This window comes from Tenrec ecaudatus, chromosome 12 (assembly GCF_050624435.1).
Source record: "Tenrec ecaudatus isolate mTenEca1 chromosome 12, mTenEca1.hap1, whole genome shotgun sequence".
NCBI classification, from domain to species: domain Eukaryota; kingdom Metazoa; phylum Chordata; class Mammalia; order Afrosoricida; family Tenrecidae; genus Tenrec; species Tenrec ecaudatus.
In genome coordinates, this window is record NC_134541.1 from 56,600,796 (window position 1) to 56,672,884 (window position 72,089).

The following is a 72,089-nucleotide window of genomic DNA, read 5'->3' on the forward strand; positions in this document are numbered from 1 at the left end:
TCCTCCTCTATCTCACAAAATACATACAATGATGCCGACTGCAGGAGGAAAGCTGAATCAGTGAGCATGGAAGCATCTCAGCGCTGGCAGGGGTCTCCACAGGGCTGTTCCAGCACCCAGGGCTGTATTGGGGTAGGTCCATGCTGCTTCTCCTTGGGCATGTCTTGCAGAAATTGAGCCTTGCCAGCTGAAGCAGGGAACTGGCTAAGGTAGTTACACCCTGGTCCGACCATCAGAAAGTAAGAGACCCAAGAACTAGAAAGGCGAGGTTCACCAAACCATTTATCTCTCCAGCTTTCAATTAACCCCACAAGTGTTTATGGGGCAGGTTGGCACAATAAACTTTAGCTATATCAATGCACCCCTTGCCAACTTGGCACCTGTACATAATTCGTTAGCCTCATGATTGCAATTCAGTAACATGTACACCTAAATCCTATAATCCTGTTAATATGTTCCCTCACCAATGAAAGTTTGTAAGCCAACCACTTCATGCCTTTATCCCCCCAATTTTAGGTATCCAATTTGTATACTGCCCACTTACATCAACCCAGTGCTCTGAGGAGACAATCATTTTCTGATATGAAGAATCTTCGTCCTAGAGAAGGGGGGAAGGGAGACCCCGGATAGGGCAAGATATGACAAAATAACGAGGTATAAATTACCAAGGGCATATGAGGGAGGGGGGAAAGGGGAGGGAGGGGGGGGGAAAGAGGACCTGATGCAAGGGGCTTAAGTGGAGAGCAAATGCCTTGAGAATGATTGGGGCAGGGAATGTATGGATGTGCTTTATACAATTGATGTATGTATATGTATGGATTGTGGTAAGAGTTGTTTGAGTCCCTAATAAAATGTAAAAGAAGAAAAGAGAAAAAAATGATTAGGGCAAAGACTGTACAGATGTGCTTTATACAATTGATGTATGTATATGTATGAACTGTGAAAAGAATTGTATCAGCCCCAATAAATTGTTAAAAAAAAAAAAAAGAATCTTCGTCCCAGTTGGAACCTTGTGAAATCTGCATCCACAAGCAAATTCAAATCTGGCCATCCATAAAGTCAGCAACAATGTGTGCACCAGTTCACAGGCTCCTAAATCTCCATCTGGTCAGGTTCTGGTCAACTCAATGTGGACTGCCTCAATCAGCCTTCACAGGGTGCCCATTGGTTGTCTTGCCTTTAGACCATGGGCTCTCACTTATACTCAACAAGCCTAGCCCCCTTGTGCTAGGTCATCAACTTTAGACCAATCAACCCGCTCTCATCTTCTCTTTTCCCTGTAAACCAAGTCCACAGACGTCAGTGGCCAAACTCAACACATCTCTTTATTGCTGCATTTCTCCCACTTCCACTCAACTAGTAGATCCAGGTGGTCACCTAGTAAGCATTTCAGCCTGCTCTCAGGTTCCCTTTAACATTCAGTCCTAGAGGGGAGTTTTCTTCATTCATTGTTCCAGATTTTTTCCAGCTTCTGACATAGCCCATTAGTTTCTGAGTACTCCAAAGCACTGGGTGGGGATTACCTTTTCAAAAGACCAGACTAACATGCTGCTTCTCCTTGGGGATGTCTTGCAGGAAGTCAGCCTTGCCAGCTGAAGCAGGGAACTGGCTAAAGCAGCAGCACCCTGGTCTGACCTTCAGAAAGTAAGAGACCCGAGAACTCGAAAAGGCGAGGCTCACCGAACCATTTATCTCTCTGCCCTTCAATTAACCCCACAAGTGTTTATTGGCCAGGTTGGTACAATAAACTTTAACTATATCAAAATCTGATGGTGCCCAACTATCAATAGACATAGTGTCTGGGGTCTTTAAGGCTTGAAGGTAAACAAGTGGCCATCTAGCTCAGACGCAACAAAGCCCACTTGGAAGAAGCACATCAGTCTGTGCGATTACAGGTGTTGAAGGGATCAGGTATCAGGCATCAAAGAACAAATAAATCATATCATTGTGAATGAGGGGGAGTGCAGAGTGGAGACCCAAAGCCCCATCTGTAGGCAATTGGACATCCCCTTTTGGAAGGGTCATGGGGAGAAGACGAGTCAGTCAGTGTGCAGTATAGCAATGATGAAACATACAACTTTCCTCTAGTTCTTAATTCCTTCCCCCTCCCACTATCATGATCCCAATTCTACCTTACAAATCTGGCTAGAACAGATGATGTACACTGGTACAGATAGGAACTGGAAACACAGGGAATCCAGGAAAGATGACCCCTTCAGGACCAGTGGTGAGAGTGGTGATACCGGGAGGGTAGAGGGAAGGTGGGGTGGAAAGGGGGAACAGATTACAAGGATCTACATATAACCTCCTCCCTGGGGGATTGACAACAGAAAAGTGGGTGAATGGAGACATCGGGCAGTGTAAGATATGACAAAATAATAATTTATAAATTATCAAGGGTTCATGAGGGAGGGGGGAGCAGGGAGGGAGGGGAGTAATGAGGAGCTGATGCCAGGGCTTAAGTGGAGAGCAAATGTTTTGAGAATGATGATAGCAACAAATGTACAAATGATCCTTACACAATTAATGTATGTATGGATTTTGATGAGTTGTATGAGACCCTAATAAAATGATTTTTAAAAAGAGACAAACCAAAAACAAACAAAAAACAGGAAAGCTGCTGAGGAATTATTTTCTATCACAAGGTACCTGCTCACTATTTGAGGGCAACAAGACTGTATTACAAGAATTTCATTGGGAAACCCTAACTCATTTATGCAATGCTTCTGATCTTGTCCCTTTTGACTTCTTATTGCTCTAAAAACTCAAAGAACATTTAAAAGGGGGAAAGATTGAATCTCAGGAGAATATCAGAAGTACTGTGGTGGAAGGGTTAGAGAGATGGAAACACTAACTGCAGAAATGTTTATGCCTAAATAAAGGCTATGTCAAGAAACAATAGCTTCCCATTTTGATATTTTTCCCAACTCAAGTTTCTATGATTTTGTAGCAATACTTTTTGACTTAACTCTTGTATGTGCTATATACTGCACCCACACAACAGCTGCATTTTCGACATGAGATATAAAGGTAGTTCACAAAAAGTGCCGAATTCCTGATGCCAACCTTGTGTACTGAAGGACATGGAAGGCAGGAGAGAGGAGGCTGTCCCTCGGGAGGGATGAGCTTAGAGATCTCAGCAGGTTTCTCCAATCAGATGATCCCATCTTATTTGGGTCCCAGGGTCCCAGCTGCCCTTCCAGCTCACTGTCAGCATGTCTCTGTCCTGGGTTCTTCCTCTAGGGACACAGCCAGATGCTTCAGAGGATAGCGCTCTTGGTTTTATTACTCGCTCTGGACATGTCAGGAGAGAAGGACATTCTGCTTGGTAGAGTAGAGAGACAGGGAAAAAAGAGGAAGGCCCTTGAGGTAGTTAGTTTATTGTGCCTACCTGGCTGACAAACACATGTGAGGTTAATTGAAGAGTGGAGGAATAAGTGGCTCAGCGAGCCTCGCCTTTTGAGTTCTTGGGTCTTAGCCAATTCTTTGCTTTAGCTGGCAAGGCTGACTTCCTGCAAGACACCTCCAAGGAGAAGCCGCATGGATCTACCCTGATGCAGCCCTGGGTGCTGGAGTACCTGTGTGGAGACCCCTGCATGTGTGTTAGATAAGGTTCTCTAGAGAAACAAAACCAGAATGCTAATAATTATATATATACATATATATACACAGATAGATAGATGTATAGCATAAGAAATAAACAGTTAAATTAAAAAGCAGTTTAAATGGCTGAGTGCAACTCACTCCCATGAGACAGGTGTGAGACACTGGCAGTCTTTAGGGCTGCCAGTAGTCCTCTGTAGAGCACTTCAGGCTATCCAGGTACAGCAAGGCAGGTCACCAACAGCCAGATGACAGGGTCCGATAGTCCCCAGCTCAAGAGATGTAAATTCCAATGGTGTGGGGAAGCAGATCTGAAGGAACCTCAAATTACAGCAACACAGTCCACGAGTTAGGTGTCCCACAGGTAGTGTAGCTTACAAATGGAGGCAAAGAACAAGCAAGGCAGTCGCACACTGGTCCAATGATCAAAGAGCAAGAGACAAGGCAAGGATCGCGGAGCCATTTATCTCTCCAACCTTCAATTATTCTCACATGTGTTTATCGGCCAGGTTGAGACAACATCCTGACTACCTCAGCCGCCGAGGAAGAGTGACGGATGGATGCAGTGGCTGTAACACTGGGCTCCCACATAGGAACAATTGTGAGGATGACACAGGACAGGACAGTGCTTCCCTCTGTTGTACACGGGAACACTGTGAGCCACAACAACAAGGTAAATAGCATCAGCATAAGGCACCGTGCTCTAAGATCAGACTCACTCCCGCCCCCCGCCCCGCGACCTGGGTGCCCAGGGGTTACTCCTCGTGTGTCTGCTGTCAGCCTGCAGGAGAGTGGAAGCTTGGCAGGCCGTTTCCTCTTGGCGTCCTCCCCCTTCCTCCAGTTGGGATCTTCAGAGCCGCTGGGGACGGGTGGCACATCCGTGTGTGGGATCATTGAAACACTTCTACTGGAGTGTTTTAGGGCTTTAGGGCTTGCTTGGCACTAACACACAGCCTGTAAGGGGCCCGATGTAGGCGCCTCACAGATGTTCCAGTCTACATGCCAAAAGGAACTCCCTCAAGGCACGTAGCCCTGGGAAAGCACACTGATTTGCTAGTGGGACATAGGGAGCTGTGCGAAGGTGCTTCCGAGCACTTTGAAATATAACAGGTTTCTTCATGTTTTATTTTCCATGACACCCAACCCAAATCAAACCCTCTGCTGTTAAGGGAGTCCAGCTCCTAAGGATGCTACAGGACGGAGCAGAACTGTACGGTAGGATTTCGAAGGCTGTGCATTTCAATGGGAACACCCCACCACAACTTTCTCCCTGGGAGTAGCTGACTGATTTGAAGCGCCAGCTTTTGGTTCGTAGCCGAAGCTTTCAGTACTACACTACCACCTCTTCTTTTAATGATAACACTCACTGACTCACGGTGAGGGGAAGGGGCGCCTTCTAGCTGCACCTACTTTCAAGGTCCAAGCTGATGGGTTGCCTAGTGGCTGATGTTCAGGTAAAATTTCATGATTAAAGTTCTGTATAAATGTTTCCTTCTTGGAATTGTCCCAGGATCATGCGATGACACAAGATTTGGGGAACTTGGATTGTGGGGCAAGGGAAGGAGAATAGAAATCCCAGTCTAGGGTAGACTAAATGCAAGATTTAAACCCTTCCCTCTGGGAGACAGCAGACGGTGTAAGATATGAAAATAATAATTTATTATCAAGGGTTCACGAGCGTGGGAGGGAGGAAAAACCGAGGAGCTGATACCGAGGGCTCAAGTAGAAAGAAAATGTTTTTGAAATGATGATGGCAACACATGTACAAATGTGCTTGATAATATTGATGTATGGATTGTTATAAGAGCTATTAGAGCCCCCAATATAATGATTTATTTTAAAAAAAAACCCAAACTTTCCCTCTGAGCAAAAGAAAAACGAACAGAGGTGTGATTCTGTCCATAGATGGCCACACCTTCCTGGTATCCGGGAGTAGGATACGGCCATGGAAATGGCAGAGATGGTCCCCTTTTCCCTCATCACTCTCTCTCTTTCTCTGCTCTGCTCAGTACTCCTAGGATCCCACTGTTTCTGACTTTCTGTCTCCTTCTGCCTTTACTGCCTGGGCCTGGTGAGGTATCTGGGGCCAGACCCCTGACTACCTCTCAAACATGGGTGAAATTACCTTTCCTTTGAGCATTTTCCCTCCGTTGATCTTATCTTCTTTGGACCGAGTTACTGCCCAGTGTCTCTTCCATAGCAGAAATAACTTTTCTGTCCAGTCATACATGTGATAGATAATATCCAAGAAGACCTTAGTGATTCTTCTCTCCTGATGATCTCCCTTCCCTTGAGAATGATGTGCTGAAGTCTTTTCCTATTATTGCTGCATTGTCTATTTTGCTCTTCAACACTGTAATTTTTTTTGGTTTTAAACGTTTTATTAGGGGCTCATACAACTCTTATCACAGTCCATACATATACATCAATTGTATAAAGCACATCTGTACATTCTTTGCCCTAATCATTTTCTTTTTTTTTCTCTTCTTTTTTTACATTTTATTAGGGACTCATACAACTCTTATCACAATCCATACATACATCAGTTGAGCAAAGCACCCTTATACATTCGTTGCACTCGTCATTCTCAAAATTCGCCTTCCACTTGGGTTCCTGGAATCAGCTCGGTTTCCTCTTTCCCCTTCCCCCTCCCTCCCTGCTCCCCCTTCCCCCTGTTAATCAAGCTTTTATTTAGAGGTTCTGAAAAGATAGCATAACAGCATGTGAAAAAATGACCTGGTTTATGACAGACAGGGACTGGTTTTGCCATTATGATAGTGTACCTGCTCATGAAGCCATCTCAGTGTGCCCTTTTTTCTGGCCCAAAATACAGCATGCCTCTCTTGCCCCATGCACCTTACTCACTTGACCTCACTCCGTAAGATATATTTTTTTGAGAATGTAGTGGAACATGAAAGGACAGCAATTTGAAAACATAGAAGAGGTGAAGAAAAAAGAAAACCAAGGGAGGTGATGTCAGCCATCAAAACACAGGAGTTTGAAAAATGTTCCCAAGAATGGAATTGAAGATGTGACAACTGTATTGGAGAGTCGTTTGAAAGTAATAAGGTTGTTTTGTTAAAAACAAACAAACAAACATAGCTTGAAAAAAATCTGGTTTCCTTTTGGTACCCCATTATATTATAAAGTAAACATCCTTCACTCTAGCAAGCAAAAAAAGAAAAAAGATAATTCCATTTACCAAGTGCCTACTATGTTTAGTAATTTGTAGGTTGTAGTATGAAAAACTGTGGTACAAATGCCAGTGGACCAACTGATGTAATGAAATCAATTTATTTTAAGATCTGTGTCAAGTACGAAGGTATATTGTTGCATTGGTAGGTGCTTTGAGCCAGTGTGAAATCATGGTGACCCTGTGCACACTGAACAAAACACTGTCCTGGCCTGTGCCATCTCACAGTTATTCCCGTTTGAGTCCATCGCTGCAGCCATGGTACCAACCCACTTTGTCCAGGGTCTTCTTCTCTTTCACTGCCTTTGTACTTGACCAACGATGATGTGCTTTTCCAGGGACTGGTCTCTCCTGATAATATATCCAAAGTCTTGCCATCCTTGACTCTAAGGAGCATTCTGACTGTATTTGTTCTTTTGGCAGTCCATGGTATTCCAATATTCTTTGTCAGCACAATTCAAAAGCATCAATTCTTCGATCTTCTTTATTCAATGTTGAACTTTCACTTGCATATGAGGTGATTGAAAATACCATGGATTTAGTGAGGCACACCTTAGTCCTGAGAGTCACAGCCTTGCTCTTCAACACTTTAAAGTACTCTTGTGCAGCACATTTACCAAACGCAGTGCATCATTTGGTATCCTGACTGCTGCTTTCATGAACACTGATTGTGGATCCAAGCAATGAAATTTTTGAAAACTTCAATCTTTTTTCTGTCTATCACTATGCTACCTATTGATTCAGTTGTGAGGATCTTGGCTTTCTTTATATTGAGTTGTAATTCATACTGAAGGCTGCAATCTTTGATCTCATCAATGAGTGCTTCAAGTCCCTCTCACTTTCAGCAAACAAGAGTGTGTCATCTGTATATTGAAAGTTGTTGATAAAATTTCCTCCAATGTTGACGCTGAATTCTTCTTCATATAACCCAGCTTTTCTGATTATTTTCTCACCATACAGATTTTGTAAGCATCGTGATGAATACAACGCTGACACACACTATTCTTGATGTTAAACAATGTTGTACTCCCTTGTTCTGTTTGCATAGAGCTGCGTCTTGTTCCATGCATAGACTCTGCATGAGCAAAGTAGAGTGTTCTGGAATTCCCATTATTCCCAAAGCTAACCACAATTTATTATGGTACCGAAGGAAGAAGTTCAAGCTACACTGAAAACACCAGCCAAAAACAGGGCTCCAGAAATTGATGGAACATCAATTGAAATGTTTCAACCAGCTGATAAAGCACTGGAAACTTCACCACGTCATTACTTATCTATTCCAAGAACTTTGGAAGACAGCTACCGGGCCAGATCCATATTTGAAAGAGATCCATATTTTCACCCATTGCAGAAATTGGTGACCCAACACAATGTGGAGCTTATAGAACAACATTACTGATATCATTTGCAAGTCAAATTTTACTCAAGGTCAGTGGCAGCAGTTCACTGACAGGGAGCTGCCAGAAATTCAGGTCAGATTCAGAAGAGAACATGGAACAAGGGATATCATTGCAAATATCAGATGGATCTCACCTGAAAGTAGAGGATACCAGAAATATGTTTTGTTATGTTTTATTGGCTTTACAAAGACTTTTGACTCAACAAAATAAAATGTAGACTATTGTCTTTGTGAACTATGCTATACCAGTTGACCTAGATGTCCCCGAGGTTATGGTCCTGAGCTCTCAAGACCAGTTGTGGCTAAGAAGTTTTCCTGACTGTTGCCCCACCCCCTGTGTGGCAGTTACATAATTTCATGTCAACTTGAAGATGTAATAAAAGTGCAGGCGTGGAGTCTAGCCTGTAAATCAGTCACAAGCTGATGGTGACTCCTTGTGGGCATGGCCTTTTCATAAGGAAGGTCCTGGGATCCTCCCTTCTCTCTCTCTGCCTTCTCCTTCCTGCTGGCTGACCCTGGTGATTGCTGTCAGAGGGATCGCCATTGGATCCACAGGGTGTCACACCCAGTGGCCTGTGATCTTCCTGCATTCCGTATCATTGCATGTGGCTGCTTGAGTCTGAAGAGGGACTCATGGACCAGTATTGGACTTACGGACTTGAGTTGGCCTGGGCTGGGATTTTCCTCGCTATACAATTAGTTCCTGATGTAAATCTCTTTCTTATACATATATGAGTGTCAATGGATTTTTTTCTCTAGTTAACCAACCCATCCTAATGTACCATGTATGTGCTATTCAATCCATGGATATTCTTGTATTTGTAACACATAAATATTTAGCAGAAATCTTCACTGCCAAACCTTTATGTGCACATGCTTATACTTCCATATGCCATAGAACTCCTATTCAGTTTACCCATCTACTTATGGAGCCACTCTTAAATTATTTTTAGCTATTACTATTATTGCAGGATGTATATTTGATTGTATTTACCAGTGTTGTTTTTTCTTTTGTTTATTTATCAGCGTCTTCCTTTGCCTTTGTCATGTTATGCTGACTCTCTCCATTTTTTTGCGTTGGCTTTTCCTTCACTAAAGTTAACCCAAACGTACCATCTAGTTAGTGATCCCCCCTCCCCCCTCTCATGCTCTTCCTTAGTAACCATTAAATAACGTTCCTTTGTTCGTGAAAACCTTTTCTTGGCAGTTTCCAATAGCAGTCACATGCAGCGTTCATTGTTTTGTGATTGACTTGTTTCTCTCAGCATCATGTCCTTCAGGCTTATCCTTGTTGTGAGAAGGGATGTAGCAAATGTCTCCTAATCATGCCTATTACCAAGTGGAACTCTCTTTCTTTCTTTTTCTATACGATTGTGCTTTGGGTGAAGGTTTACATAGCCAATGATACTTTCATTCAATAAGTCATTTTGTTTCATGACCCTGAGTTCTGACCCCAGAATGTAACAGGATTCGATCTACTCTGTTCTCAGTTTCCATTTGTCCTTCTTTCCTTGCTCTTCCTGCTTTCTGAACTTTAGCTCTGGGCAAATGCTGCTCCTTTGACCTCATGTGGTTGAGTTCTAAGGAGTGTATTGCTCACCTTGTAGTGATGTGATGTGATGATGGGTTATGGTGATGTGACCTTGATGTGATTGTTCACCTTTTGGCCTGTCTGTTTTTCTGTTGAAAGTTGAGCCATGGGGGTGACTTGAGTCCCAGGCTTGAAAGGTAACTGAGTCATAGTCTATGTGGGCTCCACGGGTATTTATAGAATAGTAAGCCTGTTCTTTATCATGATTTTGAGTTTCAGATCCAGAACCTTATAGCGCGATCCTCTCAGAGTGGCCAGCAGTAGTAGCCAGACACTGTTGAGTTGTTCTATTCTCTGGGCTAAGGAGACTGGGTTTGGGTGGTAAATAAGTTCTTTGGTCTAATTGTTTCTGGGTATCTTTCATTTTCTTCACTCTTTTGGGGGGAGAGACCAATACTTGCCCCTTAGATGATTATGCCCAGGCTTTGAAGACCCCATTGGTGTTACTGAAGTAGAATATAGAACAGTGTCTTTGTAGGTTTTGTTTTGCCAATTGTTTGTAGATTATGCTCCTGAGCCACCGAGGCCCAAGAGCTCATTCTCTTAAGGTGTTTGGTTATAGCTAAGACGTTTTCATAACTTTATCTCCTTTATGTTCTAGATTCATGGTCTATTTGCCACCCCACAAGTATATAACACATATATAGATATCCTCAGTGAAACTTAGACATCTTTGTCAAAATCGTTCCCACATCTGTGTCTTGTTGTCTATCCACTTGTGAATTATTGCTGTTGCTGTTACTTCAGGATTGTGAATTTAATATTATTCACCTCTCTTGTCTTTGATACTTCTGCTCCTATGCCTCCATCACTTTGTGCTGTATCGCCACGCCCCTGCATTGCCGCTCACTTCACCCAAGGTAGTGATTCACTCTACTCAGTAAGCTACCTTCCCTTCCCATCTCACAACCTCACCAACATGTGTTGTTTTCTTTGTTTGTCTTTGTTGTTGTTTCTCAGTGTCTTTATTTCCAGGTTGCAATGATAGCTCAGCTTAGTTTTGATTTACCCTGGGGTGGTGCTGGGGGCTGGTATTGGACGCTAACCGATAGGTCTTCGGTTCAAACTGAGCAGTCACGCTGAGGACAAAGATGAAGCTGTTTGCTCCTGTAACGATTTATAGTCTCAGGAACACTACATAAAGTCATTATGAGTTGGAATTAACTCAGTGGCAGTATTTTTGTTTCATTTTGTTTTTTTCCCCCCAAATCATTTTATTAGGAGCTAATCCTGGCAGTGGGTTTTTAATGGGACAATGGGTACTGATTGCTAGCACTTGTTCATGTATTTGTTGGCTACTTGAACGTCTTTTTGTTATAGAAGCGTTAAAGTTTTCTATAAATTTTAGAGGTTCATCTTCTGTCAGATATATTGCTGCCAATTTAATTTTGTTAGTCTGTGGACTTTTTAATTCTTTTAGAGAAGCCTTTTGATGTATGTGAGCGTTTAAATTTTAGGAGACCCCAGTTGTAAAGCTTATCTTCTGCCATTTGTGCATTTAAAGAATATTCGATAGACTACTTACGACATTAATCAGCGCCCCTAAGTTTACCACTGTTTTTCTTTCGGGATGCTTATAGTTTTAGGTTTCACATTCAGTGTTCAGAGTTCGTGTTTGTATTGGGTGTGAGGTATATATCCTATTTCATTTTCCTGCAGATAGAGAATTAGTTTAGCCAGCACCATTTATTAAAGAAGTTATTTCTTCCCTGTTTAATGGACTCTCACCCTTTGTTGAAAATCAACTGGACATTGGTTTCCTTCTGTGTTCTCAGTTATGTTACATTGGTCCATATGTCTGTCGTTGTGCCACTGCCAGGCTGTTTGGACTCCCCTGGCTGTGCAGGAGACGCTGCGATCTGGAAGCATGAGGTTTCCCACTTAGGGAATCTCATTTTTAAAACAATTTTAAGTCTTACAGTGTGGAGGCTCCCACTGCACTCCGCCCTATATCTTTCTGTGGGTTCAGGTTTGAGGCCGGGTCAAGGACAAGGTGCATCTAGGTTTTAATGAGGGTTGTGTCATTGTTTTGGTGCTGAACACTGCTGACCTGGCTGGTGACTTGAGCCATAATGGGAGACCGTGGGGCTGGGGGAGGGCGGGAAAGGGGCCAAGTAATGGGAAATTCTGCACTATTTCTGCTAATAGCACCCGCTTAATTTTAATCTGGACGGGGAAACCCTGTTTGCTTACATCTCTAGAATGTTTTGTTTCAAATGTGACTTTCCAACTCCTTTTCTCTTTTTTCTTTCCTTGTGCCATAAAATATTTGCATATTTGAATGTCAAATTCCCTAAGTGCTGGAAGAAACAGGCTCTGGTAGGTTCTAGAGTTATTTTCTCTAACAGCATCTGTCTTGTTTCAACAGCCTCCAGAGCTGAGAAGTGACCCTGGAGCAGCCTGGCAGGAAGAAAGAATACAGTTCCAAGGAGCTTCCATATATGACAGAGCCCAACAAGGCAGGTGAAGGGGCGGCACCATGAGGGTGGGAGGCGGTGCCTGCAGTCCGACCCTGCTTCGTCCCACATAGTTCTCTCCTTGGATTCCCACCCCCAGAAAGGCAGCTTACCAGAGGAAACAAATACCGAATGACGACTACAGAATATATCTTTAGAACTTGCTAGACTAATTACCAAGGCTCCAAAATCACTTTAAAAGCAACACATTTTATTTTTCAATATACATTCCGGTTGCCAAATTTTTAAATAGAATTTTAATCAGAAGCCACCTCAAACTGGATAATTGATGGCGGTAGAATGGGTTTTGGAGGGAATGGGCTCATTAGGACAGCACATTTCTAGGATTTTCCTGACTTTTTTGCATATGAATTTTCTTACGAAATCTTCTCAGAGCTTTGATGATAAAAGCTGCAGTTATGTGGCTTATGTGTCTGATCCTCACACCACCCCTGAGTGGTAAGTATTGTTATAACTGCATTTTATAGACCAGTAAGCTGAGGGTCAGCAAAGACAATTTTCCCAAGGATCCATAGCTGAAAGAAATGGAATGTGGGAATGGATGGTGATTTTCCTGCCCAAGTGTGTGTTCAGTATCACCCTGCTGTGCTACCTGCAGAGGCGCAGGCAGTGTTTAAGGTCTTAATCTGCTGGGGTCTTTGATTTATGTGCCCCATCCCCCAGAGTGCTTCCTGAGAATTTCCTGCTAATATTCTATGGCTATTTTTGACCAAAAGAGTAAGATTCCTGCTTAAATATAGAAATGTGATTTCTTGAAACTGTTTCAGCTAGAAATACATTTAACAAGAACAGATTAGGCACCTTCTGTGTCTCAGAGCTGTGGGCATCTCTGGAGTTATAATGGTGAACAGGAAGATCGACACCCTACCATTTATATTGTAGTGCCAGGAAGTACTTTAGAGATCTAGAAGATGGTACATATATATTTAAAATAGTTTGTTATATTTCAAGTGAAAAATATACACAGCAAAACATGCTCCCATTCAACGATTTCTACACATAATGTTCAGTGATGTTGGTCACAACTTTCCGCTGTCACCATCCTCATTGTGTCTGTCCTGGCTGTTTTACTACGATTAGCATAGGCTCATCACCCCCAAACTTCTTACCTGTACTTTAGGTAACTGTTGCCCACTTCACGTCATGTAGGTGATTTTTAAAAAGAGCACAGCACTAAAAGGGTGATGTTCTTTACACTTCAAGCTAATTTGCTGTTTAGTCACAAGGCGACTTCGGGGAATAATTTTGCCTCCAGGGTTAAGGAGTGCCCCTGGAAAATCCAGTCTCCAAAGGTCCAGCAAGTGTCACTTCTTTCAAAACTTGAAACTCTGTTGTACACCTTCCTCCCTACCAGGACACATCTAATGGGTGCTAAATCAGAATGCTCCGTAGTAGCCAGGTACGATCTATACCTGTTTGCCCCTTAACGATGACAGTTTGCATTTGCTCCAATAGTGAAAGATCTCCTCTCGGACTAGTTTGCGGGTTAACGTAGCCAGGTACGATCTGTACCTGTTTGTCCCTTAATGATGACAGTTTGCATTTGCTCCAATAGTGAAAGATCTCCTCTTGGACTAGTTTGCGGGTTAACTTGCGTGTTCTCCCAGCATCTTGCTCCCTGTCCTCAGAACCACCATGCCGGTCAGGATTGTAACAGAAGCAACCAGATTTCCACCCCAGCTTGGTGGCTTTTCCTTGTGAAAGAGACGACAGAGGAGAATATTAAGAGAACCCTTCCCAGAAGAGCCCACAAGTGACTAGGGGAGTCTGACAGGATGGGTTGGTCCACTCTGCTCAAGCACCCCCAGGGACCCATTTCAGCAGAAGGACGAGTACTAGGGGAAATGTGGGGCCTGGGTTTAGCCACAGTTTTCTCCGGGGTCTGGGTCGGGTTCCTAATTTTCAGGAGGAACGCCTTGGACGTCAGGGTGGCAGCAGGCAGCTGGGACTGCAGAGGAGACAGTCACAAGGTATGGGAGCGTGGAAAACGACCTCCACCGACTAGCTTTACTCTTTACCCTTTCAGTGGCCTGAGATCCAGAGCCACCAACAGTGTCTCTAGTCTGTCTGTAGGACCTCAGGGCCTCTGGGAGCACAGAAATTATGAGGTTCCAGGCTCTGGAGCCAGGTCAACATCTTCCTCTTCCTTGAACAAAGCCAATGTCACCTAATGCCCTGTGTCTGAGTTAGGGGTGGCCTCATGGTAAAAAAGACAATGATTCGTGGACATAATGTCTTTCTCCTTTGCTTCAGAGGAATAGAGCCTAATGACTATGTCTTAGCTAGTGCTCCTTAGCTGTAAAGACCCCAGACACAACTCATCAAAGCAGGAGGTAGAACATAAAGTTTTAAAACTATATTGTGACAATTCACCGTATCGATTCATGAAATCATGATCCTAAGTTTTCATACCGAAGAAGTTAATCACATGAAGTAATTTGTATCTCTAAGGAGCACCGGTACCTGTAGCTGCTATTTGTTGTCTTATACACTTTGGGGCTGTTATTGTTAGAAAATAAAACATAAACCTCAAACCAATGCCACTGATTCTACTCATTCCATCCCAACTCCCAGCAACCCTTTGTATTGTTTCTGAGCCTGTCTTTCTCCTGCCGAGTGGCTGCTGAGTTTGAACTGCCCACCTTGGTGTTAGTAGCCCAATGCTTAACTTGGTCCACAGTGGCGCCAAGGCTTCTTATGTAGCATTTGTCAGTTCATCCTCTTACTTATGTTCACCTTTATGGTTTCAACTGCATTAATCAAACGCCATACATCTTACCCATCTTTAATGCTACCTTTCCCATCATCATAAAAAAGACTATTATCTAGAGAAAATGCAGGAGCCCTGTTGGTGTAATGGGTTACAGCTGGGCTGCGGATCACAAAGTCAGTAGTTTGAAACCACTAGCCACACCCCCCTCCTCACCGAAGTAGAAAGATAAGGCTTTCTACTTCTGTAAAGATTTACAGTCTCAGAAATCCACAGGGGCAGTTACAGTCTGTCCTATAGGATATCTATGAGTCAAAATTGACTCAAGAGCAGTGAATTTTTTTTGTTTGTATCAGTTTATGAAAGTGAGTTCATATAATGTTTGTCCTTTTGTGAATACTGTATTTATCTCAGCATAATGCCCTCCAACTTCATCCAAATTGCAAGATGATTTGGAATTCATTTTTGAAACAATTGAGTAGCATCCCATTGTATGTGTGTAGCATACTCTAGTTATTCATGCTTTCATTGGTGGAAAATCAGTTGTTCCCACATTTTTGCTATTGTAAATAGTGCTACAGTGAACATAGATGTGTGTGTGTGTGTGTGTGTGTGTGTGTGTGTGTATCTAGGAGTGGGATTGCTGGCCCATGTTGAGTTTTTGTGTGTGTGCCATTGAGTTAAGTTCAACAGATAACTACCATATATTCAACAGAATGAAACACCGCCTGGTCCTGTGACGTCCTCACAATTGTTTTTATGTTTGAGTCCATTGTTCTAAGCACCGTGCTACTTGCCATTCTTGCTTCCATTCTCTAGTCTACCAAGCATGGAGTTCTTTCCCAATGGCTGGTCTCTCCTAGTAATATCCAAAGTGCCAGAGACAAAGTCTATCCATCCTCATGTCTAATGGTCATTCTGGCTGTACTTCCTTTAAGATAGATTTATTTGTTATATTGACAGTCCATGGTCCTTCCGATATTCTTCACCAATACCATCATTCAAATGCATTGGTTCTTCTGTGGTCTTTCTGATCTATTGTCCGGCTTTCACACGCACAGACACACACACACACACACATTTAATGTGCCACAGTCAATTGTTGAAGACACTATTCTCTCTCCATTTAATGGGCTTAAGTCTTTTTTAAAAATCAATTTTCCACAGATGAATGAATTTATTTCCAGGTTGTCAATTTTATTCCATTGGTCTATGTGTCTATCATTGAACTGGTACCAGCTGTTTTGTTAAATGTAGTTTTATAGTAAGTTTTGAATTCAGGAAGTATTTGTTTGCCTCCAAAATTGTTTTTGTTATTCAAGGGCTGTTTTCTTTTCATAGGATCCATGGCGGTACTGTAGATTAAGCATTGGGCTGCTAACCACAAGGTCAGTGGTTCAAAACCACCAGTCACTTTTCAGGAGATAGTTGAGTCTGCCTCCTTCTGTAAAGATTTATGGTCTTAGAAAACCAAAAGACCCACTTCTGTTCTATCCTTTATAGGATTGATATGAGTAAAATTGACTCAATAGTTATTAGTTTGTTCATTTGTTTTTCCTTTACATGTAAAGTTAATGATGAGTTTTTCCATTTCAGTAAATGGCACTGTTGGAATTTTGATTGGAATTGTGAGAATATTATATTGATCATTATAAATTAAGCCAGGCTTTCTGATCAAGGAGATCATTCATAATTTTTCTCAGAGTTATGCCTAATCAGAAATATATTCAGGATCAAGAGAGACAACTAATTTAAACGGTTTCTTTTTATCCATTCATTCCATCATTCATATGTCTTTTAGTTATTTAATACCTAGTGTGTGCCAGGGATGGTAAGCAATTAAGTATAGTTCCTGCCATCATTATGATAAAGGGTAGGGCTGATCGATACCAACAATAGTTATATACAAATATGGGATAGTGAGTAGAGAGGGCCAGAAGGTCAAAATACCTAATTTAGGTGAGGTGGGAACGAAGAAACTCTCTGAGGAGCATCTAAACTACTATTGTGGAAATGGTACTCTATAATTATGCCATGTGCTGGAAGCATATCTATATAAAATAGTTATCTGACATACCTTAAATATGCCTTTGCCATGCACAGGTGCCTAGAGGTGCATGCAGTTGTGACCAGTCTGCATATGCTCACTAGACTGAGTACCACTGCCAGCCTCACCTGGAGGAAGTACTTTCTCCTCCCCACATCACTACATGGCTGGGGACTCTGCAGAGGTGGTAGAAGGTGCCAGTCAAGGTAAAAAGTGCTGAGGGAAGAGGAAACAGTATTGATGAAGGTACGGAGAAGGTGTAATACTGAAACATGGGAGGAGATTCTGACAGGTTCAAGAAGGTGGGTGTAGGAGGAGGGTCAAGGCCAGATTAGTCAGGGCCGTGGAGGCCACCTCAAGGCATCTAGACCTTAAGTGTAGTGAGAAACACCAAAGGCTTGAGTAAGCTCTGTCTTTCTAAAGTCGCCACAATGCCCCGCATCTCCATCTTTTGCCCTCTGACACTACTCTGAGCTCTAAGCCCCCTGCACTTCTTTAAACCGCTTTCCTCATCTTTAAAACAGGGATTTAACTCAGCTTTAAAAGAGAGGACCCAACATGCAGAAAAATGAAGCAAGACCCTTATCTCACTCCATGCACAAGAATAAACTCAAGGTGGATCACAGACCTTGAAGTTAAACCCCACACTATAAGGGCCATCAATGAGGGAATTGGGACCAACCTGAGAACTTTGGTGCAGGGAATACACAAGCTATCAGAAATAGGGAAGGACACAAACACAGAGGAGGCACAAATTGACAAATGGGATATACCGAAGATAAAACACTTGTGTACATCTAAAGAATTCACCAAGAGAGTAATAAGAGAGCTCACAGACTGGGAAAACATCTTTAGCAATGACACATCAGACAAAGGCCTTATTACTAAAATCTACAATACTCTGCTAGCTTCCAAAAAGAAAAAAACCAATAGCCCACTTGAGAGGTGGGCAAAGGACTTGAACAGAAGTTTCACAGGGGCAGAAATCTGAATGGACAACAAACATATGAGAAAATGTTCCAGATCTTTAGCCATAAGAGAAATGCAAATTAAAACAACAATGATGTACCACCTGACACCCTCAAAGGTAGCCCAATTCAAAAAATCAGAAAGCAACAAGTGTTGGAGGGGCTGTGGGAGACAGGAACTCTCATCCACTGCTGGTGGGACTGTAAGTATGTACAGCCACTATGGAAATCAATCTGGCGATACCTAAAACAGATGGAAATAGAGTTACCATGTGACCCAGCAATCCCCCTACTTGGCATATACCCAGAAGAGGCAAGAAACAAACCAAGACCAGACATCTGTGCTCCAATGTTCATTGTGGCACGGTTCACTATTGCAAGGAGTTGGAAGCAACCCAAATTTCCATCAACTGACGATTGGATTAAAAAACTGTGGTATATACATACAATGGAGTACTACGCATCACTAAAAAGCAGTGATGAACGTATGAGGCACATAGCGGCATGGGAAGAACTGGAGGAAATCATGCTAAGCGAGGTAAGTCAGGCACAAAAGGACAAGTACAACATGAGCCCGCTGAGGGAAGAATTAAAAAAATTTTTAAAAAGCAAAAGTGGCATAGGGGAAAACCCTACTGCACACTGTGTAGTATGGCAGAGACCAGACCAAAACCAGGGATGCACGTGGTAGACAATGGTGGAGGATGGGGGGAAAGGAAAACAAAAGGATGAAAATAAGGAAGAAAAGGGGAGTGGGCCATGGGGCATTAATACACCCAAGGGGAGGGTATTGTTTATATCTCCACAGGGAAAGTGGGACCAGACTTCAACCCAGTGCCGCAAGGTGTGAATGCAATATCCCGGTGTGGAGTAGGGAACCAGTGGAGAGGTCTGGGAGACTGGCCCCAGCACCATAAATTAAGTGGATTCCTGCCGCTCCCCTGAAAAGAATTTGTTCCAAAGGACGACATTGATTCTGCAGCTCCAGGAGAGGAACATATCTGATCAGAGCACATGGGAGCAGATGAAGGGGCAGGAGGAGAGTGTGGAGCACAGCCTGGCCCACCAGGCCGTGAGGATGATGTTCCTGAGTAGAGCAGCCAGTCCACAGAGAGAACAACATGGCTGGCCCCACTATGAGAAATGATGCCACTCAGTGACTAAGGGCGATACAGGGGACAGCACCAGAGACACAGTGTATGAATTGCACCTGACCTGATCCCACCACACCGAGGCAAAGCACTGGGGGAGTGCAGCGGAACAGCAAGGGAATGGAGTGTCAAGGTCCCCAGGGAATGCTGAAAGTGGACTTTGGGTCCAGGGAGTGGTGCCCCAACAGACTGGACTGGAAAGCGCTCCTAAGGGCCAGCAAACGATCCCTGAACTAACTACAAGCTTTCCTTTGGTGAAGTCTTTTGTTTTGTTCTTTGTCAGTGGTTTGTTTTTGTTGTTTTGTTGTCTGGTTGTATACTGTTGCTTTGTTTTCCTCTGTCTTGTTTTCGTGCATGTTAGTGTCTCCACAGGTCTGTCTGAATAGGACAGGCTTGATGAACTATCTAGAGGAAAAACAACGGGACCGACAGTTCTGGGGGGACTTGGGGTGGGGGAAAGGGGGGGGGTGTAAGGAAGTGGTGTTAACAAACACAGGGACAAGGGAACAACATACCCAAAATGGTAGAGAGGGGGTAGTGGCAGGCCTGGTGGGGAATGATCAAGGGTAAGGTTACGTAGAGAAGAGGTATACTCTAGCCCAGGTGGTGACGAAGCATGGTAGTAGGGCAGGAGGAAAGTCAAGGGAGATGGAGGAAAGAGCTAGGAGTCAAAGGGCATTTATGGAGGTCTAGACAAAGACATGTACATGCAAATATATATAGGAGGATGGGGAAATAGATCTATGTGTCTATATTTATAGGTTAAGTATTAAGGTGGTGGAAGGACCTTGGGCCTCTACTCAAACACTCCCTCAATGCATGAATACTTTCTTTTATTAAATTGGAACTCTATGATGCTCACTCTCCCGACACAACTGCTGAAGCCAAAGTGGGTGAACAAGTAAATGTGGTGAAGAAAGCTGATGGTGCCCGGCTATCAAAAGAGATAGTGTCTGGGGTCTTAAAGGCTTGAAGATAAACAAGCGGCCATCTAGCTCAGAAGCAACAAAGTCCACTTGGAAGAACACACCAGCCTGTGTGATCGAGTAGTTCCGAAGGGATCAGTTATCAGGCATCAAAGAACAAAAAATCATATCATTGGGTGCACACCTCCATGATAGGATCGCTGAAGACAAATGGGTGCATAAGCAAATGTGGTGAAAAAAGCTGATGGTGCCCGGCTATCAAAAGAGATAGTGTCTGGGGTCTTAAAGGCTTGAAGGTGAACAAGCAGCCATCTAGCTCAGAAGCAAAAGAGCCCACATGGAAGAAGCACACCAGCCAGTGCGATCACGAGGTGCCCAAGGGACCAGGTATAAGGTATCATGCAAAAGAAAAAAAGATATATGTGTGTATATGTATATATATATATACATGCCATATTAAATGAAGGGGGAAGTGCAGAGTGGAGACCCAAGGCCCAAGTGTCGGCCAATGGAGATCCCCTCATAGAGGGGTTTAGGAGAGGAGATGGGTCAATCAGGGTGCGAGGTAGTACCGATGAAGAACACAGCTTTCCCCCAGATCCTGGATTCTTCCTTCCCCCCAACTACCATGATCCGAATTCTATCTTGCAGGGCTGGATAGGGCAGAGGTTGTACACTGGTACATATCAGGGCTGGAGGCACAGGGAATCCAGGGTGGATGATACCTTCAGGACCAAGGGTGTGAGGGACGATGCTGGTAGAGTGGAGGGTGAGTGGGTTGGAAAGGGGGAACTGATTACAAGGATCCACATGTGACCTCCTACCAGGGAGAGGGACGGCAGAGAAGGGCGGGGAAGGGAGACTCCAGATAGGGCAATATATGCCAAAATAACGATGTATAAATTACCAAGGGCACATGAGGGAGGGGGGAGCGGGGAGGGAGGGAGGGGAAAAAAAAGAGAACCTGATGCAATGGGCTTAAGTGGAGAGCAAATGCTTTGAGAATGATTGGGGCAGGGAATGTATGGATGTGCTTTACACAATTGATGTATGTATGTGTATGGATTGTGATAAGAGTTGTATGAGTCCGTAATAAAATGTAAAAATAGGAAAAAAAAGAAAAGAAAAAAAATAAAATAAAAGAGAGGATCCCTGTGAAGCCCCTGTGAGAGTCTATCTTCAGTGACTACGCATAATAGTTGTCAACATTTAAAGACACTTTATATGAGCCAGTAGTATACTAAGTTTGCTTTATTTAATCATGCTGACAATTCTGAGTATGTGGTAGGTATTATTAGAATTCCCATTTTATAGATTTTGAGCTGGCACTTATTTGTAAACCCTAATCTAAGAACAGTTGCTTCTTGTAATGTGGCCCTGCTCAGTTCTTACCTTCATGAAGTGATGACTGAAGATATAGGTGTCAAATGAAAGTGTGGTGAAGAAACCAGACGGTACCTGGCTATCAGAAAGAATAGGGTCTTTTTTTTTAAGAACATTTTATTGGAGGCTTTTACAACTTTTATTAGAATCCATGCATCAGTTGTACCAAGCATATTTAAGAATAGGGTCTTAAAGGCTTGTCTTAAAACAAGCAGTCATTTGGTAACAAAATCCAAATATGATAACTAGAAAAGTATCAAAGCTTGAATGATGAGCACCCAATTTGTAGATGGCTATGGAAAACAGTGGGGGCTCAAAATCCATCTGCAGAGTGTCTAGTCCAGGGGTCCTCAAACTTTTTAAACAGGGGCCCAGTTCACTGTCCCTCACACCGCTGGAAGTTCAGACTATAGTTTAAAAAAAAACTATGAACAAATTCCTATGCACACTGGATGAGTCGCCTGCTAAGCAGGACAGGCAGCGGCGGCAAAAACATCCCATGGGTTGGATAAATATCCTTGGTGGGCCCCATGTGGTCCAGGGGCCATAGTTTGAGGACCCCTGTCTAGTCAGAGTAAGCCTCTGGCTGATCTCCTCTGGACACCGGCAGGGAATTCAAACAACTTTCCTCTCAGACAAAGATTAGGGTAAACTTGATTGTGGTGGACAGAACCACAGCATAATATGATACTTGGTCAGTTGACCTCCCTCTTGACCCAACTTGAATTTCCTCTAGATTTAAATTTTTAAAATTTACAATAAAAAATTACACTAATAATGAGATAAGGAAGAATAAAATGTTCTAAAATTGACTGTGGCTTTACAACTCTTCTTGATATGACTGAACTATTTAATTATATAATAGGTGAATAAAGTGCAAAAAAAACCCTTTTAAAAAAAATAGACAAGCAGATATCTCAGTGAAGTTATAGCTGAATCCACATGAAAGGAGCACAGCAGCCTGCGTGATCCATGGATTCTGAATAAAAAAGTCCAAGATCAGAGGAGGGCATTGTATTGGAGCTTAAATTCTGAGAAACCTGTTTGCAGAAGGCAAACAATGAACATAGAAAAGATTGAAGTGGTCAAGGATTTTGTCTTATTTAGACCCACAATCAATTTTCATGGAAACAGCAGTCAAGATATCAAAGGATGTATTCCCTTGCATAACTCTGCTGCACAAGCCCTCTTTAAAGTGTCGAAAAGCAAGGTTGTTACATTGAGGGCTAAGGTGTGCCTGACCCAAGCCATGGTATTTTCAATTGCCTCATATGTATATCAAAGTTGGACATTGAAGAGGGATGATTGGAGAAGAGCTAGTTCATTTCAATTATGGTGCTGGTGAAGAATATTGAGAATACCAGGGATTGCCAAAGGAACAGACTTGTCTTGGAAGACGTACAGCCAGAAAACTCCTTAAAGGCAAGGATGGTAAGACTTTATCTCATGTACTTTGGACATGTTATCAGAAGCGACTGGTTCCTGGAAAAGGACATCATGCTGGGTCTGGTAGAGGGGCAGAGAACAAGAGGAATCCCTCTGCGAGATGAACTGACCCCTTGCTGCAACAATGAACTCAACAAAAGACCGATTGCGGGGATGATGCGGGACTTGACAGAGCATATGCTGTGTTTCAGAGGGTCTCTGTGTGTCAGACCTGATTTGATGGCACCTAACAGCAGCAACATGGATGGCAGGGAAAAGCCAAAATCCATTTGCAGACTCCCCATGCAGATCCATTGAATTCTCTCAGACCATCAGCAGGGATGCGCATAGTCTTGCCCTCAGACAAAACATACTGGAAAATTGATAAGTGCAGATCTTATTAGGTTAAAAGTTAGCACCTTATCATTTGTTTTAGGAGCCCTGGTGGCATTGTAGTTACACTCTGGGCTGCCAACCGTAAGCCCAGCAGCGGTGAAACACCCGCCACTCTGTGGGAAAAAGGCAGGGCTTCCCACTCCTGGAAGGGGTTCCGGTTTCAGAAGTTCACAGCATCAATTCTACCTGCCCCACAGGGTGACTATAAGTCAGCATTGACATGATGGCAGTGGATTTGGTTTTGGTTACCATTTATTTCCCCTTTTCACCTACTTTAAATTTGTTCTTGTGTGTTAGACAGGGTCCTCTAGAGCAGTGGTTCTCAACCTCCCTCATGCCTTGACCCTTTAACATAGTTCATCATGTTGCGGTGACCCCATGTGTGGGCATATCTGCATGTGGGCAGACCCACCTGGAGATGGATAGAGGAGCGGTGTCTCGGTTCCTAAGACCATCAGTAATATGGTCTTAGGTGACCTTGTGAAAAGGTCATTTGACCCCCAAAGGGGTTGTGACCTATAGGTTAAGAACTGCTGCTCTAGAGAAACAAAACCAGGACCATTAGAATTTTAGATATAAATGAGAATAGGTTTATATAGCGAGAAAGAATATAACAGCTAATTAGTTCACATGACAGTACAGAGGGCTCAGTTCAACCCACTTTCATGGAACATTTAATATACTGGAAGTCCTCCAACTCACCGCCAGGGGTGCCATGCCCAAGGTTAAGGAAGCAGATTGTGAAACCCTCGCTCAGGCACGACAGGCAGAGTTTGCTCAAAGGCAGCAGGGTGAGTCAGCAATAGTCAGTAGCATGGACACTTAGTGAAGCAGACCCCAGTTCGATCTTGAACTCAAGTGATGCCCAGGGACAGGTCCACTGGCCTCAAGTTCAAGTGATGCACACATCAGCAGTGTGGTGAAGCAGGTCTTGAAGGAACCCCTAGCTCTACCAACATGATCCACCGGTTGGCTTGGCCCACAGGCAGGGTAGCACACAGACTGAGGCAGAGGACTAGCTAGAGCAGCAGCAGCAGCACGCTGCTGGTCCATCACCAGGGAGCAGGAGAGATATGAGATGCTGGCCATCTTCATTTATCCCAGTCACCCTCCAACCAAGCTTCAGCTTAAGCAAAGTCTGCGCACATGTACCTAGTGACCTAGTTGGGACAATAAACCTAACGATCTCATATCATTTTTATCATCTTCTGCTTTCTCTTGGATTGGGTATTTTTTGTTTTATTTTGTTGTTGGGGTTTTTGATCAGATTCTCTTTATAAAAACCTAGGATTACTAATCCATAGAGATAGTAGCTTTATTATTAGTTCCTTAGGGTAATGCCGAGGGAGGTTGGGAGGTTGGGTCCAAGAATGAAGGAAATGTTCTACAATTGATTGTAGTGAAGATTGTATAACTCTTCTTAATATATTGAAGACATTGAATTTTATGGTACATGAATTATGTGCCAATAAAACGGTTAAAAAAACAATTCCCATTTTATAAATGAGGAGAGCAGAGACACAGAGAAGTACTGTGTTGAAGTCATCCAACTGATAACAGAGGGCAGGAGTCCCGGTTTAGTCCATCTGCACCTACTCCTCTTGCTCTCAGCTTTGCTAAATCCAGTTAAGCATGGGTTTCCAGATTGCCAGCATGGGCTGCAATTACGCTCTGAAATAAGAATTGTTCGAGATGGTTCAGAGAAGGGCATGTGGGTTGACGGTGTTTGTCTCCCTACTATGTCTTGGATGGGTGGAATAGACCTTATTTTTTCATCAACATCATTGTGCACACATCGTCTTCCTACCCCTGTCAGATGGCAGGAATTTATCCAGATGATCTGATGCTGTAAGATTCTGTAACTTGGGAAAACTATAGAAAATGCAGCTTTAAAGAGCTGATGCCTCTGTTATATTTTGGTACTTGTCAGAATGAGTGCTGGTATTTAGAGACCTGCTGAGCCCTTGCTGACAGCTTTTTGGACACAGTTTTTATGGAAAGGTATTTCCTTGACTTCAGGCTGAGCATTGACATTGCAAGGGGAGGGACGTTGGTGGATGGAACATCTGGGCCAGATCTCAGGGCATTGGCACCTGTGCCATGGTGCTCTCAGAAGGTGACTGTCCCACTCTACTCCTGAGCTTTCTTGTTCCAGAGCCTGCTAGGCCTTGCTTGATGATGTTATTCATGAGCAAAGCAAAATGGGTTGCGGGGCGCTCAAGCAGACTGGATGACTTGGCTCTTCTCACCTGGAACCAGAGTATAGCACTTAAGCTGCAGGGCTCTCACATGGCTGTTGTGTGGATTAGAAGATGATGAATGTGTAGTAGCACTTACGGAGGCTTAAAGTGCTGCCCGTATGAAGCATTGTGATGACTTTGACATGGCATGCTTAGCAGTGCCTGATTCGGGGGCCCCATGCTGCACACAGGCCAGGGGAATGGAGAAGAATCTAGTGAGGGGATCAAACATCATCTCCCCTGGGTCTTAGAAAAAATGGAATGAAAAGAAAATGAAAAATTCCCCACTAACCTTTTGAAGCCTTCTGGTAAATTAATTGTGTCCCTGTCAAAGCTTCAGTAGATGTCACTGTCTTCTGAAGTACAGCAAAGGGGATAGAAACACACAAAGTTCCAGGTAGTAGATTGTGGAGGATGGAGCCCGCATGGCTCAGAAAAAGTTGATGCATGGTATTCCACTAACCAAGTAGCCCATGACTTTTGGTTTCACACCCTGTCTTAGAGATTGCCTTCGTCTTTCATCTCAGGCCAGCTTCTAGAGAGACTAAAGATAGCCTTTCCATGTGCCAATGATAGAGATGAGCCTGGCTCTCCCCACCTTTTCCAGTGTAGGATTAGTGGAAGCTGTGACAACTAGAGATGTGAAGCAGAGTGATACGAGAGGGAAGGCTGGCCAACAGGACCAAGGTCACTGTCCTGTTACAAGAGCATGCTTGCTGAACTGGGGTAGGATGGAGATGCACCCCTCCTGGTTGCCTAGGGCTCCCTTGAGTTGGCACTGAAGGTTCCGTGTCTTAGAGAGCATACAGGGGCATGGGGTAATGTGTGCTAGGACAACAAGGGAGCCAATGATGAGGGAGTGCTGATTTCAGTGAAATGGAAGCAAGGAAGCTTTCTGAGAATCCTCTGCTCTTGCATTTTGGACATTGTGCTCTACACCTGGCTGAAGTGCTCACCAAACCAACAGAGATGGTGGGTTGCCCTATAGAAGGATCCTTGAAAGGTGTTCAATGAGAATACCAGGTACAAGGTTGACTGCTAACATTATACACCCCTTTTTGGTTTTCCAGATCTTTGCGTAAGAAGGCACCTGAGAGTCAAAGGCAGTCAAGTCTCTGCCAGTGGTCCCCATGGCAACCTTGCCCCCTTGCAAGCCAGCTCTCAGAGCGCTTTCTCAGCAAACAAACAAGCAAATACTAAGAGGAAAGTCCCTGACCACTGTCTCCACAGTGAGCCAGGGATGGGGCAGGCGCATGCCCTCCCCTGCCGCCTCACTGCACTTCACTAGCACACTGGAGGCAGGGACAATTAGCTCAAGGCGACTGCGGGAGCTGTCTTCTTGGCGCTGCTGATTGCCTTTAAGGCTTCTCATCAGCAGCCCATTTGCTCTAACATCAAAATCCAGTTGGGAGAGAGGGGTGTGTACGAACCCAGAAGCTGTCTTCATTCACCGCACCCACATGGTGCTGTTTCATGAGGCCAGGGCGGGCAGTAGAGGCTCTTCCGTTTGGGGCTGCTTGGTGCCTGGGTGCTGGTGGGAAGGTGGCTGGCACAGTGCTGGGCACCAGGCATGCCGTCTCAGGTAATTCATGTGACAGGTATCTGGTGATGGGCCATGCTCAAGGACATAAATGGATGTGACAGCTCTTCTAAATCTCAGCCCTGGACTCCTGACTGTAGGCTGGGACTCTGGTGCTTCTGGGAATGCTGGGACTGCTGCTCACCTTGAATTTGTCTAAAGCAGTTTGACTGATTTCCTAGAGCCTCCCATGAGTTCAGGGCCCTTGACCCCCTGCGTCTTCCCCAGTGCTGACAGCTCACTGGCTCTGCAGAGCAGGGAGGAGGGGGGCGACTGCTGCAGCTTTGTTTTCACAATGGTGATGCCCTGCTGCCCACACTGTGCTGTCCTTTGCTGCCCTCCTTACTTGGCAATCCCACAGTGGGCCTTGTATTTGGGGAGAGACTTTCCCCCGAAGTGTTTAAAGATCATCTGTCACCTGTGAAAGATCTGGAAAATCTGTAATTGCACCTTCTCAGAGCTCTGTGGGCAGCTGCACGTCACTTGCTGTGTAAAGCCCTGGTGGAAAAGACATGTGTCGAGTGTCCTTGGAATCAGGCCAGAAGGAGAGTGTTTAAGGGAGATGACCCGAGCCTGCGGCAAAGGCCAGGCCTGGTCATGCCCACCGCGCTTGCAGAATGGCGAAGGCAGCTTTCCTCTTTGTCTCCAGCACATCCCCTGACGCTCCGCTCAGGTCCCTGCCTCCTCGAGGGGAGCAAGTTTCATGGTGCCGTCCTGCCGAGAGGTTGATAAGCAAGCACCTTGGTGTCTGTCCTCTTCATTGGGAAATGTCAGTCATGGAGCCTGTTCTCGTTCTCCGTTGAGTCACCCATAAACGGAGTTCGGTGAGCCCGCCCTTGTCTTCCAACCATATTCAGCTCTCCAGACGTGAGCACGCAGACAGAGACTGCCACACTCTCCCCCCTTGTCCTACTGCCCATGGCCTCTTGAGGAAGGTGACTGGAAAATGGTGTGTGGGGACAAATCCCTGACCCGAGCCTTTCTGTCTGTCGCAGGATGGCACTAGAAGGAAGGTGCGGGGGGATGAGCCTCGCACTCATGGGAAAATGATTTCTAGCCGGCTCCCAACATCTGGAGGCAGGGGGTGCTTTCTGCTTTTGCTCCTGGAGACAAACTTCCCCGGACATTGTACCAAAGTCAAGGCCACCAAGAGTCAATGCTGACTCATAGCAACCCAAAGGTACAATTGCCCCTGTGGACTTCTGAGCCTGTAACGGTCTGTGGTGGGAAGCCTCAGCTTTCTCCTACGGAGTGGCTGGTGGTTTTCAACTGCCACTCTTGGAACCATGACGGCACCCGAGCTCTTCGGGGCTGCAAGGCGGCAGCAGGTGGAACAGGAGATCCCCACCTTATCCTGCAGTGGGCGGAGCAGCTGCAGGGAGAGGAGGGGACAGAGAAGGGTGGAGACACCCACTTTGGAAACCCTGTCTCCTCTTACGTCTCGTCTCTCTTTTTGTGCTCTTTTGCCGATCTGTTAATTTAGAAACGTTATTTTGTGCCTCTGATTTGTGTTGTATTACTGTAGGTATTGGAGGCATGGTGGAAGAGAAGAAAGTTCCTGTGCTCAGGTCACTTGATTATTTTCTAGTGAAGAAGATAGTCAATAAGCAAATAAACTGACTCGTCGTGACAAGGGAACTGGAGGAAGGCAAAAGCATGTAAGGGAGCAGAGCGTAATGTGTGTGTGTGTGTGTGTGTTTAATTAGAGTAGTTAGGGAAGGTGTCCTAGGGGAGATTATATATATATTTGGCATAAAGTGAGGGAGCAATGTTATTCCAAAGAATATAGGATCTGAGGAAAGCGAAGTCAGGTGAAATGAAGATCCAGTGGAAAGTGGAGCGAGGGATGGGTTTGGCATGTTGAAGGGAGAATAAGTAGGTCAAATTAGCTCTGTTGCCCTGCATAAAAGGTAGGAAAAACTGGACCCGAGAGCTCACCTCACTTGAGGACAGATTATGCACGGCCATACAGGCTACAGTAAGGATTTTCTATTCTATTGGCGGGGTGATGGGGAGCCACGCGGGCAGTGAGCGAGCAGAGGAGTGGGATCATTGATTTCTAGTGCAAAGGGATCATTCCAACTGCGGTGGGCTTTCCTTCTACCAGAGGCAGTTATTACAAAGTGAGAACTACTGGTAGATATTGCTTGTTCAATTGCAGAGTGAGTTAATCCCATGTCTGGGGATAGCGGTTGTGCAGAACAGAAAGTTTGTGGCATGTAAAAACAAGAGAGCAGGTGAGTCCAGCTCTGTAGTTGTGGACAAGTGAATTTACATATCTGAAACTCATTCGTAAATAGGGATCAACCTGCATTTCAACAAGATTGTTACGGAAACCTAACAAGAAGAAGAGAGTGAAATAGCTTGTAAAATATGAAGGCTGGTGTCCTCCCAGTATACTGGTCTTTATCAGTGCTGGATTACCCAACAAACAAGATAAACATGGGATCATTTGTCTTTATTTGCTAATTGGTGCCCTTTGTGGACAAGTCAATTTAGATGCATAATGACCCTATAGGACATAGATATGTCCCACAGGGTTTCTAAGGCTGAAATCTTCATGGAACCAGACTGTCACATCTTTCTCCCTCGGAGGAACTGGTGTGTTCCATTCACTGTTCTGTCCGTTAGCAGCCGAGCACTGAAGCATGGCGCTCACTGACTCCTTTACTAATCCATAGTGAACAACTCCACATTATGCCCATCACATCAAAGATTCCACTGCTAGGTGTGACCGGCATCGCCCTCCCAACCTTCCTCCCTAATCAAATCCAATTCACACATTTACAGTCTCGAACAGAGTTGGAATACCCAGTCAGCAACGTTAGCATAGGTTTACTTGTGCTTAATTGTTAATTTGCAGTGACCAGCTTCACAGATGTAGGAAAAGCAGTTGATTAGGACTTAGTAAGTAACTTCAGGGAAGTATGCACTTACTTTGCTTATCTTGTTATCCTCTTGCTCTGTCTTCAGGGCTTATTGAGGTGTCCCATGGGTGATGGACTCTATGCCCATCTTCCCTTAACTCTGCTCTCAGCTCTAAACAAAGTTCAGTACTCTCTTTTCATTTGAGCCAGTGGGATGAATTCATGATTTTCTGCCAAGATCTTGACTGATGAAAACTAAGTAATACTGATGGATTCCCATGACTTGGGCATCTGTTGAAGATTTCCATGTTTAAAGCCGAGTCATGTTCTCATTTTAAAGATCCAGACCAGCGTTGAGAGTCAAATCCTGTAATTCCATATGCCTTGCCAGTAGAGGCACTAATTGCCTTTGCTCCAGACTATTTTCCCAAGGATGTACATGTAGTGAACGGCTGTGGAAGATGGTAACCAGGTCGCCCTCAGGAGCAAAAAGCGGGCTTGTTGCTATATTAAAGTACAGTAGGGTCAGTCTCTGCTGTGGCAAAGGTCAGGCTGACTCATAGCACGCACACACACATACACATCTACATATCTATATCTATCTATACATGCATACAGCTATACCTACGCCTATACCTACATCTCTATCTGTATCTCTATCTTCGTTTATCTACACATGGACATCTAAATCTCCATCTATGTCTAGCTATAAAAGTGAGTTTCCTGATTTGGGGCTCCTGTCCTACAGTAGGCGGGGGGGGGTGTTGCTGGTGTTACACTGGTGTTGCCCTGTGGGCTTGGGGCTGGGAGAATTGGCTACAATAGACCTTAATTCTGGCTCCAGCCTTTGCAGTGTCTAGGGAACTCTGGGAAGCTGCTCGGCATGCTTGCCATTAAGGTAAAACCTCAGACCCTTCACAGTTCTTAACACCCGAAACTCCTTTCAGTGCTTTGCACCATCTTACACTCAATACGTTCAAAGAAAAGCCACCTCTCTCATTTCTGAGGGTTCCCTGCACCTAGCCCAGTATTCCTGCCCCTCTCAATGGCTGTTTGTCTCCTAGAGGAAGTACCACGATAGCTGTTTTCATTTTTCTGTCTTCTTTTTTTGACCCTGTCCAGTGGCTCATCATGCTCAAGGAGAATTTTTCCTTTGGAATGCTGCTCGCATCCACGTGGCCCCTATTTCCATAGTCATGTGGCTGGTCTGGGGCTCTCTTTCTCTGTGCCAGTGTGAACTCAGTTTGCGTCAGCCAGATCACCTGCAGTACTTTGATCACAGCCCTTTGCATTTCCACGGCTCTTCACAGTTTCCTGACACTTTATATATATTCCATCAAGTCGGAGTGAAGGAAACTCTCAGTCCAGGGAGGGGATCACACCCATTTTACAGACAGAATTTGAGGCCCAGGGATGTTATATTACTTTTTCATCGATGTCAGGAACCAGATCTTTTAGACTTAATTCTCTCAGGCATTGTGTAAAATGCCCATTGATATTTTCATTTCCCAGGTTTGCACTTAAAAAATCATTTTATTGGGGGCTTGTACAATTCTTCTCACAATCTGTACACACATCCATTGTGTCAAGTACATTTATACATTTGTTGCCATCATCATTTTCAAAACATTTTCTTACTACTTGAGCCGTTGGCATCTACTCATTTTCCCCCTCCCTCTCCCTCCCTCTCTCCCTCCCTCCCTCGTGAACCCTTGATAATTTATAAATTATTATTCATGTCTTGTACTGTCTGAATGTTTCCCTTTATCCCCTTATCTGTTGTCCATCCCCCTGGGAGGGGGTTATAGGTAGGTCATTGTGATTGGTTCCCCCTTTCTACCCCCACCTTCCCCTTAACCTCCTGGTATGGCTACTCTCAATATTGGCCCCTAGGAGTTTATCTGTCCTATATTCCCTGTGTTTTCAGCTCTTATCTATAAACGTGTACATGCTCTGCTGTAGCCAGATTTGTAAGGTAGAATTAGGGTCATGATAGTTGGGGTGAGGAAGCATTAAAGAACCAGAGGAAAGGTGTATGTTTCATTGGTGCTATAGTGCACCCTGACTGGCCTGTCTTCTCCCTGTGACTCTTCTGTGAGGGGATGTCCAGTTGCCTACAGATAGACTTTGGATCTCCACTCCACACTCCCCCTCATTCACAGTGATATGATTTTTTTTGTTCTGGGTCTTTGATGCCTGATACCTGATCCTATCAACACCTCATAACCACACAGGCTGGTGTGCTTCTTCAATGTGGGCTTTGTTGCTTCTCAGCTAGATGGCCGCTTGTTTATCTTCAAGCCTTTAAGACCCCAGATACTATATCTTTTGATAGCCAGGCACCATCAGCTTTCTTCACCACACTTTCTTGTGTACCCGCTTTGTCTTCAGCAATTGTGTTAGGAAAGTGAACATCATGGAATGGCAGTTTAATAGAACAAAGTGTTCTTGCATTGAGGGAGTACTTGATTAGAGGCCCAATATCTATCTGATACCTTAATACTAAACTTACAAATGTATGTACATAGATCCATTTCTCCACCATAATATATAAATATATTTACATCTGTACATGCCTATATTTAGCCCTCTATAAAAGTCCTTTGCCTCATAGTTCTTTCCTCTATTTATATATATATATTTTTAACATTTTATTAGGGGCTCATACAACTCTTTTTTTTTTTTTTGGAGGGGCACATGTCAATGGTCTATTTGGGTTTTAATGCCCAATGGTGTATATATATATATTTTAATTTTAACAATTTATTAGGGGCTCATACAATTCTTATCACAGTTCATACATATACATACATCAATTGTATAAAGCACATCTGTACAGTCTTTGCCCTAATCATTTTTTTCTCCTCTTTTCTTATTTTACATTTTATTAGGGACTCATACAACTCTTATCACCATCCATACATATACATACATCTTGTCCCACTGTTACGTTTAGACTTCATTTAGGTTTCAGTAATCCCTCTTGGTTATATTACCCTTGATCAAGCCCTACCAGGCCTCCAATACTCTCCTTGCCATAGATTCTGGATCACCTGTTCCCTTGTCCCTGAGTTTGTTAACACCCACTTCCTTTCTCCAGCCTCACCCTATTCCATGTCCCCTCAGAACTATTGGTCCCATTGTTTTCTGGTCCAGACCCTTGTCCCTGAGTTTGTTAGCACTTCCTTTCCCCAGCCTTCCTCTCTCCCGTGTCTCCACAGAAACTTCGGTTCCATTGTTTTCTGCTGCAGATTGTTTATCTCACCTATCTTACCAAGATAGAGCTGCAGAAATAATAATATGCACAAAAACATGACATAAAAAAGCAACAAAAGAAAACAAAACAACAAAAACCAATGACAAAAAAAGAGAGAAATACATGTAAATAGTTCAAGGTCTGTTTGTTGACCTTTAGGAGTGTTTTCTGGTGGAGGCTGATGCTGTGCCCACGCCCTGGTCCCAAAGTCTATTTTTGGTATTCCCTGGGGACTTCATTGCTCTGTTCTTGCTAATATGCTTCACACCCTTATTGTTTTGCCTCAGTGTGGTGGGATCAGATCGGGCCGAATTCCCATACTGCTTCTCCAGTGTTGTCCCCTGTAGGCTATGGATCAGTGAGGGATGTCATGTCTCATAGTGGGGCCGGCCCTATAGTCCTCTCTGTACTTTGGCTGCTCTGAACAGGAATATCATCCTCAAGGATTGGTGGGCCAGGATGTGTCCCACTCTCTCTTCCACCCGCTTCATTTGTTCCTGTGTGCTCTGATCAGACATGTCCCTCTCCCTCAGCTGTAGCTTCGATGCTGGCTTCTGAAGTAAGTTCTTCTCCAGGGAGAGGGTAGGGGAGCTGTCCATGTTGTTGGGATTGGGACCAACCGCTCAGACCTCTCTGTTGGCGCCCTGTTTATGCTGGTATGTTGCATTCAAGTCTTGGAGCACTGGGTTGAAGTCTGGTCCCTCTTTCCCTGTGGAGATGTAAGCAATACCCTCTTGTTGGGTGGGTTAGTGCCCTGTTTCCCAGTTACCCATGTCTTTTCTTTTTCTCTCCACCCCTCCTTTTTAGTTGGATACCACATGTATCCCTGGCTTTGGTCTGGCCCCTGCCCTACTACCTGAACCTCACCCCAGGAATGTTTGTATATAGTAGCTTTTTCCCTGTGCCCCTTTTGTATTTTTTTTAAAGCTTCCCTCAGTGGACTCAGGTTGTACTTGTCCTTGTATGCAAGGCTTAGTATAATTTCCTCCAGTTATTCCTATGTGATGATGTGCTTCATGCGTTCATCACTGCTGTTTAGTGATGCATAGTACTTCATTGTATGTATGTACCACAGTTTCTAAATCCATTCGTCTCTTGATGGAAATTTGGGTTGTTTCCAACTCCTTGAAATTGTGAGCTGTGCTGCAATGAACATTGGAACACAGATGTCTGCCCTTGGTTTGTTTCTTGTCTCTTCTGGGTATATGCCCAGTAGGGGATTTGCTGGGTCATATGGTAGCTCAATTTCCACCTGTTTTAGATATCACTAAATTGATTTCCATAGTGGCTGTACATACCTGCAGTTCCGCCAGCATTGGACGAGAGTTCCTATCTCCTCACAGACCCTCCAACACTTACTACTTTCTGATTTTTTGAATTGGGCCATCTTTGAGGGTGTTAGGTGATACCTCATTGTTGTTTTGATTTGTGTTTCTCTTATGACTAATGATCAGGAACATTTTCTCATATGTTTATTGGCCGTTCAGATTTCTGACCTTGTGAAATTTCTGTTCAGGTCCTTTGCCCACCTCCTCACTGTACAGTTAGTTTTTTTTCTTTTTGGAAGCTAGCAGAGCATATTAGATTTTAGTAATAAGGCCTTTGTCTGATGTTATCATTGCTACAGATGTTTTCCCTGTCCGTCGGCTCTCTTATTACTCTACTGGTGAATTCTTTTGATGTACACAGGTGTTTCATTTTCAGTATATCTCACTTGTGAATTTGTGATTCATCTGTATTTGTATCCTTCCTCATTCCTGATAACCTATGTATTTACTGCACCAAAGTTCTCAGGTTGGTCCCAATTCCCTCACTGATGGCCTCAATAGTTTGGGGTTTTACCTCATGGTCTGCTATCCACCTTGAGTTTATTCTTGTGAATGGAGTGAGATAAGGGTCTTTCTTGCTTCATTTTTCTGCAGGTAGGCATCCATTTTTTTCCCCAGCACTACTTGTTGAAGAGGGCAACTGCTTTCAATTTGATATTTTTTTGATCCTTATCAATGATCAGTTGTCTGTATGCTGATGATTTTATTTCTGGGTTTTCCATTCTTTTCCATTGGTCTGAGTATCTGTAATTATACCAATATCATGTGGTTTTGACCACTGTGGCTGTATAATATTATTAAAGTCCTGTCAAGCAAGCCCTCCCACTGTGTCCTTCTTCTTGAGGAGTTCTCTGCTAATTCTGGGTTTCTTCCCTCACCATAAGAAGTTGGTAATCAGTTTTTCCAATTCTTTGAAGAAAGAGGCAGGTAAATGTATTGGGATTGCATTAAACTTATGTAGTCCCTTGGGTAGAACTGACACTTTTATCCTTTACTTTTTAATGATTTGTTACTTCTTAAGTCACAAGTTCCTTCCTTCTCTGTAGCAGGTGGCTTCTCTAAACTTGCAGGGTCTCCCCAAGGAGACCCGGAGGAGCTCCTGAGAAGTAGCACTGGTCATAATCTTAACCAGGAGGAAGTGGTCATTCAGTAGGTATAGCGGAAGGTATAAATGAAGATGAAAGAGAGGAGTCAGCTTTGTAGATACCGGGAAAGTAAGACATCACTTAGACCATACATGGAGAACTGAATGTGAGATCCAGTCCATGTAGTTTTAGACTCTGAAGAGAATGTCAGGCAGAAGGCTGATAAGCAAACACTCCCAGTGAGGCCAGGAGGCCGTGTGGGCTATGATCTAGAGCTATGCTGTCTGATATGGCCGGCACTAGCTACATACAGCTTTTCAACTTTAAAGCGAGATGACATGAAATTAAGAATCCAACTCCTCTGTTGTATCAGCCATATTCTCAAGGGTTGTGTAGCCACATGTGGGGACAGTAAGGAGTGTATCCATCAGTGTAGAAAGCTCTATTGGGCAGCATAGGACTCAGTCGACAAGCCTCAGATATAAACATCACTGAACCTCAACAGCACCTGGCTAGTGACAGAGACGAGTGGTACAGAGAAGGCGGCGGTGAGAGGAGAGCTTCTAGGGCTCAGAGCCACGGCCCTTCCAGGAGGACAAAGGAAGAAGCCCCATGATGAATATGGGGGCCCAAAAGATCCCTTCCCTGAGCTGGAGCTGGGAGACACCCAAAATTAGTGCAACAGAATATATTATAGTGAACAGACACCATTCTTATCAGACAATGTCCGCCCTGAGATATCAGGAAGGCTCTCCAAAGTGGGGATCGAGGAAGCAGACTACAGAGGGAGGGTCCAGGTAGGGTAGTCTCCCTGACGGTCACTGTAAACTCCTTCCAGGTTGGATTCTCTGAGCACAGGCAGGGCTTCAGGGTCAGTCGGTTGTAGAAACAGAGTCACCAAAGATCGACTATATATTCTAAAGCATAGCTTCCGTGACGACCCTGGATGTCCTGTGTCTTGAAACTGGCTGCACACGGATAACTGTCCAGAGCCTGATGCCGAAGGCAAATTAGTCTCCACTAAGCTTCTTCCTAGGCTATTTTAACATTTTTTCCACCTGGATGTGCCTCCAAGAAAACCACTTTGCTAAAAGGTTGCAGTTCCACATACAGCTTTGGGCAAATGGCCTGCTCACCTCAGCTCCGTGGACTCAGAATTCTGGATTCTAAGCAAATGGATATGGTTTATCATTTCCTCCTTTATGAACAGAATTTTACTATAGAATCTTGGGTCACGAATTTTGGTCCAATTCTTCTTGACTTGTGGCAAAAGAAAGAGTTGCTATTGGAGGTAATTAGACATGGAGTCTAGGTTTTCTACTGCCTGGCTCTCCTGCCCTCTGCTGCTCCAGACAAACAGAGGCAATGGTTGTACCTTGGAAACCACCGTGAACTAGGAAATAGAAACAGAGCCTTAAGAACAATATGAGGTCAATGGGCTGAAATGACCCAAGTCCCACGGAGTGTGGCGATACAGAAGCAGCATCAATATTTGTGTTTCCTGTGTCCCAGCAACAACCACATTCTGCAAACTTCAGATTGAACATTATTCACATAAGCACAGCAATGTTCATTTATTTAGGTACAAATTACTCTTCAGGAGACTGAAAGGGAATCTGATTTGATCTATCCTGGAAAGCCACAGCTCAAGCTTCAGCTGCCTCTCGAATTACGGTCTTCACAATTTTGCTAAGTTTATCAACAGAAATTTCTAATTTGAGACTTATAATAGCTAAACTTATTAAAAGTATACTCATTTTTCTTTAATACAAGAATCAACTACTTTAGCAACTAACAGAACTATACTAGTACCAGACCGTCCTGTGGTAGAACTCTGTTTTTTATCATCTCCTAATTCTTTTTTCTTTTGTTTAATGTCTCTCTGTTCTCAATTTCATGTCCCTCTGATATTAAAAAAATTCTCTTGGGTAATTTATTATATACCAAGGGGCTTCAAGATATTTGTGCAAACATTTCATTGTTTTATTCATTCAAATTTTCCATAAACGTTTTACAGCCTCCTCATATAAATACATAGGAGCAGTATAAGAAAAACCAGTTCAGATCTGCCAGAAAAAAGTCCCCCCAAACCCATTAGTTGGATGACTTTTTATATGCCCCCCACAAAGAACATCAAACCATCAGCACTATTCCCCATATAAAACCCATAATCAGTATTTAGTCCACTCAGTCTGATGAGGTTAATGTCTGCTCCAGAGGACTCTGGGTCAGCAACTATCTATAAACCCATCCATTTCTACCCAGAGTTCTAGAGACGTTGATTCAGGGTAGTGGGATCCACTTTCAAAATACCACAGTCCTTTTCATAAACCCAATATAGTTCATCCTTTGTTGAAATATTTTAGTCAGACATTTTCAGGGAGTCAGCAAAGTAAATTTATCGGCTGATGACACAACTTTAAAAATGGCTATGGTTAACTTACAAAATTCTTTTTAAAATTTTAAAACTTTTTACGTGGTTTGGTTGAAAGTTTATGGAACAAATTAATTTCCCATTCAACAATTTACACATAGTTTGTTCATGACATCAGTTGTAATTCCCTGAATGTAATAGCTTTCTTCCCACTCCTTTCCTGGAATCTCCATCTCCAATCATCCTTCTTTCCTGCCTTTTTCTGCCTTCTGAACTTTGTTTTTAGGCAAAAGATGCCTTTTGGAGCTCATACAATTTATTATTAATATTGAGCATGATATAATTATTCATATTATGGTTATTATATCATTAATAACAAACACATTCCGCATGGGTGCTACTGTAGTGCTTACACACTGGGCTCTAAGGTTGGCAGTTCAAAACCACCAGCTTATTCCATGAGAGAGAAATGGGGCTTTCTACTCCTAAAAACAATTACAATCTAAGAAGCCCACAGGGAGTTGCTGTGAGTCAGCATTGACCCGAAGGCAGTGAGTTTTGCTTTCTTCTTGCATTGAGAGTGATCGTCTCAAACCCCTCAACACCAGCGGTGGGAGTGGCGACACCAGGAGGGAAGGGCGTGTAGAAAGGGAGAACCGATCTCGGAGATCTATGTGTAACCTCCTCTCTGGGAGATGGGCAATGGGGAGGCAGGTGAAGGGAGACGCCAGGGAGTGTAAGATAAGATATAATAATTATTTATAAACTATCAAGGGACCAGGGGTGGGATCAGTGAGGGAGGGGTAGGGGGAAAAAAAGGGAAACCGAGCTGATTCCAGGAACCCAAGTGGAAAGTGAATTATGAGAATGACGAGTGCAACGAATGTATAAGGGTGCTTTGCTCAATTGATGTATGTACAGATTTTGATAAGAGCCTTATGAGCCCCAATAAAAAGATTTTTAAAAAATTTAAAAATATACTGAACCACAAAAAAAAAGAGTGATCGTCTCAGATACCCACAGGGAGAGTTGTCTCTTGTCCCATAGGGTCCCTATGATTGGCATTGATTCAATGGCAGTGAGTTTATGGTTGGATTATTTTTCTATTGTTTGACAAAGTGATGATCCCAGAGGTGGGCTCAGTTCCAAATTGGAAGGGTGTTTCAGGGCCATAACCTTGGGCATTTCATCCATCTCCAGTAGACCAGTAAGTGTGGTCTTTTTATGGTTTTTAAGTATGCTCTACATTTTTCTGTACTGCCCAAGCCCTTCTACTGTGACCCCCATCAAAGCTGTCAGCAGGGTAGGTGGGCACCAGCTATTTCTCCTGGTTTCATGCTGGTAAAGGTTGTGGATTGTTGTCTGGGATAATTGTTTGCCTTGAGTTTTCTTGTTTTCAATATTTGCTCAGCAGGGGGAGACCAATTGTGGCACCTTAGATGGTGGCTTGTAAGCTTTTACGATTCCAATTGCTAGTGGAACATTGTATTTGTGGGGCTATATTATACCAGTTCACCAAGATGTTCTCCAAGGCTTTGGTCCTAAGCGCCTAAGCCCAGTGATTCTGCACCTCAGGTCTTTGGTTAGAGCCAGGACATTTTTATTACTTTGCCCTTTGAGTACTCTGCGGCATGCATGGATATATTTGCAACATATGCAAAATCTCGTGGTGAAATATCCTCTGCTCCCATCCGTCACTTCACACATATTTATTCAGCTTAACATGTCTGTCTACGTATTCACTCACACACTGTTTGTTTTCACTGCTATTGTAGGGTTGTGTGTGTAATAGTATGGATCATTGTTGCCTTGTACTATTATGCAACTATCGGTGTTTTCTTTTTGCCTTTTGTACGTTATGCTGGATATTCATGTGTAGGAAAGTGAAACATGACCCCATATGTCACCCTATATTAAGAAATTAACTTAAGATAGATCAAAGACCCAAATGTAAAACCGAAAATCATAAATATTAAAAATTGGGTGTAAACATAGGGATCCTAACACTCAGCCAAAATACATTATCAAACATAACTAAAGGCAAACAAACAGCAGAAGGAAAACTGGTATCACCTAAAAATTAAACTTATGTGTATGGAAATACTTTAGCAAAAGAGTTAAAAGGAAACTTATAAACTGAAAAAAATTTATGGCAGCGACATATCTGACAAGTAACTCATCTCTAAAATGTATGTAAAACTTTAACACCTCATAACAATAAAAAAAATTACACAAATAAAAAATGGGCAGAGGACATGAAGAGACACTTCACTGATGAAGGCAGTCAACAAATACATGAAAAAAAATTGCTTGCAATCTGTAATCATAATAAAGATGCAAATCAGAACTACAATGAAATATCATGTCACCCCAGCATTAATAGCAATGTTCAAGAAAAGCAAACAAAAAACAAACAAGCAGAAAATACATGTGCTGGCTAGGGTGTCGAAAGACTGGAATTCTCACGCACTTCTGGTGGGAGAGTTAAATGGCACAAATACCATGGAACACAATATGGGATTTCCTTTAAAAACTGGAAATAGAACTACAATATGATCTGGAAACCTCATGACTAGAAATATAGCCTAAATCAATAAGAACTGCAACACAAAGGTGACTATCAATGGCTAAGCCATCAGTGACACACATCATCATGGAGCACAATGCAACATTAAAGCAAAATGATGATTCTGTGAAACACTTCATAACATAATCTGGAGAACAGTTTGCTTAGTGAAATCAGTAAATTACAAAAGGGCAACATTGTATGAAACCCCTTTTTTAAAAAGTCAAGAAAAGGTTTTCACAAAGAAAGAATAATTCTTTGATGCCTACCAGGTGTGGGACAGGAAGGCAAGGTAAATCACTAACTAGTGGGTGGACATATATTAACTTAAGTTGAGGGAAAGGTAACCTGTAGTAAGTGGAAAGTCAGTACAAAATGATCAGGGCAAAGGGAGACACTGGGAAGATTACAAGAGTTAAAGGCAAGAGAGCTTGAGATACTTAAAGTTTATTGTGACAACCTGGCTGATTAAACACTTGTGGGGTTAATTGAAGGGCAGAGAGATAAATGGCTAGGTGAGCCTTGCCTTTCTAGTTCTCGGGTCTCTTGCTTTGTGATGGTCAGACCAGGATGAAGCTGCCTTAGCCAGTTCCCTGATTCAGCTGGCAAGGCTAACTTCCTGCAAGACATCACTGAGGAGAAGTCACATGGAACTATCCCGATGCAGCCCTGGGTGCTGGAGCAGTCGTGTGGAGACTCATGCCAACGCTGAGATGCTTACATGCTCACTGATTCAGCTTTCTTCTTCAGGCGGTGTCACCACGTGTGTTTTGTGAGATGGAGGAGGACTTTGTGGATTGGTGTTGGACATATGGGTTAATGTTGGACTTGTGGGCTTGGGCAGCACTGGGTTGGGATGTTTTCTTGATGTGCACTTACCCTTTATATAAAACTCTCTCTTAAACATAGGAGTTTCTGTGGATTTGTTTCTCTAATGTACCCAGACTAACATAGAGTGAATACTATTACATACACAATGTAATAGTACGCTATGTAATATGGACACATAGCTAGACATACAAGCCGAACGTGTGGGAAGCTGAAAATGGGAAATGCAAGTGAAAAGTGGGTGCTGTTGCATTGTGGAGACTAATCAATAGCAAGACACAAAATATATATGAGTTATTGAATGGATAATTAGTTTGCTCTGTAAGTTTTCAACACAAAGCACTTTTTTTTAAAAAAGGAAATAAAATAAAAAACCAGCAGGAAAATTGGCTTATTTAGATGGCATTTGCTGTTTGGGGTTCTTTTTCATGGGCAAAAGGACACCATCGGTCTAAACTCTGAAAATACAAGGAGTACCCGCTTCAAAAAAACAAACAAACAAAAAAAACTGGTAAAAATCTCTGCTGGGTGGAGCTTTTAAAGTATGCATTTTTTCCCACTAGGCGAGCATTGAGCAACTCACTCTGAGTCAGTGCACCCCAGGGGTGTTGCCTGGGAAGTTTCTCTCTGGTCATTATGAATTTTTTCATAAAAGCAGTTTCGCTCGAACCTCATTTTTTGGTGTGAAGCTCGATTTAAGAGAACAGTGTTTGGCTATGCAAATTTGTTTCCTGCTCAGAAAAAATGGCGCAGAAACTGTTGTGATGTTGAACACAGCTTACAAGGACAGCACTATGGGAAAACCTCAAGTATATGAATGGTTTTCTCATTTTAAAAAAGGTGAAATGCCAATTGATGACAAATCACGTTCTGGACATCAGTCAATTTCTCAAACAGATAAACATGTCAACAAAATTCATGCACTTGTGCTTGAAATCCGACAACAGACCACTAACGATCTGGGGAAGTTAGCTGGACTATCCTGGAGCTTGGTTCATCAAAATGTGATGGAAAATTTGGGAATGAGAAGGGTCACTGTGAAATTTGTTCCTCATTTTTAACTTACCAGAAAAAAAGAGCATTGAGTGGAAACATGCGGAGCTTTGAAAGAACAGCTCTGAAGCAGTCCAGACTTTCCCCCAAGGTCATTACTAGTGACAAGGCATGGTGTTATTCTTAGGACCCTGAAAGCAAACATCAATCAAGCCAGTAGAGGAGGCCATTGTCACCTTGCCCAAAATAAACTTATCAAGTGAAATCAAAGATGAAGGTGATGCCCGTTTGTTTTTTTATGTGAGGGGTATAGTGCATTTGGAGTTTGTCCCACCAGGCCGGATTTGTAATCAAGCTTTCTATTTAGAGGTTCTGAAAAGATTGTTTAACAGTGTGAGACCAAAAAGGCCTGATTTGGCACTCTGGCAAGGGTCAGACCCAACCCAGGGATACATTTGGCAGCCAACTAAAAAGGAGGGGGGTAGGAAAAAGGACATGGGTAGTCAGGGAACAGAGCACTAACCCACCCAAGGGGAGGATATTGTTTACATCTCCACAGGAAAGGGAGAGAGGGACAAGACCTCAACCTGGTGCATCAAGACTTGAAAGCAATATACTGGCATGAAGCAGCAAACTAATAGAGAGGTCTATGGGGCTGTCCCCAGTCCCAGCTCCATGGACCCCCTCTTCAGAAGAATGCACTATGGAGGACAGCACAGAAGATACAGTTCTGGGAAAGGGGCAGGTCCACTCAGAACACAAGGGAATAAACTAAGAGGGAAGGAGAGAGAAAGAGAGTGGACCGTATCTTGGCCCATGAAGACCTGAGGATGATATTCCTGCTTGGAGCAACTAATGCATAGAGAAGGTCACAGGTCCAGCCCCATCATGAGACACGGCATCCCCTCACTGACCTGAAGTGCTACTAGGGACAACACTGGAGACACAGTGCAGGAATTGTGCCTGATCCACACCACGGAGAAACACTAAGGGCACACAACAGAGCAGCAAGGGGAGCAAAGCAAAGAGGTCTCTGAGGAATCCCCAAAATAGACTTTAGGGGCAGGGCATGGTACTTCATCAGACTCAATTGGAAAACATTCATAAAAGTCAACAGACAGTACTGGAACTATTTATAGGTTTTTCCTTTTTTAAATGTCTATATAAGATTGGGAGGATAAACAACCAGAGGATAAAACAATGGGACTGACAGTTCCAGGGGGACATGGGGGAGAGAGTGGGGGAAAGAAAAGGGGGGGGCTAACAAACCCAAGGACAAGGGAACAACAAGTGATCTAAAATTGATTGTGAGGAGTGCGTAGGGTTTTTGGTGGGGTTTAATCAAGTGCAATGTAGCTTAGACGAATTACTGTGAGCCCAATGAAGGTCAAACATGATAGTGAGGCAAGAGGAAAGTAAAAAAAATATAGAGGAAAGAACTAGAAGGCAACGGACATTTATAGAGGTATAAATACAGGCATGTGCATATGTAAATATATTTATAGATAATGATAGGGACATATATCTATGTACATATATTATATGTTAAATATTACTGTAGCAGATGGACATTGGACCTCTACTAAAGAACTCCCTTTATGCAAGAAAACTTTGTTCTAGTAACCTGGCATTCTGTGTTGCTGAAGACAAAAAATGGGTGCATAAGCAAATGTGGTGAAGAAAGCAGATGATGTCTGGCTATCAAAAGAGGCTTGAAGATAAACAAGCAGCCATCTATTTGAGAAGCAACAAGGTCCACATGGAAGGAGCACACCAGCCTGTGAGATCCTGAGGTGTTGAAGGGATCAGGTTTCAAGCATCAGAAGACCCATATCGATATGAAGGAGGAGTGGGGGGCAGAGTGGAGACCCAAAGCCCATCTGTAGACAATTGAACATCCCCTCACAGAAGGGTCACAACGAAGGAAAGAACCAGTCAGGGTGCAGTATAGCACCAAGGAAACATACAACTTTCCTCTAGTTCTTGAATGCTTCTTCCTCAACCTACCTCAACCCCCCTACTATCATGACCCCAAATCTACCTTACAAATCTATCTAGACTGGAGCATGTACACTGGTATAGATAGAGCTGTTGACACTCGGAATCCAGGACAGAAAAATCCAGAAACCATAATGGGAGTAGTGATACCATGAGGGTAGGGGGAAGTTGGGAAGAGAAAGGGGGAACCGATCATAATTATCAATGTATAACAGCCTCCCCCACCTCCCCAGGGGAGAAATGTGGGTGAAGGGAGACTTTATCAAGGGTTCATGAGAGAGGAAGGGTGTTGGAGGGAAGAAAAAAAAAGAGCTGATACCAAGGGCTCAAGTAGAAAGAAAAGGTTTTGAAAAGGATGAGGCAACATACGTACAAATGTGCTTGACACATGGATGTATGGATTGTTATAAAAGATTTAAGAGCCCCTAATAAAATGATTGAAAAAAGAAGGCCTGATTTGCAGTAGACGGTCGCTGGTTTTGCCACTATGACAATGCACCTGCTCACGTAGCCATGTCAGTGCACCAGTTTTGGGCAAAAACCATCATGCCTCTCTAGCCTCATGCAACTCACTCTCCTGACCTTGCTCCATGTGACTTCTTTTTGTTTCCATGAAAAAAGAGGAACATGAGAGGACAGTGATTTGATGACATCAAAGAGGTGAAGAAAAAAAATGAGGGAGATGCTGTCAGTCATCCAAACAGATGAGTTTGAGAAATATTCCCAAGAATGGAATCACAGATTTGACAAATGTATTAAGTGTAGTGGAGGGTGTTTTGAAGGTGATAAGGTTGTTTTATAAAAAAATTTAAGTATGTAGCTTAAAAAAACCATGGTTTTTGTTGTTGTACACCTCATTCTAGAGAGGTTTGCTACTAGAAGGATCTTCCTTTCTTGTTTTTTTTGGAGGGAAGTTTTACCTACTTATGTTCCTTTTGCAGAATCCAGTTTATGATACAATATGTCCACAGTTTTCTTTGTTTTTTTTACACATTGGGCTGAGATCTGCATGGTTGGCAGTTTCAAGCCACCAGCAGCTCCACGGGAGAAAGACTGGGCTTTCTACTCTCATGAACAGTTACAGTCTCGGAAACCTGCAGGGGCCACTCTGAGTCAGCATTGACTTGATGGCAGGGAGTGTCTTTTTGTTTTTCACTCACTAGATGGGGCTTTCTACTCCCGTGAAGAGTGACAGTCTTAGAAGCTCATAGGCATTGTTCTACGCTGTCCTGTAAGGTCACTATGAGTCAGTATCAACTTGACGGCAAGGAGTTTTTATTTTATTTTATAGATTGATCACCGAATGAAGCTTAACAAGAATAGTAGATGATAAATGGAGGGGTAATAGAAAGATACGTAGACAATAGCTAGAATAAAAATGTTTGTTGTTATTGTTAGGTGCCATTGAGTCGGTTCAGACTCATAGTGACCCTGTGTACAACAGAACAAAATATTACCTGGTCCAGCACCATCGTCATGATTCATCTTACATTCAAGCCCATTGTTGCAGCCACTCTGTTGCTTTGTCTTGTTGAGGGCCTTCATTGTTTGCTCTGCCCCTCAATTTGATCAAGCATGATGTCCTTCTCCAGGAACTGGTATATCCTGACACTATGTCCAAAGAACGTAAGATGACGTCTTGCCATATTTGCCTTTCAGGAGCTGCACTTCTTCCAAGACAGATTTGTTTGTTCTTTTGGAAATCGTGCTACTTCAAATGTTCTTCACCAGAACAATTTACATGTATTGATTCTTCTTTGGACTTCCTCTTTCAGTGTGCAACTTTCCCATGCATATGAGGCGAGTGAGCATACCACGGCTTGGCTTAGGCGCACATCAGTCCTCAAAGGACCATCCTTGCTTCTCAACAATTTAAAGATCTCTGGTGGAGCAGATTTACCCAATGCCTTGAGTAAGAATAGCTACAGCCGATGATTATGGTTAATTGAAGGATGGATGGATGGATGGATGGATGGATGGATGGATGGATGGATAAAGAGGTATTTAGACAGTGGTTGGGATGCAGATATGGATCTAGATGTAAACAATAGAAGAGCCTAATGAACAACAATGAGTAGTACACATTTATAAAGTATTTGAGAGTTCATTCCCATCTTCCATTAGAACCTATCAAGGCAAGCACTGATCCCCAATTCCACAGATGAGGGGGTTTAAGGCTCAGAGAGGAAACTCCAAAGATCTTGTCAATAGACTTCTCTCTCATTTCAAGGGAATAATCAGTGCCCAGCATGCTCGGATCCCTGGTGTGAGTAGGGTGAGGAAGAAAACCGTGACAGATTGTTTCACTGCCTCATATTCCATCCAAAGAGGAGTCAGCACTGGCTGCTTCAGAGGCATTGCTTCTAAGTCAAGAAGAAACCACAGAAGTGGCATTCCCTGGGCATCCAGTACTCCCTTGGGCCATCATACTACTATTTTGTCTCATTCTCTTAAAGTTCAGAAGGCCCCAAACATCTAGGCAGTGAACAGCCTATTTATCAGCGACTCTCAGCAGCACCTGAGTTACAGGGATTTCCTATCCTACATGAGTATACATCAGGAAGGGTGCCATGTGTCCTCCACAACACCTGTTCCTATCTTACCAACAGTCCCTCATCAGAGACACTGCCTTTTGGTCACCAGCCCCACTTCAGGTATGCCCCCAAGGCCTTGAGTCAGAAGACTAAAAGAGAAAAAGTAAAGAAACATAAACAGCTTCCCAGTAATCTCTCTTTCTCTCTCTGTCTCTCTCTCTGTCTCTCTCTCTGTCTCTCTCTCTGTCTCTCTCTCTCTCTCTCTCTCTCTCTCTCTCTCTCTCTCTCTCTCTCTCTCTCTCTCTCTCTCTCTCTCTCTCTCTCTCTCTCTCCTTGGAAATTTCCAGCCTTCAGTCAGACATTAGCTCCTCCAATAGGTGATTGCCTAAAGGACAGACCCTGAGTCTCAGAACTCTTTGGCCGTATCAGCCCTACTCTGCCTTTACTTTAAGGAGCTGTAAATGGACACGCAGACCCTGGAAAATCTCTGAAGGCTGAGAGAGACTTGTGAACTAGATCTTGGAACTAAATCTCTATTGAGCTGACCTGACTTGGGTCTATGCAAAGTGAACCCTGAGCCATTTCTGCAACCTGAGCCCCTGTTAAAGGGGCACATAAGCAGTGACTGGCTCTGTGGGAAAGAAGTGCCTAGACATCTGTGAACGTAGCTTTTCGATCACGAACTCCGCAAGGTACTGGGGGAGTCATACCTCATTATGGACCCTGTTCTCCTGTGCAAGCGGAAAATGGAACAGCTTCTGCTATAGTTTATTGTGCCAGCCTGGCCGATAAACACAAGTAGGATTAACTGAAGGGCAGAGGGATAAATGGCTTGGTGAGCCTCACCTTGGTTGTTCTGTGCCTCAGTTTAAAAGGGTACACTACCTGTGGGATGCCTAGCCTGTGGACTGTGTCGCTGTAAGTTGAGGTTCCTTTATGCCCACACGATTGGAATGTTCATCTCTGGAGCTGGGGACTGACAGTTGATGACAGTTGGGGACCTGCCTTGCTGTTTGCTGCCTGGGTATATATAGCCCAGCTCTCTCTACAGAAGGGGACTGGCACCTGGCAGCTCTCAAAACTCAAAGGACTGCTAGTGTCTCACTGCTTTATAATTTAACTGTTAATTTCTTGTATTATCTATCTGTATATTATTTAACAGTTTATTTCTCAAATTATATATCTATCTTTATAAATATGTTTATATATAATTACTAGCAATCTGGTTTGTCTCTCTAGAGAACCCTGTCCAATACATTTTGGGTCTCCTGGAATTAATGTCAGTTCTGAGCCAGTGTCTAGTAATCCCCGAAAAGTTTGATTATTTCCTTTCCCCCAATGAACAGTCACTCTTGTGAAAGGCCGCAGGTCCCTTTGGGGAAGGCTAGAAGAAAGACTAACAGTATAAACCTTCAGTGATGTAGCAGGATCCTCCTTACAAGGGACCCGGCCTCCCCTTCATTCAAGGGGTTGAGGGTCTGTAAACTGGCTCAGGTCTGGGAATTGATTGAACGATCGTGACTGTCTATTCTGCTGTTCACCCGATCTACCATTCTTTTGCCTGTACAGATCACGTAGCTATTTAGTAGGCTTCCCATCTATTTCATTCCTAGGCAAAGCTGACGAGGAAACCGGAGAGCACAGCTGTGAGCGGAGGACCAGGAGGCCTGGAGAAGCAGGCACAACTGAGCAGGCTGTGTTAGGTGGAGCCAGAGGGGAGACCAGGATTAACCTATCAGTGCATGGCCACTGGGCACCCATCAATCAAGAATACAGGCAGAAACACATGGGTTCAAGTGCAACCTTCCTTGAACTTGAGGCCATGAGAGGCAGAGCCCTTATGCTCTTCACTGCATCACGGTAAAGGGACCCAAAGGAGATGAGCTAAAGCTGTAAATGTGAAGCTCGCGTGGCTTTAGAAGGCCTTGGTTGATTTATCATATCTCTTTTCGATGAAGCAGGCTAGTGGGGTGACAGAAAGACAAAAACTTGGAAATTCAGGAACTCATTCCCTTTGTATCACGTTGTCTCCACCTACTTAAGAAACCCGACCCAAAGTTACCCCACCTACCCAAAGTTACATGCTCTGCCTTGAGGAAGCCTGCCCATCCCCAGCTTTCTCTTCTGTCCACTTGTGGTGCATCTACTTTGCCTTCCAGAAAGCCCCTCTGATAACCTGCACACATAGAGCTGCTTGTGTCTCACCTGCTTGTGCCTCATCTGCACAACATGACTCTGTATGCTCACCCAGGTACCCCAGCACCAGGGACACCTGTCATTCTCAGACTCTGGCTCTAAACCTGCACTATGTGCACACCCCAACTCCCCAATATCAGAAGGATCTGCTTCATGCTGATCCAAGCTGTACAATTTTGTTTTATGTGAGGAGTATGAACATTGAGGTAGTTAGTTTATTGTGCCAACCTGGCCGATAAACACATAAATGGCTCGGCGAGCCTCACCTTTCTTTTTCTTTCTTTCTATTTTTTTTGCATTTTATTAGGGGCTCATACAACTCTATCACAATCCATACATATACATACATCAATTGTATAAACACATCTGTACATTCTTTGCCCTAATCATTTTCAAAGCATTTGCTCTCCACTTAAGCCCCCTGCATCAGGTCCTCTTTTTTTCCCCTCCCTCCCTGCTCCCCGCTCCTGTCACCCAGGGAGGAGATCACATGTAGATCCTTGTAATTGTTTCCCCCTTTCCAACTCACTCACTCTCTATTCTCCCAGTATCGCCCCTCCCATCCCTGGTCCTGGAGGTATCATCTACCCAGGATTCCCTGTGCCTCCAGCTCCTATCTGCACCAGTGTACAACCTCTGCTCTATCCAGTCTTGCAAGGCAGAATTCGGATCATGGTAGTTGGGGAGGATGAAGCATCCAGGATCTGGGGGAAAACTGTATTCTTCATCAGTACTACATTGCACCCTGACTGACTCATCTCCTCCCCTAGACCCCTCTGTGAGGAGATCTCCAGTGGCCAACAAATGGGCTTTGGGTCTCCACTCTGCACTTCCCCCTTCATTCATGATGGTATATATATATTTTTGGATGATGCCTTATACCTGATCCCTTTGGCACCTTGTGATCGCACAGGCTGGTGTGTTCTTCCATGTGGGCTTTGTTGCGTCTGAGCTAGATGGCCGCTTGTGTATCTTCAAGCCTTTAAGACCCCAGACACTATCTCTTTTGATAGCCGGGCACCATCAGCTTTCTTCACCACATTTACTTGTTCACCCATTTTGACTTCAGCAGTTGTGTTGGGAGGGTGAGCATCTTAGAGTGCCAATTTAATAGAAGAAAGTATTCGTGCATTGAGGGAGTGCTTGAGTAGAGGCCCAAGGTCCTTCTGCTCCCTTAATACTTAACCTATAAATATAGACACATAGATCTATTTCCCCATCCTCATATATATATTTTCATGTACATGTCTTTGTCTAGACCTCTATAAATGCCCTTTGCCTCATAGCTCTTTCCTCCATCTTCCTTGACTTTCCTCCTGCCCCACTACCATGCTCCGTCCCCACCTGGGTTACAGCTATACCTCTTCTTTACGTAACCTTACCCTTGATCATTCCCTACCAGGCCTGCCACTCCCCGCTCACCACCAATTTGGGTCCCATGTTGTTCCGTTGTCCCTGGGTTTGTTAACACCACTTCCTTACCCGCCCACCTCCTCCTATCCCAAGTCTGCCCAGAACTGTCGGTCCCGTTGTTTTTCCTCCAGATAGTTCATCCAGCCTGTCTTATTTAGACAGACCTGTGGAGATAATAACATGCACGAAAACAAGACAGAGGAAAACAAAGCAACAGCATACAACCAGACAACAAAACAACAAAAACAAATCACTGACAAAGAACAAAACAAAACATATCAAGAAAGAAAAGCTTGTAGTTAGTTCAAGGATCGTTTGTTGGCCCTTAGGAGTGTTTTCCAGTCCAGTCTGTTGGGGCACCACGCCCTGGCCCCAAAGTCCACTTTCAGCATTCCCTGGGGACCTGGCCGTTGCTCCATTCCCTTGCTGTTCCACTGCACTCCCCCAGTGCTTTGCCTCGGTGTGGTGGGATCAGGTCAGGTGCAATTCACACACTGTGTTTCTGGTGCTGTCCCCTGTATCGCCCTTAGTCACTGAGTGGCATCTTTTCTCATAGTGGGGCCAGCCATGTTGTCCTCTCTGTGGACTGGCTGCTCTAATCAGGGACATCATCCTCACGGCCTGGTGGACCAGGCTGTGCTCCACTCTCTCCTCCTGCCCCTTCATCTGCTCCCATGTGCTCTGATCAGATATGTTCCTCTCCTGGAGCTGCAGAATCAATGTCGTCCTTTGAAACAAATTCTTCTTGGGGGAGGGGCAGGAATCCAGGTAATTTTTAGTGCTGGGGCCAGTCTCCCAGACCTCTCCACTGGTTCCCTACTCCATGCCGGATGTTGCCTTCACACCTTGCGGCACTGGGTTGAAGTCTGATCCCTCTTTCCCTGTGGAGATATAAACAATACCCTCCCCTTGGGTGGGTTCGAGTCCCATGCCCCCGCTCCCCTCTTCTTCCTTATTTTCATCCTTTTGTTTTCCTTTCCCCCTCTCCACCCCAGTAGTCTACCATGTGCATCCCTGGTTTTGATCTGGTCTCTGCCATACTACACAGTCTTTACCCCTAAATTGTTTGTATACAGTAGCTTTTTCCCTATGCCCCTTTTGCACTTTTTAAAATTAATACTTACCTCAGCGGGCTCATGTTGTACTTGTCCTTTTGTGCCTGACTGACCTCGCTTAGCATGATTTCCTCCAGTTCTTCCCATGCCTCTATGTGCCTCATACGTTCATCACTGCTTTTTAGTGATGCGTAGTACTCCATTGTATGTATATACCACAGTTTTTTAATCCAATCGTCAGTTGATGGAAATTTGGGTTGCTTCCAGCTCCTTGCAATTGTGAACTGTGCCGCAATGAACATTGGAGCACAGATGTCTGGCCTTGGTTTGCTTCTTGCCTCTTCTGGGTATATGCCCAGCCCAGTAGGGGGATTGCTGGGTCACATGGTAATTCTATTTCCATCTGTTTTAGGTATCGCCAGATTGATTTCCATAGTGGCTGTACATACTTACAGGCCCACTAGCAGTGGATGAGAGTTCCTGTCTCCCCACAGCCCCTCCAACACTTGTTACTTTCTGATTTTTTGAATTGGGCTACCTTTGAGGGTTTCAGGTGGTACATCATTGTTGTTTTAATTTGCATTTCTCTTATGGCTAAAGATCGGGAACATTTTCTCATATGTTTGTTGTCCATTCAGATTTCTGCACCTGTGAAACTTCTGTTCAAGTCCTTCGCCCACCTCTCAAGTGGGCTATTGGTTTTTTCTTTTTGGAAGCTATCAGAGTATTGTAGATTTTAGCAATAAGGCCTTTGTCTGATGTGTCATTGCTAAAGATGTTTTCCCAGTCTGTGGGCTCTCTTATTACTCTCTTGGTGAATTCTTTCGATGTACACAAGTGTTTTATCTTCAGTATATCCCATTTGTCAATTTGTGCCTCCTCTGTGTGTGTGCCTTTCCCTATTTCTGATAGCTTGTGTATCCCCTGTGCCAAAGTTCTCAAGTTGGTCCCAATTCCCTCATTGATGGCCCTAATAGTTTGGGCTTTAACTTCAAGGTCTGTGATCCACCTTGAGTTTATTCTTGTGCATGGAGTGAGATAAGGGTCTTGTTTCATTTTTCTGCGTATTAATATCCATTTTTTCCAGCACCACTTGTTAAAGAGGGCATCTGCTTCCCATTTGATATTTTTGGGGCTCTTATCAAAGATCAGCTGTGTGTATGCTGATGCCTTTATTTCTCGGTTTTCAGTTCTTTTCCATTGGTCTGAGTATCTGTCATTGTACCAATACCGTGCAGTTTTGAGAACTGTGGCTGTATAGTATGTGCCAAAGTCAGGTAAAGCAAGCCCTCCCACGGTGTCCTTCTTCTTGAGGAGTTCTCTGCTAATTCTGGGCTTCTTCCCTCTCCATATGAAGTTGGTAATCAGTTTTTCCATTTCTTTGAAGAAAGATAATGGTAATTGTATCGGGATGACATTAAACTTATATAGTACTTTTGGCAGAACTGACATCTTAACTATATTAAGTCTTCCAATCCAAGAACATGGGATATTCTTCTATTTGTTGAGGTTGCTCTTGGTTTCTTATAATAGTGTTCTATAGTTTTCCCTGTATAGGTCTTTTATTTTTTCAGTCAGGTGTATCCCTAGATATTTCAATTTGTATTTGGTTATTGTGAAGGATACCACCTTTTGATCTCTTCTTCTGTGGCCTTATCTGATGTGTATAACAGTCTGATGGACTTCTGTTTGTTGATCTTGTATCCTGCCACTCTGCCAAACTCCTCAAAGCTGTCCACTTGTAGTCTGTGTACAGTGGCATCTCCAGGGATGAAGGGACCTGCATCACTCTGACCTGATTATATTGCCTGCACTGTGGACACATTTGAGCTACCCAACATTAGGGAACCCGCGTCACTCTGATTCTGCCTATTCACCTGCATTGTGGACATCCTGGGAAAGTCTGCTCCCATCCTAATCTCATCCTCTCACCTCTAAAACAGCAAGTGTAGTTGTTGTAAGAAAGGATATGAGAGTGAAAGAGCTACCAAAACTCCAAAGGTCGTACAAAGTTCAAGCCTTCAGCTATTGACCAAAAAGTTGGAGGCTTGAACTTACCAGCCACTCATGTAAGGAAAGACTTGGTGACATGCTCGAAGAAAGATGATCATTTCCTATAGCCCAGGAATACTTTCAGGCACTTCTGTTCTTTCATGTAGGGTTCTATGCACCTGAATCGACTGCACAGCACAAAAACAACAGTAACATAAAACTATAGGACATGGCTATATTATTCTTATTCCTATAGTGTAGGAATTTGATGCTAGATCACTATAAAGCTAAGTAAGGAAATTTAATGCTTAGTATGTTAGACAGGGTTCTCTAGAGAAACAAAACCAGGACACTAATGATTTTATATATATTTATGTATAGGTATATATATATATAACACAAGAAATAAACAGTTGATCTATAAAGCTGTACAAATGACTCAGTGCAACTCACTTCCATGAGACAGCTAATACACTGGCAGTCCTTCAAGTCTTGAGAGATGCCGGGTAGCTTTCTGTAGAGCAATTCAGGCTATCCAGGCACAGGCAGCAAACAGCAAGGCAGGTCACCAACAGTCAGCCAGATGACAGGGTGCACAATCCTCAGCTCAAGCTCAAGTCGCATGGCGAAGCAGGTCTTCAAGGAGTCGCAAACAGTCCATGGGTTCGGTGTCCCACAGGTAGTGTAGCTTGCAAATTGAGGCAGAGAACCAGCTAAGGCAACCGCACACTGGTCCGATCACCAAAGAGCAAGAGACAAGAAAGAGAAGGCTCACGGAGCCATTTATCTCTCCGCCCTTCAATTAATCCCACATGTGTTCATTGGCCAGGTTGACAAAACAAACCTACCTACCACACTTAGGGACAGCCCTCTCCTTCTGTACCTGCCAAACTGCTGGATTTATTCATGGCCACTCAACAAGCATCGCCCCCTACAGGTTTTGACTCTTCTTGTCATCTTCCTCAGACTGCTGTATTTATTTGTGCCCACTTAGCAAAGACCTGTGTCCTCACATCTTAACACCTAAGAGGTGTGTTGAGGAATTAATGTTTTGCTGGTGGCTCTCAGTAGGCAGTGCATGGAAATGTGTTGGGGATGATTTGGTTGTCAAAATAACAAGGAGAGGCTTTTCAACTAACATTCAGCAGATGAGGGTTAAGGCTGTTAAATTTCACCTAATTCCTATGAATGTCTCACCCGAATGTGATTGTTGCTCTTGTAATCAAAAACAAACAAACAAACAAAACGAGGTCTTGGGCTTTACCAGCCTCTACTATATCTCATTCCACTCTTTCCTTCTTCCTTCACTGGGAGGCACACCGCTTACACTGACCTCCTGTTTGCTTTCTCTATCACGTACAGGTCATTACTGCTGTCCAGGAAGTCTGCACTTGCTTCCCGCACTGCTGGAAACAGCCAGCCCTCCCACCAGATGATTGTGGGCTTGGTTTCTTCTGGTCCACCTGGTTCAGTCTAAGTACTCTCACCTGAGAGGCCGCTTGTGCCTACTCAATCCAAAGCAGAATCTCCTCACTCTGACATCCTCTAGTCCCATTAAGTCTCAATTGGTTACTTCCTAAATTTACTGTCATTTGTCTACGACCACGAGAAGGTTAGCACCATGAAAACAGGCACTTAGGTGCTTTACACAATTGATGTAGGTATGAATTGTGATAAGAGTTGTCTGAGTCCCTAATAAAATGATTTACAAAAAAAAAAAAAACAAACCACAGGCACTTGAAACACAGTAGGAGCTTAAGAAATATCTATTAAACCAAATTGAGGGTCTACTGTGGGAGATACTGTGAAGGACATTGAAAGAGGCAAAATGAGAGAGAGGGAGAGGGAGAGAGGGAGAGAAGGAAAGAGGGAGAGGGAGAAGGAGAGGGAGAGGGAGAGAGAGAGATTTCCATATTATAGGGGGTAGAGGAAGAGAGGCAGGTTTGACCTTCACATCCATTTTGCAAACGTGACCTTGGATACTTGAGCAGCCCCTGGCACCCACCTACATTCCCACCAGAGTACTACTGATGTACCAGCCTTTGCTCCATTTATAAGCACGTTCCTCTTGCAGTACTAGGCTGCTTAACCAGGAAACCCTCTTCTTAGACATCTTGCTCTTTCTTCCAGGGGTAGGTCCTGCTCCTCGCCCAGTCTAGGTTCTTTCAAAGTCTCATGAAACACACTGATGCAATGTTGCAGGATTTGCTGTCTGAGTGGCTTCCCAATTGAGTCCATCTTACTCTCTAGCACCTCTTCTCACTGCTAGCCAGCCTTGCAGGATGCAACCCTGATATAAATACATTCTCCACAGATCTTCTAAGTTTTGATTTGTTGTTGTGTTGATAGGTGCAGTTGGTTCTGGCTTGTAGGATTCCCTGCACAACTGAATGAACCACTGTATAGTCCTGGCCACCCTCACAACGATTGCTGTGTTGGAGTCCATTGTTGCAGGCGTATGTCAATACGCTTCACTAAGGCCCTTCCTCCTTTTCCTGATCTTCCACATTACCAGTATCATGTCTTTCTCCATGGACTGGTCTGTCCTGATGATAAGTCCAAAGTATTTGCAAAGACGCCTCACCATTCTCCCAGCTAAGGAGCATCAACACTATCCTTCTTCCAGCACAGATTCGTTCATTCTTCTGACCGTCATGGCATAGTCATTATAGACACCAACATAATCCACAAGCAACAGTTCTTCTTAGGTCTTCCTTACTCAGTGTCCAGCCTTCAGGCATAGGAGGAGATTGCCAACACTGAAATTTGGGTTAGGTATACCTTATTTCTCAGAGTGACATGTTTTTAACACTTAAAAGAGCCTTGTGCATGCAAGTTACCCAAGTTACCCGTTATAATAACAGTGTCATGGCTGGAGTGATGCTCTTGTGGACATTGTGTGTGTCCAAGTAAAACGAAATCCTTAACAATTTTAATATGTCCCCTCTTTGTTGTGCTGTTGCTTATGAATTTGGTTGTGAAGATTTTATTTTCTTCATGCTCACATGTAACATGTAGCTGTACCACCGTCTGTGATCTTCAGCACCATGCTCGTCGCCTTCTGTGTTTTCTGTGTGCAAGACTGTCAGCTGTCTATCTCAGATCTTCCTCCACCCTGATGCTGGGCTCCTCCTCCTATGGACCACTTCTTGGATTGTTTGTTCTGAATGTAGCTTGAATACAGAGGGTGAAAGATATAACCCTGGTGCAAATCTTTTCTATTCGAAACCATCTGAACCTCCAGAAAGGTCAAAACAAAACAAAACACAAAGCGTATTTTTTTCTATTGGACTGGCTCTTACCGAAGAATTCTGTAGGCATTTTAATAAACTGGGTTCCTTTTGACTTTGTTTTGTGTGTTCTGCTGCTTTGGTGAGCTGATCTTCCAGACCAGTGATTTATGTGTGTTTTCTGTTCACTTACTTCTGAGCGATTGCTTCAGATTCAAAGAGGGCATTGTTTCTGAGTCACCGTCTGCCTGCATGTTTGAGCTTGTGTTTGTGAAAGTTGCCAGCTTTTTCATGAGGTCATGTTAAGTCTCCGTGCCTGTAATATCATTTTTGCTTTGAGTAGATACTTTGGGAAACTTTGGTATAAATTGGTTCATTTGAAAAATGCACTGGAGGAAAACATAGGCTGTTTATTTTGGTAGCTATAAGAAGTATCTAAGAAAAAGAAATATCCCAAATCACGTCACTGAAAGATTCTCACCGCACACAGAAGATAGGGCTCTGCCTGTGCAGTAGTGTCCTACCTCTGGTTGTGTTCTTGCGGTAGATTATAATATTCCTTCAAAGAATCTTCTTCTCATTGGTTTAGGGGTAAATAAGCACTTACATACAGTAAATAGTCTTAATGGCCCTAGAAATCAGTGAAAGTAAATTGGATCTAACCAAAATTTGCATGCTAATGTCAATCTTTTAAGCAAAATTTTGAAAGAAAAACCTTTCTAAGTATGTTAAGGTCAATACTATATGGAATGCATTTTACTTAAGGAAAAGGAGTAGTTTTGTTTTAAAATAAAATTAGTAGTCCCAGAATGAGAAGAAGGAGGCATATGTCAAACCTATGCAGGGGGTCGGGGGGCAGGGAATAAGCTTCCCAAGAAGTAATTACTATGTTACTCTTCTTAAAAAGTTATAAAATATTATGAAAGATAAAGGAAGCTGAGATGCTTACCAAGAGGATAGTAAAGAGAATCAAGGACCTTGCCTGCTGGCCTTCCAGGGTTTATGGTGTCCCATAAGGGACTTAGCAGGAGGAGTCGATGTGGAAGCCTGACCTGGGCCCTAACTCAAAACGCCTCAAGCGTAGGACTGAAATTTCCTGATGGGAGAGGAAGCAAATGATGGACACCCCAAGGTTTTGGAAATGACAATCTCTGGATAGTCTGGACCTTGGTGAGACCCTTGGCTTAGTGGGTGTCCATTGAAAGGGGACCCAGGATCATCATATAGTTACTGTCACAGTGTTCCCTTGTATAAATATGACATGTATTAATCTGATAGGGAAGGACCTAATCTTGTAAGGAATGTTACAGGAAATTTCCTCCTACCAGCAGTTCCCATGTTCACATAAACAGAACTCAGTCATTTAAGAAATCAGTCTGGGAGAGGGACATATCTGTTTGGAGCACATAGGAGTTGGTGAAGGGGGAGGAGGAGAGAGTGGATCATATCGTGGCCCACCAAACCTTGAGGACGATGTTCTCGATTAGAGCAGCCAGTCCACAGAGAGAACCACATGCCTGGCCCCACTAAGAGACACGATGTCCCTCACTGACCCATCGCCCTATGGGGACAACACTGGAAACACCGTGTGGGAATTGCGCCTGATCTGATCCCACCACACCAAGGCAAAACACTAAGGGGATACAACAGAACAGCAAAGAAACAGAGTGGTGAAGTCCCCAGGGAATGCCAAAGGTGGACTATGGGGCCAGGGTGTGGTACCCCAACAGATTGGACTGGAAAACACTCCTAAAGGCCTACAAACAGTCCTTGAACTAACTACAAGCTTTTCTTTCTTGTTATGTTTTTTTTGTCCTTGATTTGTTGTTGTTGCTGTATATTGTTGCTTGATTTTGCTTTGTCTTGTTTTTGTGCATGTTATTATCTCTGCCTAAATAAGATAGGCTGGATGAACAATCTGGAGGAGAAAACAACAGGACTGCCAGTTCCGGGGGGACATGGGAGAAGGGAAAGTGGAGGAAAAGGAAGTGGTGCTAACAAACCCAGGGACAAGGGAACAACAAGTGATTCAAATCAGTGGTGCAGAGGGTGTAGGAGACCTGGTAAGGTGTGACCAAGGGTAATGGAACCAAGAGGAATTACTGAAACCCAAATGAAGACTGGGCATGATAGTGGGACAAGAGGAAATAAAAGGAAATAGAGGAAAGAACTAGCAGGCAAAGGACGTTTATAGAGATCTAAATAAGACATGTACATATGCAAATATATTTATATATGAGGATGGTGAAATAGATCTAGGTGCATATGTTTGTAGGTTTAGTATTAAGGTAGCAGAAGTACATTGGACCTCCACTCAAGTACTCCCTCAATGCAAGAACACTTTCTTCTATTAAATTGGCATTCTATGATGCTCACCTTTCTGACACAATCACTGAAGACAAAGTGGGTGTACAAGTAAATGTGGTGAAAAAAGCTGATGGTGCCCAGCTATCAAAAGATATAGTGTCTGGTGTCTTAAAGGCTTGAAGGTAAACAAGCGGCCATCTAGCTCAGAAGCAACCAAGTCCACATGGAAGAAGCACACCAGCCTGTGTGATCATGAGGTGTCGAAGGGATCAGGTATCAGGTATTATCAGAGAAAAAAATCATATCATTGTGAATGAGGGGCGGAGTGTGGAGTGGAGACCCAAAGCCAATTTGTAGGCCGCTGGACATCCCTTTAGAGAAGGGTTTCAGGAAGGAAATGAACCAGTCAGGGTGCGATGTAGCAATGATGAAACATACAACTTTCCTCTAGTTCCTAAATGCTTCCCCCCCCCCCCACCACCAATATCATGATCCCAATTCTACCTTACAAATCTGGCTAGACCAGAGGATGTACAGTGGTACAGATAGGAACTGGAAACACAGGGAATCCAGGGTGGATGGTCATGTGGCAATACTAGGAGGATGGAGAGAGCATGGGTTGGAAAGGGGGAACCAATTACAAGGATATACATGTGACCTCCTCCCTGGGAGATGGACAACAGAAAAGTGGGTGAAGGGAGACATCGGACAATACAAGATATGACAAAATAATAATTTATAAATTATCAAGGGTTCATGAGGGAGGGAGGAGTGGGAAATGAGGGGAAAAATGTTGAGTTGATGCCAGGGCTTAGGTGGAGAGCACATGTTTTGAGAATGATGAAGGCAATGAATGTCCATTTGTGCTTTACACAATTGATGTATGTATGGATTGTGATAAGAGTTGTATGAGCCCCTAATAAAATTATATATATAAAAGAAATAAATCTGTAAAATGCAACAACTCTTGGATTGCAGTTTGCAGCTGGCCTATGCTTTTATTAACTCCTCTTCTCAACAGTACCTGAAATTCTGTGCCATTAGCTAAATTATTGATGTCATCAATACAGTCACCTTATACCCCAGGGGGATGATGGACAATGTTTTTGTTGTTGTTGTTTGTTTTGTCATAACATGATAATATGACCTCTAAAGTAAACCAAAGTCGTTTATAACCCATGGACAAGCAGATGGGTTCTGGCCTCCCACTTAATTCTAGTCACAGTCCAAGAACGAGTAGTTCTTATAAAATGGCCCTGCTCTATATGTGCCTTCATGAAGAGATCGCGGAAGATCAGGGTGCTACAGCGAAGGGTGGTGAAGAAAGCATATGGTCACTAGCAGTCAACTGGAATAGTGCCTAGTTTCTAAAGCAGCCATCCAAGTGAGATGTCAGCTAAACTAGATGTCCACATGGAAGAAGCACACCAGCCCATTTGATCCAAAGGTGACAATAACAAAATCATAATATAATAAAGGGACAAACATCAGAACTGAAATTGTGAACATCCAATTTGTAGACGGCTATGGAGGACAGTGGGAACTGAAAATCCATCTGCAGAGTGTCTAGTCAGATAAGCTTCTGGCAGATCCCCTCTGCCTACAATTTAGGGACAAGAACAGTATTACTACCAGACAGAGATTATTGTAAACTAGATTATGGTGGATGGGACTATGGTACAATATAATACCTGGTCAGATGACCTCCTTCTTGATGCAACCGGAATGTGCTTTCGGTTTAAATATTTCTTGCTTGTTCCACAGCAGAGATTTCTTCTCTGGCTTAAAAAAAATACTACTCAAGGTGGCCCTTGCTTCCTTTACGCTTTATTTTTATATTATTATTATTATTTCTTTTTCTTTCATCTTTGTTTTGTTTCTTACTGTTGCTGTTAGATTTCCAAATTTATGAAACACAGAATGCTGCACAGAGACATGGTATTTTCAAAATTCGTCACTAACACCGTAATTTGCATGCACTGATTCAGTCTTCTGGATTCATTGTCCAACTTGCACATGCAATGCCACATCCTTGCTCTTTGACACTTTCAAGAGGTCTTGGGCAGCAGATTTACCCAATGCAGTACATCATTTGACTGCTGCTTCCTTAAGCATTGATTGTGGATCCAAACAAAATGAAATCCTCAGCAATTTCAATCCTTTCTCTGTTTATCACAATGATATCCGTCGGTCCAGTGGTGAGGATTTTGGTTTGCTTTACATTGAGTTGTCGTCCATAGTGAAGGCTGCAGCTCATGATTTTAATCAGTAAAAACTTGAGGTCCTCCTCACTTTAACAAGCAAGGTTATGTCATCGGCATAATTGCAAGTTGTTAATTAGCTTTCTGCCAATTTTGATGCTGCATTCTTCATCATATAGGTTGGCTTCTTGGATTGTTTGGTCAGCATGCAGATTAGATTGGAGAAAAATCTGGAGCATGGAAAACACTTTTAGGTAGCTTCCTGGTACGGATTTGAAGTAATGAATATTCATTATAAATTAAGTTTATATACTTTGGCCTTTTTATTTCATATATATTCCCACCAGTGGGATGTGTGTGTGTGTGTGTATCACAATGGTGGGATTTAGCCAATTTCCACTAGTTCAACAGACCTGCTACCTAACTTTTTGATGAGTTACATGAACCAGTTATTAAAATGGTACGTGTAATCAGGGCTCTCTCTAAGGTGAATAAGGCTGCCCAGCTACCCAATGTGGAAATTAAAAAATTACATTCTATACTCTTTATTTAACGTTTATCTGCACAACAGAGTAGTCTAAGCTTCTGTAGCAATGTTCATTCCATTCATACATATAAAAAATCAGAGAACTATGCTTGTAATATTTGTTCATTTGTTTTATAAAACTAGTTGTACTTTTGATGAAACACTAGATTTTTATTCTTGTGTTTGTTACTTCAGTAAACAAGCCTGTAACTTAAAGAAAAAAATGCGGAATAACTTTGTGGTTCATTTCAGGTTTGTGTTCCACCCCTAATTCTCACGAGATATGCCTGGATTATGCAACTCCTGAAAGTGTTCAAAGAGCTACAAATAGTGTCAGAACAAAGGCTATAAGTTCAGCAGAAGCTGAAAGGGGTTTTTCAAAGATGAACAATATGTTCAGAGAAGAGAAGGCTCCTGTTTCTGGTCTATCAAACATAACGACTACCGCTTGATTGGCCTACCTCTGAAGGAGTGGGATCCTAAGCCTGCAATGAAAAGATAGTTAAGGGTAAATAACACAGCTGATAATATTCAGATAAAAGAGAATATTCAAATAAGGACACCAACCAAGAAGCAATAGGAAAATATCTTATTAACAATTTCATTGTTTTGTCTGGTATTACTTAATATTTTTCATTAACATTTAAAAATTCTTATAATCTAGTTTTGTGTACCTCTTTTCTTCTTCTTCTCTAGTCCAGCTTCTCAGATTATTTGCTCACTGTACTTACTGAGTAAGTGTGGTGTAAGAATAAAAACACCAACACACATCTTTTCCGACTGTAAACTACAGTTTGCGCTTGTCTTAGTCAAACATCTGCCTCTTTTTTTAATGTCTGCCTCTTGGTCCACGTGCGAGTCAGCATGGGCACAACGGAGTGTTCTGGAATTCTTGTTCTTTTCAAAGCTAGCCATAGTTGGTTATGATCCACACAGTTTGATGCCTTCCCATAATCAATAAAACCAAGTAAATATGTTATTGGGATTCTCTACTTTCAGCCACTATCTGTCTGATGTCAGAAATGATATTCCTCATTGGGGATCTCTTCTGAATCGAACTTGAATTTCTAGCAGATTTTTGTTCATGTGCTGCTACTATCTTCAGCAAATAGTTATTCCATGTGCTATTAAGGATGGTGCTTCATAAGCTTGTTGGAGCATCTCCATTAGCAATCTGTCAATTCTTATAGCCTTTCCCCCCATAATGCCTTCCGTGCTGCTTGAACTTCTTACTTCCATTCCATTGGGTTTTGGTCATATGCTACCTCTTGAAATGGTTGAATGTCAACCAGTTCTTTTTTTGGGGGTAGTGACTGTTTATTCTTTCTATCTTCTTTTGATGATTCCTGTATCATTCAATATTTTGCCCATGAAATCTTTCAATATTTCAACTTAAAGACTGCATTTTTCTTCAGTTCCTTCCATTTAAAATATGTTGAGAGTGTTCTTCCTCTTGGGCTTTCCTGTATCCAGGTCTTTGGACAATACTATGTCTTATCAACTGGGCTTTGGAGGACCGAGGGACTGGCCTCACCATGAGATATGACGCCCCCTCCCTGACCCACAGTGCTAAGGGTGACAGCACTGGAGACACAGTCTGACCCCCACCCCCCAAGTCACTTCACCAGATCCGATTGGAAAATAATCAGAAGGGACAACAGACAGATCTGGAACTATATATAGGCTTTTATTGATTTATTTTTTAATTTTTTTCCATTTGTCATATCTATTCTTATAAGATAGGCAGGACCACCAATCTCAAGGATAAAACAACAGGGCTGACGTCTCCAGGGGGACATGGGAGAGGAGGAGGTTGGAGAAAGGGAGGGATGAGCAACAAACTCAGGGACAGGGGAACAATAAAAGATGTAAAATTGATGGTGAGCAGAGTGTAGATGCCTGGTGGGGTTGAACAAGTGCAACGTAGTTGAGAGAAAGTACTGAGAGTTAAATGGAAGTTAAACATGATAGTGGGACAGGAGGAAAGTAAAAAGAAATACAGGATAGAACTAGGAGGCAAAAGACATTTACAGAGGTACAAACATAGGCATGCACAAAGGTAAATATAGGAATATATTAATAGGGGTATAGGTCTATGTACATAAAGTTAAATGTTAAGTATTAAGGTAGCAGGTGCGCATTGGGTCGCTACTCAAATATTCCTTCAACACAAGAACACTTTGTTCTAAAAACCTGGCATTCCATGATTTTCACCTTCCTGACACGATCCCTGAAGACAAAATGGGTACATAGGCAAATGTGGTGACGAAAGCTGATGGTGCCTGGGTATTAAAAGATAGAACATCTGGGGTTTTAAAGACATGAAGTTAAACAAGTGACTATCTAAGAGAGACGCAACGAAGCCCACACTGAAGAAGCACACAAGCCTGTGTGATCATGAGGTGTCCATGGGATCAGGTATCAGGCATCTAAGACCCACAATAAAACCATACCCAAGTTGAATTGGGGGTGGGGGGGACGGGACGCGCATGGAGTGGAGACCCAATGCCCATCTGTAGACAATTGGATATCCCCTCACAGAGGAGTCACAGGGAAGAGATGAGCAAGTCAGCGTGCAGTATAGCACCGATGAAACACACAACTTTCCTCTAGTTCTTTGGTGCTTCCTTCACCCCCGTATCATGACCTCAATTCTACCTTACAAACTGGATTAGACCAGAGTGTGCACACTGCTACAGAGAAGAGACCACAACACAGGGAATACAAGATAGATAAACCCCTCAGGGCCAACAAGGAGAGTAGAGATACCAGAGGATTAGAGGAGGGTGGGGGGAGAAAGGGAGAATTGATCACAAGGATCAACCTAGAACCCCCTTCCAGGGGATGAATAATGGAAAAGTGGGTGAGGGTGATGGAGGATGATATAAGAGATGGAAAAAAATAATCTATAACTTATCAAGGGTTCGTGAGGTAGGGCAGGTGGGAGAGCGATGGGGAAGAAATGGGGAGTGGATATCGGGCTCAAGTAGGAAGAAAATGCTTTGAAAATGATGATGGCAGCATATGTGCAAATGTGCTCGACACACAGGATGAATGTATGGATTATGATAAGAGATGCAAGAGCCCCAGTAAAAGTATTTATTTTAAAAATTGGACGTTGAATAAGGAATACCAAAGAATCGATGCATTTGAATTGTGTTACTGAAGAATATTGGAAGTAGCATGAACTGCTAAAAGGACAAACTTACCTGTCTGAGAAGAAGTACATCCAGAATGCTCCTGAGGATGCAAGGATGGTGAGACTTCATCTTATATATTTTGAACATATTGTCAGTAATAACCAGTCCCTGGAGAAGGACGCATTGTTTGATTAAATTGAGGGGCAGCGAGAGTGAGGTAGGCCCTCAATGATCTGGATTGACACAGTGACTTCAAAGGGCCCAGGCATAGGGCAATTGTGATAGTCACAGTGTTTCTTTCTATTGTGCATAGCGTCTCTATGGGCCAATAGCGACTCAATGGCACCTAACAGTAAGTGGTGCTATTGCTGTGTCCAAATATTTTGTTATGTTATGCTTTCATTCTCATTTGAGTCAAGATTTTCAAATTTTATTCAAATATTAAAATTATTTTGTATTATTAAAATGTTCTATTGTACAATAGCTTTCAAGCAAGGCTTTATACAGTTTTCATGTTATTGATTTCTAATTTTATAGTGTGATGTGAGAAATTACTTTTTAAAATTCTGAGGTTCTTAAAGTTACTGGGGCTTGCTTTGTGTCTTAGCACATGCTCTATTCTGCAGCATGTGCCGTGTTCTCTGGAAAAATGTGATTGTGTTGATGGACAGTGGTCTGTACATGTGGATGAGGTCAAGTGGGTTGACTGTGCTGTTTCTTGTGTTTTTGTGGTTTCTAGTTGCTCTGCCCTTCATTGAAAATATTGTCTTAAAGTCTACTATGAATATAGAGTGTACATTTACAATTATTATTTTAATATGTATTTTGGTACTATTTCATTGGTTTTGTAGATAGTTATTTTCTTTGGGTGGATGAACAATTTAATAATTATATAGTATTCTTTTTTTGTTTCTTTTTAAATTTTTCATCTCTTATACTGATTTTTGTTTTCAAGTCCATTTGGCCAGGAAATAATATCGCCACTCCTACTCTGTTTTCCATTTATCAATATATGTGTTTTTCCTGTTTGTTAAGGTATGTCTTTGTAGACAGCATACTGATGGCCTTTTTTTTGCTATTCTCTTTCTTTGGAATGGTACACTTAACCCATTGACAGTCATTTTAATTATTGGTAGATATGACTTTATTGTCTTTTTGCTTTTGTAGCTATTGTGCTGCTGGTTTCTTTGTCCCATATAATTTTCTGTGCTGTGTTCATTTTGTTAATAAACTTTCTTATAGTATTCCTTATTTCTATAGTTAATGTTTACTGGATTTTTATAAATTTTCTTTTGGTTAGAAGGCTTATTAATTTTCTTTGATATAATCCTGTGATTTATTATCCTTTCCCCCATTTTTAAACAGTCTATTTTATCTTTGTATTATCTGGACTTTTCCATTTGGAAGTTCTGTGACTATATCGGCCATTTACTATCTCTTTTTGCTTGGAAGTTGTCATCTTTTACAAGTTGATGTCTTTGGTTCTCTATTTTCAGTCTTGTAGGCTTATTTCATTTTGAATACTGGTATTCCTGGGTTGGGTGTGGGTGATGGGGTCACATATCTCGATATCAGGTTATTGTCCACCATTGTTGATTTTCTAGGCACAGGATTCTCTTTAGTCTTCCCTGAAAGTTCGGTTTGGTACTACAATTTCCTTTCATTTCTTTTCAATCTGCAAGTATCCTAAATCTGTCTTCATATTTGAGGGACAATTTTTCTGGATATATACCTCTTGGTTGGCAATTTTTAAATGTGTGTTTTCCCATTATCTTCTTGCCTTCATGGTTTCTGTGATGAATTAGAGCAAAGTAATGTCTTCTTTGTAGAAAGCTTTTATTTATTTTCCCCCGAGATGCTTAAAATTGTTTTCTTTGTCTTTCATTGTGGAAGGTTTGATTACTACATGTCTTGACGATCTCATTTTGGGGGCTGGGAGGCTGTGGGTGTCAAAGGGGTTCTATTTACTAGGGGTTCACTGAGCTCTTGAATGTACGTCTTGTCTTTCATGATATTAGGGACTCCCCCTTCCAGATCGTTGATTTTTATTCAGGGGGTTCTTTCCCTGTTATGGACCGCCAGTGAAATCTCATCCCTCTTCATGGCATTGTACATAATTCTTCGGCTTTCTTAATTTTTTCCCTTATTTTCTTCTAACAGAGTAACATTAAAAAATTTGTGATTAACTTTGCTAATACTGCCTTCCATAGATTAAATTCTGCTCCCTTACTCTTGTAGTGCAGTAACTATTTCTGAAAAGTTCGTATTCATCTTTACTGGCTTGCATGGTTTCTGATTTCTAATTTAGTTTTTCCAATTTGTTCATGAATTTCTGTCCTGAATCCTAAAGTCTTATTTGCATTTTTCTGATTTTGTGTGTGCTTTCCTTGATCTCTTTCTCGATCTAGTGAAGGGTCCTAAATATAAATCTTTTGAATTCCTTATCATATAATTTCAATACCATTTTAGATTCTTATTTGAATCATCTGAGTTTTGTGTGAATATGCGTGTGTGAATTGATCATCAGTTTTCTCCAAGATATTGTGCTTTTATTGAAGCTATTTGATGATTTTATGTTGGTATGTTTCATCCAAGATTTTTGCTTAATTGTGTTTTCCCTTATCTGGGTGAAGAGGGTATGTGTTATTCTGTTCTCCAGCTTAGCAACACTTGGCGCTCACACCTGTCTTCCAGTGAGTACAGTAGCAGATGGGAATATGCGCACAGTTCTCTGCTTGCAGTTTGTGTAGTACGATTGAGGGTGGACTGACTTGGTGTTGGCCACCAACTGTCATCAGTCAAGTGATATAGGAGCAGATGGTAGCACTTACTTAATGGGTAAGGTAGCTAGAGGACTGTGTGGATGGAGTTGCTGTCGCCCATCAAATGGCTCCACCCTCCAAAAAATAAGGGAAGAAAAAAAATGTGAAGGAGGAAAATAAAAGGAAAAAGGGGGGCAAGTGAGGGCAGCAGCAGAGTAGTTCCTGGCCCCTAGCTGTGCTCACCACCGCCTGTGCAAGTCACAAGGGCGGGGCGCCTGTCTCTGGTGTTGCTCATGTCCCACTGGGAGTGGGCGATTTGTCCTCGCTGACTCTTGCTGTTGGTGACGGAGGTGGTGGGTTTATGGTTCACAACCTGCATACGTGTGCCCTGCAGACCATGGAGGCAGTGGGCCATTGTACCCAATTTATGGAATGGTACATCTCCAAATGTTGGGGTGATATGTGTACAGCCCCGATCCACAGAAGTGTGCCTGCTGACCTTAGAAGTGGGGATGGGGGTGGGTTTCACTTCTTTCTTAAGAGTGTGCCTCTGGCCATTGGGGGAGGGACAGTGAGGGGAGGTGGACTGCACAGAGGACCCACAGGGCAGAAGGGGCTCTGATCCACTGCCAGGTTGGTGGGCTCAGGGAGTGGTCACACTTCTGGTCATTGAGAGGAGTTATGGGGGAAAGGAGAAAGATCCCACCTCTGGGGTTGTCTGTCAGCAGTGTGGATGCCCAAGTACTATCTGGGCAAACAGAACTGGTCATCTGATTCCTGCCCCCTTCTGAATGCTGCCTGCAATAACTCAAAATGGCCACACTGTACTCGGCCAGTTCACGGTACATTGCTGCTGCTTCTTTTTTAAAAAATCATTTTATTAGGGGTTTATACAACTCTTAACACAATCCATACATACATCAATTGTGAAAAGTACATTTGTACATTCATTGCCCTCATCATTCTCAAACCATTTGCTCTCCACTTAAGCCCCTGGCATCAGCTCCTCATTTTTCCCCTCCTTCCCCGCTTCCTACTCCTTCATGAACCATAGATAATTTATAAATTATTATTTTGTCATATCTTGCCCCGTCTGACATCTCCTTTCACCAACTTTTCTGTTGTCCATCCCCAGAGAGAAGGTCACATGTAGATCCTTGTAATCGATTCTCCCTTTCGAACCCACCCTCCCTTCTACGCTCCCTGTATCGTCACTCACACCACTGGTCCTGAAGGGATTATCCTTCCAGGATTCCCTATGTTTCCAGTTCCTATCTGTACCAGTGTACATCCTCTGATACAGCCAGATTTGTAAAGTTGAATTGGGAGTGTGGGGGTAGGAAGCATTTAGGAATTAGAGGAAAGTTGTATGTTTCATCGTTGCTATGATGCACCCTGTCTGGCTCATCTTCTCCCTGAGACCGCTCTACAAGGGGATCTCCAGTGGCCTACAAATGGGCTTTGGGTCTCCACTCTGCACTCCCCACCACATTCACAATGATTTGATTTTTTTGTTCTGATGATGCCTGATAACTGATCCCTTCAACACACAGGCTGGTGTGCTTCTTCCATGTGGGCTTTGTTGCTTCTGAACTAGATGGCCGCTTGTTTACCTTCAAGCCTTTAAGAGCCCAAATGCTATATCTTTTGATAGCTGGGCACCATCAGCTTTGTTTGCCATGTTTACTTATGCACCCATTTGTCTTCAGCAATTGTATCATGGAAGTGAGCACACAATGTTTGATTTTTTGTTCTTTGATGCCTGATAACTGATCCCTTTGGCACCTCGTGATCACACAGGCTGGTGTGCTTCTTCCATGTGGGTTTTGTTGCTTCTGAGCTAGATAGCCACATGTTTACCTTAAAGCCTTTAAGACCCCAGACACTATATCTTTTCATAGCCGGGCACCATCAACTTTCTTCGCCACATTTGCTTATTCACCCGCTTTGTCGTCAGTGGTTGTATCAGGAAAGTGAGCATCACAGAATGCCAATTTAATAGAAGAAAGTATTCTTACATTGAGAAAGTACTTGAGTGGAGGCCCAATGTCCTTCTGCTACCATAGTACTAAACATATAAATATATGCACATAGATCTATTTCCAAAACCTCATATACAAATATATTTGCATATATACATGTCTTTATGTAGAACTCTATAAATGCCCTTTGTCTCCCAGCTCTTTCCTCTATTCCCCTTGACTTTCCTCCTGTCCCACTATCATGCTCAGTCCCGACCATGGTTTCAGCAATTCCTCTTCGTTACATTACCCTTGAGCATGCCGTACTAGGCTTCCCACCACCTCCTCTCCACCAATTTGGATCACTTGTTGTTTCCTTGTCCCTGGGTTTGTTAACACCATTACCTTTCCCCCCACCTCCCCCTCTCCCATGTCCCCCCAGAACTGTCAGTCCTATTGTTTTCTTCTCCAGATTGTTCATCCAACCTATCTTATTTAGACAGACCTGCGGAGATAATAACATGCACAAAAACAAGACAGATAAAAACCAAGCAACAATACACAACAAAACAGCAACAACAAACCAATGACAAAAAAAATCCCAAAAGTTCGAGGATCATTTGTTGCCCTTTAGGAGTGTTTTCCAGTACAGTCTATTGGGGCACCACACCCTGGCTCCAAAGTCCACCTTCAGCATTCCCTGTGGACCTCGCCGCTCCATTCCCTTGCTGTTCTGTTGTTACAACTCCTTAGTGTTTTGCCTCGATGTGGCGGGATCAGATCGGGTGCAATTCCCACACTGTGTCTCTGGTCTTGTCCCCTGTAGAGCTACGGGTCAGTGAGGGATGCCATGTCTCATAGTGGGGCTGGCCATGTGATCTTCTCTGTGGACTGGTTGCTCTAATTAGGATCATTGTCCTCAAGGCCTGGTGGGCCAGGATGTGCTCCACTCTCTCCTCCTCCCCCTTCATCAGCACCCATGTGCTCCAATCAGATATGTCCCTCTTCCGGAGCTGCAGATTCAATACCGTCTTTTGAAATAAATTCTTCTGGGGGGAGGGGCAGGTGTCCACTTAGTATTTGGGATTGGGTCCAGCCCCCCAGTCCTCTCCACTGGTTCCCTACTCCATGCCGGCATGTTGCATTCACTGGTCTGGATTGAAGTCTGGTCCCTCTTTCCCTATGGAGATATAAACAATACCCTCCCCTTGGGTGGGTTAGTGCCCTGTGTCCCTGCTACCCATTTCTTTTTTATTTTTTTTCCTTTCCCCATCTCCTTTTTAGTTGTCTACCATGTGTATCCCTGTATTTGATCTGTTCCCTGCCATAGTACCTGGTCCTCACCCCAGGAATGTTTGTATACAGTAGTTTTTTCCCTATGCCCTTCAGCATTTTTTTTTAAAGCTTACCTGAGCGGGCTAATGTTGTACTTGTCCTTTTGTGCTTGGCTTACTTCACTTAGCATGATTTTTCTCCAGTTCTTCCCATGCAGCAATATGCTTCATACGTTCATCACTGCTTTTTAGTGATGCATAGTACTCCATTGTATGTATGTACCACAGTTTTTTAATCCAATTGTCAGTTGATAGAAATTTGGGTTGTTTCCAACTCCTTGCAATTGTGAATTGTGCCACAATGAACATTGGAGCACAGATGTCTGGTCTTGGTTTGTTTCTGGCCTCTTCTGGGTATATGCCCAGTAGGGGGATTGCTGGGTCATATGGTAACTCGATTTCCATCTGTTTTAGGTATTGCCAGATCGATTTCCATAGTGGCCGTACGTACTTATAAGTCCACCAGCAGTGGATGAGAGTTCCTGTCTCCCCAGAGCCTCTCAACACTTGTTGCTTTCTGACTTTTTAAATTGGGCTATATTTGAGGGTGTTAGGTGGTATCTCATTATTGTTTTAATTTGCATTTCTCTTATGGCTAAAGATCGGGAACATTTTCTCATATGTTTGTTGGCCATTCGGATTTCTGCCCCTGTGAAACTTCTGTTCAGGTTCTTTGCCCACCTCCTTAGTGGGCAATTAGTTTTTTTTTCTTTTTAGAAGCTAGCAGAGTATTGTAGTTTTTATTAATAAAGCCTTGTCTGATGTATCATTGCTGAAGATGTTTTTCCAGTCCATGGACTCTTATTACTCTCTTGGTGAATTCTTTCGATGTACACAAGTGTTTTATCTTCAGTGTGTCCGATTTGTCAGTTTGTGCCTCCTCTGTGTGTGTGTCCTTCCCTATTTCTGATAGCCTGTGTATTCCCTGTGCCAAAGTTCTCAGGTTGGTCCCAGTCCCCTCATTGATGGCCTTAATGATGGCCCTCATTGATGGTCTGTGATCCACCTTGAGTTCATTCTTGTGCATGGAGTGAGATAAGGGTTTTGCTTCATTT